The sequence below is a fragment of the Nelumbo nucifera genome, chromosome 3 (assembly GCF_055504915.1).
Source record: "Nelumbo nucifera cultivar China Antique chromosome 3, China Antique-T2T, whole genome shotgun sequence".
Lineage (NCBI taxonomy): Eukaryota > Viridiplantae > Streptophyta > Magnoliopsida > Proteales > Nelumbonaceae > Nelumbo > Nelumbo nucifera.
Window position 1 is genome coordinate 84,250,273 of NC_142651.1, and position 52,142 is coordinate 84,302,414.

The following is a 52,142-nucleotide window of genomic DNA, read 5'->3' on the forward strand; positions in this document are numbered from 1 at the left end:
AACATTTTGATTTTTAATTCCTGAAGTTTCGAACCAGTTTCTTTTGTTCTCCTATCTGGCCGATCTAATTATCTTTGCTTATCGGGTGCTTTGATTAAGAGCTCTGTTGTTCCCCAACCAAAATGTCTGAACACAATTTCAAATAAATGTGCATGTGCACAGAACACATTGATTGACCCTCTTTCCAAGCTACCAATAAATGAGCACGTGCACAGAACTAAGGTTCAAAGTATCTATAAGTATCGGCCCGTATCGTGCCTATGGCTTTCAGAGGGTAGCCGGGTCTTAAACCAATCTCTCTGAACCGATTTTAAAAAAAATAAGTAAAACCTAAAAAAAAAGTATTGTTACAGGCCGATATGCCAATATGTATCGGCCTGTGTCAATACTTTGAACCTTGCACAGAACACAAAATGCATGTTTATAAAGAGACAGTATAGTGTGGATTTTGCCTTCAATATTTTTAATTAACTTGTGGTTTATGGTTGGATTGATTGACCTTCATTGCGGCAAATTTTTTACAATGTTTGAACCTAAACCCTTTTTTAAAATACCATTGAGTTAGCCAACAATAAAGGCTTGTTTTGTAATGTGAATGAAAAATTAGTGGGTCCCTATGGATGAAACCAATTCATATCACACCATTGTCCATAGTTGTTTTGAATTGTGGGCAAAATTATGTAGACATAAACTGTTTACACCCACATGGGTGGTGTGAACCAGTTTTTACCACACCTATTGATTTTATGCATCTCATGTATAGTTTGTGAGATAATCTATACAGCTGGTCATGAATGAAAATTTCTTATATTTTAGCCTAAAATAATTTGGAATAATAATACAATGGCAAGCATACCTTTCAAATCCGATGTCAACTGCCCAAACTAGTATCGAATGTTGTTAGACTAGTGACAAATGGTGGAGGTTGGAACAAAAGTTGAAGAGAAAAAAAAACCTTTGTATGAGAAATGGTGGAGACAAGAGTATAGGAGGAAAGAAACAACGAAGAGAAAGAAATAGTATCTGTAATAGTAGATCCCACTGGCGAGTGAGTGGTGAGACTAAGCGGTGACAGAGATAGCCAAACCAGAAGAGAAGAAAAAGAATAGAAGTGGTAATAGTAGGGTTTCAACAGTCAAGTTTAGTGTATAAGTACACATGTCTAAACCATTTTCGTTCAAATCCATGATATATAACTAGTGATGAGATTTTCATGTGGAAATGATTCTTGTCCATGATATTTTGTAGATGAGGACTGTCCACAGTAACTAAATGCTCCCAAAACTCGTGGATGGGATTGAGACGGTCCTGTCCATGAGATAGACACAAAAAATGAACATTGCCTAAATGACCTTATTAATTAAATCACTAACCTATTTGGTAAGGTTGATGGACCATTGACTCGGGTAAGGCATTTTTTCGTTCTTTTTTTTTTGTATTTTTAACCATTTCCATCATTAATAACAATAATCCTCCTTTTTCACACATTTTTGTTTAATATGACAAATATATAAAATTAAAGACATGTTTAATTTTTAATAACTTTTATGAAATGAAATTTTTTTATCTTTTGCTTTCATTATTTAATTTATGACATTACAAGCTGACTTATTTGATTAGGAGGGAATGTCGTTTCAATAAATTCTTAGAACATTGGCTTGCTATCAATGTTCTCTACCTCATGACCAAATTGACCAGTTAAATTGGTCACTTGTTCATCAGGATTCTAGTACCACTTACCAACAAACTAGTTGTCCACAAAAAAAAAAAAAAGACTTTTTTGGCTTAGCCATTATTGCCTAATTTTTGTATTTCATTTCTATCATTGATAAAATAATTCTTATTTATCAAATTTATTTTGAATATGACAAATATATGATATTAGAAATGTGTCTAACTTTTTCTACAAAATTTTTATATTTTTATAACTTTTTATATATTTCTATCTACTTTTTAAACTTTTATTATTTAATTATGACATCATTGCTTAACCCATTTGACCTAGATAGTTGAACCACCAACTCACCATCTATATGAAAAACCCATTTTGCTTTTGGGCCAATTTTAAAATTTACATTCCATTTCCGTTATCAATATGATGATTGCATAATAGCAAAGATCCATCCAAATGCTTTCTATAACTTTTTTGTATCTATTTTTTATATTTTTCTTATTTAATTATATGCCATCATATTTGCCTTCTGGTTCGACCTCGGTTGAATCTCACATTTCTCCGATTCTATGCCCAATCCAGTTTTCTGAACATTGCACAAGACTTACAAAATTTATCACCAATGGACTTATATATGTCTATCATGCCTCATCTCACCACACCTCTCCAAGGAGCTTTCATGGTTGGGAGAAATATTCTTGATATATAGGAGTCGTGGCTACAGAGATTACTCACGGACTCTATGAGGAAAAAGAAGGGACGAACTAATAACTTTATATTTGTATTGCTTTCTTTTTTGCTACATCATTTATATTTGTATTGCTTGCTCACACATGTTCTTGATCATCAATGGTATTCCTGGCTCACCAATAAAATACTTAAAAAATAACTTTTCATTTGCATTTCTTTTACATTAAGTGTACAAGAATGAAAAGGAAAAAAAGAAAAATACAAATGAGAAATTATAAAACAATTCATTTCTCTCTTTTCTTTTTGATACAAAGAAGATTTCCTTCTCACTCATTTCCTCGCAAAAAGTTGTAGTCGATCAGATGAAGTTCTGATTGTAGACAGCCTTAATCCTTTGTTTGTTTTTTTTTTTTTTTTTTTTTTGCATACAAAAAGGGAACCATAGTCAATCAAATTGAATATTTGATTGCAGACAGTTTTCACCCATCTATTCTTTATTTTCATTTTAAGGGAACGATAATCAACCCTTGAGAATTAGACTGTATATGATTTAATCCCTAATTTTGTCTTGAAAGAAATACAATATGGGCACACGGGTCAAATAAGTAGTTAAAGTCAAAACTTATGAAAGTTCTATCATTAGAAAAGAGTTGAGCCAAAATTGGAAGAGTCCTGATATGATCAGGACTCTTGCAATATCTTTCGTTAGACAAAATATGATATAATCTAACTATTTGATTGATTTGATGAGAATTTATAATTAGTTATCTTGTTAAATTGAGATGTCCTAGTGCAATTAAGACTCTCGATTTCATTACGCTTATGTTATTAATTGTATGATTTGATTTGAGTATTGAGGGTTAATCACAAATTTTCATAGTTGGAAGAGTCCGTAGGCCTCATTGATTTTATCAAATTACCTCTGATTCTCCCTTAAATCTTGATCCTAAGTCGTTTTGACCAAAATGATTATTTTGTAGGCTCATAAAATGAGAGTCTTGATTTAAGTAGGACTTGTGGAGGAATCCTAGATTGAGTAGGATTTTTTTGGAAATAATCTTGTAATTAATTTTTTTTTTTTTTTTTGCTTGGGACAAAAGAATCCTAATCTGAATAGGATTCTTACACCAGAAACCTAAAGTTACAAAGACCCAACTACGTCTCTGATCTAGGTCATTTTTTTGGTATAACATCCAAAAACGGATGTGATTAATTTACTCCCCTTTTAGCTTTTTTTTTTTTACTTTTTTATTTGATGAATAATTTTAATTAAACATCAAGTGATTAGACCATTAATCCTCCACCTATATAGGAAAGCAATTTCGTTTTTGGATTTCATTTATATAATTAATAAAAATAATTCTTGTTTGTCACTGTGTAATATGGTTAACAAAATAATATTAGGCATGCGCCCAATCTTTTTTACATTTTTCTTTGTTTATTAAAATTTTTATATTTTATCTCAAAATTTTATTATTTAATTTTTTGACATCATGAGTTTGATCATTTGACCAAAATGATTGAATTATTTACCTACCACCTCAACGAAAAAGGAAAGCAATTTCACTTTTTGGTTAGTTTTAAAAATGGGTTTGACTATGACATTGGAAAGACATGATACCAAGAAAATTGACATTCAATCAATTGGTATCATAAAAGACGTGACTAACTAGGTGGTGTTCATCGCCATTTACAGGATGCTTTGATTGGTCAAAGCTTTTCTGGTACCATGTCTTTTTGGTATCATAGATTTTCCCTTTAAAAACATAGGCTTTTATACCATAAAAATGACTGTATGGATTTAATTAGTGAAATTTAGTAATGACAAACAAAAATACTTTAAATATGAAACTTGATGAAAGGGAATAGAATGAACTGAAAGATAGTATTCAAATTGTGATACTAGTTTGGTTCGGTTACATAGTATTTTGGCAACTGAACTAAACATCTCGGATTGGTTACTATGCCAACCGAAGCCAACCGAAAAGTAGCAAAGTCAATGCGTATCATATTGTATCTTTGACTACACAATATGGAAACAGTAGGATTTCTGAATTTTTTCCATTGTACCATCTCATATCAATAGGGTACCAAGGTGTATCGGTAGTGTATCGAGGTGTATCAATGGCATATCGATCAATACACTACGAATTTGTAATAGGCAAAAATTAAAAAAAAAGAGCATTCTTTACTTGCAAATGACTCTAAAAGTGTTATATTTACAAAAAAAAAAGAAACAAGTGTGAATCATCAAGGTTTTTGAACATTATTCAAGATTTAAAAAAATATTGAAAAAATAGGTAAATGTTTTTAGTGTTTCTCATAATATATTATGATTTTTTTTCTTTTTTGTTTAAATGTTTGATAATGTTTAAATCTATGTTGATCTACATTTCTTGTATTAAAAATGATTGCTTTTTTTATTGTTATAAGTAGATCTATGGAATTTTTATCATATCCAAAGAGCAATTGAAATTTATTCTTCAAAATTTAATTTTTATAATTTTTGAAATTAGGTAATAAATATTAATTATTTATATTTTCTTGTAATTATCTCATAAAGAATAAGAATGTTGTAGATCTATAGACGATCTGTCATATCTATAGAGAAATTGGAATTTCTTTTTCAATAATTATTTTTCTTATTTTAAAAATAAATAATAATTAATTATATTTTTTGTGATCTGACCATAGGGATTAAATATGCTACAGATATATGTATGATCTATCATATTCATATAGTAATTGAAATTTCTTCTTCAATACATACATACATACATACATACATACATACATACATACATACATACATACATACATACATACATACATACATACATACATACATACATACATACATACATACATACATACATACATACATACATACATACATACATACATACATACATACATACATACATACATACATACATACACATATATATATATATATATTATGTTTTGTATCACATAGGTTATTAGTAGCACCATCATTTATGAAGGTATGTTCTATACTTCAATTACTTGATATATTTTTTAATTGTGAATATGTAATGCTAGATATTTAATCATCCTTACATCATTCATCATTTTAGTATTACTAGTAGAATGGCCTGGGCGATGCATGGGGTATTTGAACCAATGGTTGATTAATCACAATAAGCATTGGGGTCCTGATTCAACCCCCCAACACCTCAATGTATCATGTTGGTAAGGAGGTTGAGTGGACTTCCAGTCAGGAGGTCTCTGATTGGTTCGTTTGAAGAATTGTTATTGTCTAGTTGATTGTCATCTGGCAAACTCAGGTTAATATCTATACTTGCAACTTAAGAGTTTGTACAGTGTAGACTATTCCTAATAAACAATTGAACCATTGTTAGTAACCGTGCAAAGTACAATAATAAGCAAATGCATATGTGAACAATTCAGATATTTGATAGGTTGAAGGATTGCATCGGGCAGAGATCAGTATGTGGGTATATTTTCTAGTTTTCTTAGCAAAAACCTATACAAGGAAGATTGGGGCTGAAAATAAAGTGTAAAATTTTCTTAAGCAATCACTTTGTGCTAAAATGAAAGAGAAGTACTAATAAAGTTCCTACTAGGAATTGACAGTTAATTGGACCTAACATTAAGTAGTTTCAGATGGGTTTGGTATATCTAGTTAGCTTCATTTACAAACAACCTAAGATATCAACTACAAGTTTGAAAATGATGATGTAATCATAATGAGATATAAATGAAGGTGCAAATATTTTAGACAATATGAATTCATACTGCACAAATTTCAAAAAAAAATCAAATCTTGCTGCAATAGATACAAGAAATAATGGAATATAGTAGGAAATTTATGGGAAGATACAAATAGGGGTGGCAATGAGCAGAGCTTTTCACGAGCTGCTCTCAGTACGTGAAAAGCTGGGCTCAACTCGGTTTCTACCGAGCTCGAGCCCAATTCAGTGGCTCGATTATTAAACGAGCCAAGCTCAAGCATACTAGAGCTCGACTCGTATATATATATATATATATATATATATATATAATATAATAAAAATATTATAATTATTATATATTATAGTTCTTAATTTTTTAAATATAAAATAAAAAAATTATATATAATTTTTATTTTTATAAAATATAAAATGAGCCGAGCTGAGCCGAGTTCGAGCTCAAGGTTTTGGCTCGAACCGAGCTCAAGCTCGAGCTCAAGGTTTTGGCTCAAACCGAGCTCAAGCTCGAGCTCGAACCTTGTAAAATAGTCTCAAGCCGAGCTCGAGCCTAGTACTATTCGGATTGGCTCGGCTCTAATCCACCCCTAGATACAAATGAATAGTGGATTCCTTGGGGAGTGTAAATTAAGAAAGTTTGTAACCAAAATACAAAGGCAGCATTGATGTATCATATAAACAAATAAAACAATGTTTTTAGGAATTATTTTAATAAAAATCAGATATATGCTAAATAGGATAAAATATACCTGGCTTTCTACTTGAAATCACTAATATGAAAGTCTACTTGTTCCATACTTTTATCTAGTTGTATCAGGATTTCTTTGAATTGAAAATAGAACTAGGGCAAGAAATGTTTCAGACTATTTGGAATTTGCAAAAAAAAAAGAAAAAAAAAACTATGAACTCCTACAAGGAATTGATAGGTAATTGAACCTAACATTAAGTAGTTTTAGATGGGTTTGGGTTCTAATTAGTTTCATTAATTAACAATTAAAAAATATTCAGAGAGAAAAGTTGTACTAGAATTGACATAATCAACACTTCAGAGAGGTGAATCTTACTTGGATGCATTGGAATTGTATATTAGGGGTGACAGTGGGACAAAAACACATTTGTTATTTGGCCCCACTCTCATTTCCACTTTGCAGGGGCAATGTCAGAATTGTATATTAGGGTGTTCGGCCATTGTACTTGCCCCACTTTGATAGACTGCGTATGACCTTATGGTAGTTAAATATTGGGAAAATGAAAAATATAGAGGGTAAAAAGGGAAAGTAAAATCAGGTTTTTTAATGCAACAATTGTTTCCATCCTCATTTTTATAAATGACAGACATGTGTTGAATTATCAAGTATTGGTATTTTGTAGTTATAACCTGATAGTGTGTGATCTGAAAGCTCCTAACTGGAGGGCAGTTTGAACGTTGGTCTGCTTTGTTGACCGATCGAACTGCAAGAAAGGGATACTTAGAGGACCCAGGGTGGCTTACCCGACGTGGGTGCTCCGATGCTTAAGTTAGTATTATGTAGTGCGAACTGAAAGTTTGTAGAGTAGAAAGCTAGTGAGCAAATAATCGCGTGTACCTTATGTTGTTGAGGTAGATGCCTTTATATAGGCAGGTTGCCGTGGGTCTCATGAAACGCTTCTGAGATCTTCGGCCTGCACTGTTAGGAATCCATTCCACACCAGGAGGACTTCATGGTAGCCGATAAGGCTCATCGTGTCCGTCCGATCCAAGCGGGATGAGGATAAGACCTACAGACGTGCGGTATGATCCCAAAGAGCTCAGAGACAGCTGGATTGCTTCTAGAAGTCTATTACGTGTCATTTCGGCACGTCGAGCCATCACAAGCCACTCGGACCTCGGTTTAGGCCGAGGTGCCGAAGGTACCCAAGGTGACCTGACCTGCTGAGGTGGCAGGAAGTGCCTTATCAATGTCCAGTCAACAGGTCGCGTCCACATGTTTGCTCATTCGTAGGTCGGGCCAAATCACCCCTCATCATAACCCTTCTAGACAATGTCTATATGTTCTTGTATATTGATTATGATATGGTTCTTTATGAAACCCACTAGAATGTGTTGATCTAATGTATGCATACCTCATTGAGGCCTTACATTGAGTGTTATTAATATATTTTTATGACTTAGGAGTATCAATAGTGTTTTCATGAGTATCTTGATTTTTCTCCAACATGCATGTGTATCCAAGGTGTATTTCAAATACATCTCTTAAAAGCAATTTCCAATACAATTTTTGTTTTCGATACTTTAAACTTTGGAAAAAACCAGCCTATAATAATATCTATCGGATACTTTGAACTTTGGAAAAAACCAGCCTATAATAATATCTATCGGATGTTTGGTTTGGTTGGTTTAAACTGAACCGAGATCTCTCCCTGCTTAGATTGATTTTATTGGATTTATTTTTGTAACTTTGCAGTCTTCTTGTAGCTTGTAGCTAGGGGCTCGTGTGAAATGACCTGGAAAATTTAAAAGAAAGAAGTTCTATCCAAGTGTTTCAAATGCTTGGGGATTTCAAAATCAAATCAATATTTTTATTAATTATTCTTTATTGATCATACGGTTTTATAACAATTGTTTTGAAAAATAAAACACGTTTATTTGATCATTTGAATATTTTGTTCAAATATCAGAATATAAAGTAATGAAAAAACTGGTAAATAATTAATTAATGGATAGGGTTAATGTGCATTTTCTTAGGAATAATAGCTATGCCTATTGCCTAGGGGTGGGAACTAGGATTTCAGACCTACTTGCAGCCATTCATTAACTATTTCGGGGTGGGTTTATTTTACTCGGTTTACAAATTCATAAATGAAAACCCAAACTGAGCAGTTGCTTTATACATATTTTTAAACCGAGACTAAAAAAAAAAATTGGATTGAATTGAATCAGGTTGGTCGGTTTGGTCGATTTGACCCATCTCATGAACTGCCCTATTAGATCTGCCTAATAGGGCAACCTACCAGTATGTCTCAAAAGGGAAACAAAGCATACACTTGTGACACCACAGTTTGACAAAGACTATCACAATGGAGGTGTTAGCGCTTCTCGATTCTCTAATATCTCTCACAGATGTCATCGTAATCGTAAATCATCACAAGAATGAATATCATCGACATCCTTTGTCACTGTTGCCGTTGAGAACCGGAGAAGACGGGTTAATAGGGGTGAAAGAAGACGTTATAGACAGAAGCATAGAGAGTAGAGACCAAGGAAAAAATTTTCATGCAGCAATACAATATTGTTCTTCACCAGAAACGGGAAGACTTTGGCTTCTCGGAAGAAAAACAACCTTGGCTGTTTTTGGGGATTCCTACAACGACACATCATCATGAGTGTGGATGAAAAAATATTTGCAATCAATGTTCTAGTCAAAAAGACGAAGAATGACCTGAGGCCTCGTTTTGCACATTTTTTCGTTTAGGCTGTCGGTTTTTTAAAAGTCTGGCAGCCCACATTGTCTTTTTCCATTTGATTGGAAAAATATCTAACTGCCAAAAGATGTTTGCGTCGAAAAAACACACAAAACCCATTTTGGACGATTTTTAGAAAGCTCCAAATAAAACTTTACGGTTTTTTTCAACTCATCTTCATACAGAAAGACACACTTCAACCAAACGGTCTTCAGACTGTCAAGATTTTAATGCAAAAATTCACTGAAGATCTTTCAAAAGACTTACCAAATGACCCCTTAGTCAAGAAGCTGGAAAACAGCCACTGGCGCCTTATGACGATATTAGTCAAAATGATACAAGAAGAATTAATCAAATTAGTCTAGCAAAAGAAGAAAAGAATCACCACCCTGTATTAAATATACTTGATCATTTTAGCCAGTAGTTTGTTAATACATGATTAATTTATATTACCAAAAATTATATTTGACATAAGCTGATACTAGGGAACAAATCCAGGTCAAGCACCTCGTAAGATAAACCAAGCCTAACAAATAAACAGGATAAACCACAGATCTCGTTTCACCAAAAAGGTCGAGGAAAGCAGCTTTAGGTGCATTATTTCCCCTCTTCCAATCTATTCTGGCCATGTTAGGTAAATTCCATGAAAGAGCTGTAGTAGTGTGACTCATAGATTGCACCTTGAACATACTCCAAATGCAATAGGCCATCCTCTCTGCAATTGCCTGTCTGAACATGCTGAATCTTACATAACCCAAGTGCTCCAGTTGTCATGTAAACCTCAGTGTAATTTGTGGTCAGTAGCAATGATTCAATCACTTCTTCAAAGGCTGCTCATATCAACACTTCGTAGTTAAGAGACTGGATTTTGAGAATGTTCTGATTATAAATGAGGCAACATCGAGTCACCAACAGGGTACAGCACATTTTTTGTTTCAATTATATTAGATCTGGTTAAATTTTGGTTCACAGTAGGTATTACTTCCATTAACTGGAGGGGTGCAGTGCACCACATTTAGAAATGATAAATTCCAGAATCGAGAGTGCCTGAACATGAGCGGAATCCCACTTCTAAATGATGACTTCTACACCTCCTTGATAAGCCAATATGCATTGGAATGGATCTCTAAAGATTTCTAAAATGTCAGATCTGTGTCAACTTGAAGATGTGTTGATACATGCAGGAAACAAGGTTGGGCACATTCGCATGGACTTTTTTTTGAAGGCAAGAGAAAGAAAAAAAAAAAGAATGGACTTCTTTTGGGTTTTTAATAAATTGTGCATGATGTAGCCCAAGAATGCTGCTTGGTCACTTAGGCAACCACACACACACACTTGTCTGTGTGCAATAGTATCACTTAGGTGACCCTGACTTCAATAACAACTCCAACAAAAGAGAGCACAGTTTACTCTTTAAGTTTAATTAAGGAATTCCTTTCCCAACTTTACCAAGTGAGGATTCAAACTGGTTGTTAATGGTGGGGATAAGGTTTTGGAGAGGAATGGACACCCATATAAATGGCCAAATGTTGGACCCTTATCAGTAGTCACACATGCGATTAGTTGTGAAATTAGATAGTTGATTCGCTGAGTAAATATCAGGACAGAGTTGACATGCATGTCCCTGCCCACCAAAGACCTACAGAAAGAAGAAGAAAAGATACATGGGTCATGTGCAAGGTGGGTGTGGACAATACAAAATGCTGTCACATCTTAAGACACTGGATGAAACACCACATATTGACCGGCCAAACCAAACAAATTGTTAAAAGAAACACATTTTTCTGGTTTGTTCAGAGTGGAAAAAAAGGCAAGGTACTGGATATTTAAGATAATAGTGAAACTGAGTTTCAGGGCAACAGCTTGATGTAATATCAAAATATCAGGCTGGAAAGCATGAGAAAAGTATAATGGAGCCAAGACATGCAAAAAGTGCCACAGATTAGAACCATAACTAGTCCACCCCTCCAAATACCCCAGATTGCTGGGACCAGTATTGAGTGACAAACTTTGTTTTGATGGAACTGTATTTTATGCAAAGAGCTAGTCTAGACCTATTAATCGGATATGGATAGTCCATGAAGATGTAAGCATGACACATGAACAGGAATAAACAAGAACCAAATCTTCTCTTTGCAAATTTAGCTATGATGCTATTTTATAATAATAGTTTTCATCTAGAGGAACATACCTTCTCAATACCAATACTGCGAAGCTGACTCAGGACCTCAGTGAAGTCAGCAGGTGGTGGACAAGAGAACTGCATGTTCTCCCCTGTATGCGGATGCTTAAACCTACATAATGCAGGGAAACATCATCAGGTTGATTATCTTTAAAATACTATTGGATCTGGAGTTAAATAAAACCCAAGTAAATATACTTTTCTTACCCAAGAGTGAATGCATGGAGGCAAGGCCTCTGTAATTTTGAAACCAATTGTGAAAGGTCACCATGGAAGCTAGAATGACTCCTAGTTCGCAGCAGTGATAGGGCCATGTTTCTGGTTCCTCCATACACTTCATCCCCTAACAGAGGAATTCCCAGGTATTTTGCATGTGCACGAATCTACTTCAGCATAGCAATTCAAGCAGAGTTAATATATATATATATATATATATTTAATGGAGGCATTTTCAATTTTTCTTTTCATTTATGCTTTTATTTTTTATAACAATGTATAATTGCATATTATGTTAATGTATCAATATGCTTCTTTTATGAAGGGAAAATTAGATATCTATCTAGTAGAGAGTTTCTAACTGCAGCATATGGGGTTGAGAAGGCTAAAGAGTTGGGTATTAATAGACGGATCATCGAGGGAGACTCAAAAACTGTGATAAAATGGTTGCAGAAAGAGGAAGGGATGACATGGCAGTTGAAGAATGATTTCCGAAGTTTTAAATGGATGTCAAGGAACATGGCAATCCAGGTGGGATGGGTTAGGAGATCTGCCAAAAGTTTGGCAAATAGTTTAGCAAAGCAAAGGGTTCAAAGATCACATGTTTTGGGCACATTTGTAATTCTGTCCCGGGTCAGCTTACTAAAGCTGATTTCCTTCACAACTTCTTGTAGTATCCTAAAGTTTTCTAATTAATGAAATCTTTTCAAAATTATTGATAAAAAAGGAACATTAGACAACATTTTCTTGTTTGCAAAAAATCCGTTCTGGTGAGTTTTATGCTTCTAACAATCATTTATTTTGGTTAGGGAATGTGAAAATTGCCAGGATTGGTTCCTCTTTTTTGGGCTCAAAATCATTTTGAGAAGTCATTCTGTAGAGGAAAAAAACTTAGCTTCACAAAAATGAACCTTTGGTTCAAAAGCTGTCCATGAAATAATGATCCTATGGAGCAAAATTTTAATCAAATACAGCTTTTTTGTCTAAAAGGGAGAAAAATTATATGCACAAGTATAACAGAAAGGGTCAGAGGGCCATCATTCATGAATCAATAAGAACCCTCTCAGATGAGAGACAGTTTTTACCCAGGTATTGGGCAAAAGGACAAGGTGTAGTATGACTGCTAACAGTTCGTTGATTACGCTGATTAATCCGGTCTGCTGTCAGTAAGAACCACTTCATGTGAGAGGCTCCTTATTAAATTAAAATGCTCTCTTTTTGACAATAACTCAGAATAGATTATTAATAGCAGACCATTATGATCAAAACCAATGGCATAGATTTTGGCTTGAAGATCCTTCAAGCAGAACCATCAAAGGGTAGGTCTCAACCTCCATGTACTGAAAATGGAGTACTCATAGTAGCATGATGTTAGGCACCAACCTGCAACCTTTTGGATTCAATTTAAATGCAATAACTCAGTACTTTAACATTATAATGTACACAAAATAGGCAGGTTGTACCTATAAGACAACTACCAAGTACCAAAGCCAAGAAAGAATACAACCATATCATTTCAAACACTAGGAACATGTCAGGATGCACTTTTTCTGCTTCCCTGGGTCTACCATAGGCAATTAAGTGTCAAACAAAAGACATGCCCTCTGCATATTCTCAAGATGCACCAAAAACTGGTGCAAATGTGAAGAATGGAAAAAGAAGTCCAGTTCTTGATGGCTTCATGTAACTACAAATTGAGGGAATCTTGTTCAGGGTCAGACCCCCAAGATCCAGAAATAAAATATTACTTAGAAGGAAGAGAAAGGTCCATTTTACCATCTTTTATGTCCATTAACAGAGTATTATCCTGTTTCTTTTCCCTAACACCCTACCAAGTTGTTAAGGGTCCGCGAATAGGATCTCATCACGGGTCGGTCCACGGGGAAAACCTCCTGTTTTCCCTTGTTCCTCCCTTTTCTTGAAGAACCTATCTTGCCGCCCTAAAGGTGATTTGTTCAAGAGATCGCCAACTCTCCTTCGCTCTCTTTCTTGACTGAAATTTTCGATGATCTTATTCCATATTCTCAGCTCCTTAAATAGGAGATACAAGAGATAAGAGTCCTCCTTGTAGGAAGACTCCTTGCTAATCTATACCACTTACAGATAAGATAGATAAGACTCCCTACTTAAGATAGATGAGACTCCCTAAGATAGATCAGACTTCCTACTAATCCTTGCTGAAAACAGATAAGACAAGATGAACTGAAAACAGATAAGATAAGATAGACTGTAACTACCTAGAATCCGATGAGAACACCAAATCACTGCTGCTGCCAGCGACGATATTTCTTCCCAATAAACGCGTCCATATCATTACTCCCCTCCTGGACTAAGAGCTTGTCCTCAAGCTCAAAACCCGGATACGTGTCTTGGAACTCAGTCAAGGGGAGCCAGGTGGCCTCGGCTGATGGCAAGCCGTCCCATTCCACCAAGACTTCGAGAGCACCTCGATTGATTCTGGAGCGAACAAGGGCCCGAGGTTGGGGGATGAGTTTGCCGTCTTTCAAGGGTGGTAAGGAGGGAACTCAGTCAGGAGGAATACCCGTAAACGGCTTGAGCAAGGAGATGTGGAAAACATCATGGATTCTATTGTGCTCTGGCAGTTCCAGCTGATATGCAACCGTACCGATCCGCCTCAAAACCTTGAAGGGTCCATAAAATTTAGGAGCTAATTTAGGAGCAGCCCTGTGTCGCAAGGAGCGTTGCCGATAGGGCTGAAGCTTCAACCACACAAACTATCCTGGGTCAAATGACAATTACTGATGATGTTGGTCATAGGCATGCTTCATGCGTAGTTGTGCCTATTGCAAGCGAAGAGAAACTTCAGCTAGAAGGGCATCGCGCTCTTGCAGGGAACGATCAATCTCCTCCAAACGGGTAGAACCGGGCTCATAGGATAACAAACGAGGAGGGTCACAGACATAGACGACCCGAAAAGGTGTCATTCCGAGGGAAGAATGATAGGTAGTGTTATAACAATACTCGGCCCAAAGAAGCCAATCAACCCACCGTCGTGGTTGATCTCCAACAAAACAATAGAGATACATTTCGATCGTATGGTTCATCACCTCCGTTTGGCCATCTGTTTGAGGATGATACGCGGAGGAAAAAGCTAAGGCGGTACCATGTAACCGAAACAATTCCTTCCAGAAGGCACTAGTAAAAACTGGATCCCTGTCGCTAACAATAGATTCCGGCAACCCATGTAAACGAAAAACATGCATAAAGAAAACATGGGCGACTGATGTAGCACTATACGGATGTGACAGAGGGATGAAATGGGCGTACTTAGAGAAGCGATCCACAACCACGTAAAGAACTGATTTCCCGCCAACCTTGGGTAGGCCCTCAATGAAATCCATGGAGATATCAGCCCAGATTTGTGCTGGAATCGAGAGGGGCTGAAGAAGGCCAGCCGGGTGTAGATTCTCCCATTTGTGTTGTTGACACGTGGAGCAATTACGAATAAAGTCCCGAATAGAAGTTTTCATACCTTGCCAATGGAAATCAGCTTGGACGCGATGCAGTGTTTTCTGAATGCCTTCATGGGTGGAGTTATGAATATTGGAGATGATGGAAGGAATTAAAGAGAAATCTGCTGGAAGATGTACCCAACCTTTGTACAACACCAGCCCGTCATGAAGGGACCAAGTGGAGTCGGCAGCTCCGGACTGAATTTTCTAAAAAGGGCCGTCCACTCCGATGATTGTGGCAGCGCCTTCTTGATGTCGTCTAACAAGGTGATTCGGGGATGGGAAATCCCACAAAGGAGCATAGTGTCTTCGTCACGCCTAGACAAAGCATCCGCTGCGCGATTTAAGGATCCCGCCTTGTAGTCTACCCGAAAGTCAAAACCAAGCAGCTCGCTAACCCAATGTTGTTGAGGAGAAGTGGTGAGTCGCTGCTCCAACAAGTACTTGAGGCTATAGTGATCAGTTTTGACGACGAATGACCTTCCCCACAAGTACGGTCTCCAGTGTTGGACTGCTATAGCTAACCCAATCAGTTCGTGTTCGTAGGCGGGTAATTTTAAATGTCGGTCAGCAAGTTTGCGGCTAAAGAAGGCAATCGGGTGCCTTTGTTGCTGTAATACGGCTCCAATACCTATTCCGGAAGCATCGCACTCGACTGTAAACTCGAGGTCAAAATTTGGCAATTGCAGAACTGGGGTGGAGAAGAGGGCATCCCTTAAATTTGCAAAAGCTGCATCGTCCCAAGTTGGTTAATGGGGCAGCCAATAGGCCATAATTTTGTACAAATTTGCGGTAGTATCCTGTCAGACCCAGGAACCTGCAAAGGGCCTTGGCGGATTGGGGTTTGGGCCATTCCTTGATTGCTTGGATTTTGGAACTGTCCACCGTGACACCTTGCCCATTGATGACATGGCCTAAGTATAGAACCTGGCGCTCTCCGAAAGAACACTTGGACCGTTTAAGGAAGAGCTTGTGTTGGCGCAGGAGCTCAAAAACAGTCCGTAGATGATGCATGTCTTCTATCCAAGATTTACTGTAAACCAAAATGTCATCAAAGAACACAAACAAATCTGCGAAGGTGGGACTGAAATACCTTGTTCATTAGAGACTGAAATGTGGATGGGGAGTTGGTGAGACCAAACAGCATAACTAAAAACTCAAAGTGGCCATGATGAGTTCTGAAGGCAGTTTTCTCTATGTCCTCGGAAGCCATTTGGACCTGAAAGTACCCCGACCTGAGGTCTAATTTTGAGAAGTACTGGGCACCATGAAGTTCATCCAACAGCTCGTCCACAATGGGAATAGGGAATTTATCCTTGACAGTTCGGTTATTGAGCTCCCTGTAGTCCACACAAAACCTCCAAGTACCATCCCGCTTTGCTACCAACAGAACCGGCGAGGAGAAGGGAGAACGGATAAGGCGGATGATCCCCTGTTTCATCATTTCAGCACACTGCTTCTCTATCTCGTCTTTCTGCAGATGTGGGTAGCGATAAGGCCGAACAACGACTGGTTCTAAACCCGTCACCAAAGGTATCCGATGATCGCACGCTCGGGAAGGAGGAAGTCCCTTGGGTCCTTGGAACACATGTAAAAAATGGGTAAGGAGCCTTTCCATATTCGTTTTATGCGTCGTTTCCCCCTGAAGCGTATGAACTTGTGGTTTTTTTGCTTCTACCCTGGTTCCCTACCGAGTAACTTGTTTCCCATTCAAGCGGAATGTCATCGTTAGGGCGCTGAAATCCCATAGGATTGGGCCTAGGGTGATGAACCATTTTACTCCAAGAACTATATCAAATTCATCCAAGGATATCACAAATAAATCAGCAGAGAAGGATTCAAATTCGACCTGTATTTGGGTGTCTTTACAGATTCTGGGACTGTGAACCCTTTCACCGTTTGCTATGGCTACTTGCAGTCTTGGTCTGATTTCCATAGGTAATTTCAACTGAAGGGCAGCTTGCTCACTTACAAAATTGTGTGCTTCCTGAATCCATGAGGATCCGTACTGGTTTCCCTGCCACCCGTGTCCGTAACTGCATAGTCTGAGAGGTCTTTATTCTGGTGATTGCGTGGAGGGAGATCTCAGGTTCGAACGATGCGGGTTCATCCTCGTCTTCCTCTTGTTCGTCCACCAGGAGGCAGGAAAGTCTCTTGCACCTGTGTCCCGCCGAATAAAGATCGTCGCAGTTGAAACACTGCCCCCTTGCCCGGCGATCTACCATCTCGGCTCTAGACAAGCGTTTAATGGGGGGTGCCACCATGCTGCTTCCCATACTGGATGCCGACCTGGGGACGTTGCTCATTTGAGGCTTCTGTTCTCGGCTAGTTGCAGAAGAAGGGGCCAGTTCACCTAACAGGTTGCTCGTCAATGGGGGCCCAAACCTGAGGAGGTAGTAGGATTTGAATTGGGTCCAACTGAGCCCGGGTTCCTCCTGTTTCAATCGATAGAACCAGAGTTGTGCCTCTTCCGTCAAGTGGAATGCAGCTAGGCTTACCTTGTCTCTATCCTTCATCCGCTGGTTGCGAAAGAACTGCTCACATCGGTATAGCCACCCCAAAGGGACTCCGGTGCCATTGTAAGAAGGGAACTCTAGTCTGCTGTACTTGGGAACGACCGCGGCTACTGAGGCGCCAACCTGTTGTTCGCCGGACAACTCCGTTAAGTCTGGTCGGCGGCTGTTTGTGGTTGCAACCCCTTCTGGATTTCTTTCCTTGTTAGAGAAATACAACTCCATCAAGCGTTGTAACTCTCGGCCATCGTCCTTGATTTCGCATACCTGTGTGTTGTTCTCCACGAGTCTGTGTTCCAGTTCGTGGACCCTGGACGTCAACTGCTCCAGATCGCCCATGACGTTTGGCTCTGATACCAAATTGTTAAGGGCCTGCGAATAGGATCTCGTCACGGGTCGGTCCACGGGGAAAACCTCTTGTTTTCCCTTGTTCCTCCCTTTTCTTGAAGAACCTATTTTGCCGCCCTAAAGGTGATTTGCTCAAGAGATCACCAACTCTCCTTTGCTCTCTTTCTTGACTGAAATTTTCGATGATCTTATTCCATATTCTCAGCTCCTTAAATAGGAGATTACAAGAGATAAGAGTCCTCCTTGTAGGAAGACTCCTTGCTAATCTATACCACTTACAGATAAGATAGATAAGACTCCCTACTTAAGATAGATCAGACTTCCTACTAATCCTTACTGAAAACAAATAAGATAAGATGAACTGAAAATAGATAAGATGGACTGTAACTAGCTAGAATCCGATGAAAACACCAAATCACTGCTGCTGCCGGCGGCGATATTTCTTCCCAATAAATGCGTCCATATCACAAGTGTAATGAAGCACAATGAAAAATAAATTAAACGAAAACTCTTCAGACTATATGGAGATAAGGTTTGGATGATGATGATGATGATGATATATGGAGATACAAAGTTTAAGAAAATAAGATCCCTACAGCGGCAGATGAGGGTAATATAATTCAATTTACTTGATGGTGTTATCTATCCTATTAAAATTCTGAATTAAAATATACAGCATTTGACTTTGACCACTTACAGTACCTGATGCGTACGCCCAGTTTCTAGCCTCCACTCAACTAGTGCAGAACCACCACCAGCAAGAACTTCAACTACCCTATACCTGACAAAATTTTTGGTTTCATGTTAGCACAGGAAGATACCTTTCTAAATCCTGAAGGAAAAGAAACCTTCATGGGAGAGGAAGGTAAAAATGTGGCCTACATTAGCAATTCATCCATAAGACTTCCTTAAAAAATAAGAAAAAGAGATCATGCCAAGGAAGCATACAAAAGGAATAGAAAGACTGATCAGGTGATAAGTAATGTTATGAGGGTACCATGACTTAGGTGCTAGGTCTGGCCTAGTGTATTTGGAACAAAGGTTGGAGGAACTCTCCTCCCAATTCTTCTATTCCCACTCTGCTTCCTTCTTAACTCCTATGGCCAGTGAGTCTCATAGCAAACCTGTTGTTCATCTAGCTTGGGCTGGTGTCTAAGAAGCCTTTTGGATTTGGGTTGTGACCTGTACAGCCTTACTCACGCAGTTGCTGACCTTTTACTAAAATAGCTTTCCCAAGAGCTAACATAACTATTTGATTTTATGGTACTTCCAAGCATGGTTTAAAATGTCCATCTATTTCCTACTATTTCCACGACATATTTCCATTTGAATGGGTACCAACATGAAATATTACTAGAATCAACATATCCCCCAACAAAATCTACTGGTACTAAGTCAAGTACAAGAGATAGTACCATAAGTTGGTGACAATATTTTAGTGACAGTGTTATTGCCCACCTAATGGACATGATTACCACTTTGAGCCAGCTCAAAATGCTTTCAAACATGTAGCTTGTTGTAAGGCTTGAGTGTTCCTTGTAATTGATGTTAGTGGGACAGTTTCAGTTACTAGTCCTTTCTTTCTTTCTTTTCTTATTGTAGGATATGCCGCCAGGAGCATACTTGTAATTTTGCCTTTTTTATAAAGATTAATATAAATAGAAAACTAGCAGCTAGACCTGTTCATGGGCCGGGTGGCCCGAGGGGCCGGCCCGGCCCGGCCTGACCCCCAGACGGGCTTGAACAGGCTTTTTGGCCCGCGGACTTAACCTCAGGCCAAAAAGCCCGGCCCGCATAAAATTCGAGTCGGGCTCGGGCTTTGCCAAAATAGCCCGGCCCGAGCCCGGCCCAGCCCGACCTATAGTTAAACCTAAGTAAACCCGGCCCGACCTATAGTTAAACCTAAGTAAAAACCCTACGTGATGTCCATTTCAATAAATTTTTTGATTTGAGAATGTTGTTGATTCACTTGTAGGCCCATTGTTCATTTAAATAGGGAAAAAAAACATCTAAATTAAAATAGAAAATGTCCATTTGAATAGGGAAAAATTCGAATTTCTTTTATTAGGTTGTGCTTCAGGCTCGGGCTCGGGCCCAAGTTGTAGGCCCGTTGGTCGGGCCGGGCTCGGGCCCAAGTTGTAGGCCCGTTGGTCGGGCCGGGCTCGGGCTCAGGCCTAACATTTTTCTGTTAATAAAGAGTCAAAGTCAGGCCCGGCCCGGCCCATGAACAGGTCTACTGGCAGCTGCCAATACTGAGTTTTTGCCTTTCCTTTCTATCATTTGTACCTCTCTCTCTCTCTCTCAATCATCACAAGAAACTACATGGTATCAGAGCGGAATTTCTGGGCTGGAGAAGACCTACGATCCTAGCATCAGTCTTTCCGAAGGGGATTGGACGTGACTACTTTTGTTTCAGAAGGAAAAGGAGAAAAAAACCTAGCGGCGGCTTGTGTTTTTTAATTCTCTCTGGTGACTGTGCTTGTAGAAACCCTAGTAAGTCCTGCGGTTGTACTTCTGCTGAAACCCTAGTGGCTCCATGCGATAGTTACTGAAAACCCTAGCTGTGTCTGGCCGTGGGATGGTGCTGGTCTGCTGAAACCCTAATCGAAGGAGGGTGTTGATGGTGCAATGAAACCCTAGCAGGTTCTGATCTAGTGTTGAACAGGTGTGGTTTTGTTTCAGTTTCTCTCAGTATCCTTTATCCAATGGTACGTAGGGCTTAGGCCTTGATTATATGATTACTAGTTTGAATAATTGGATGGTTAGAGTGGGGGAACCACATTCGGATTGACAGTAATGTCTGTATTGGTGGTGCTGAACCGATGATTGGACTCTTTATTGTTCTGTTTGGACGTTGTAGTGACTGATCTCTCATTCTCAGCAGTAGTTCTTGTGCTCTCAGCAATATTGAATAGCTTGTTGCTCACGTCCTAGGAGTAAACCCTGAGTTGCCACAATCCAGTTGTGGCGGCTGTGCTGTTAGGTGGCATTTGGACTGGTTGGTTGTAATTTTCAATGGCAAGTCAGGAACTGACCTCACTGGGAAACACCTCAACCCGCAACACAGCAAGTATGGGAGGTGAAACCATGGTCTTTCTCGTGCCAATCACCCCCTTGAATGGTCTGAACTACCTGGAGTGGGCTAAGAGTGTAAAACTCTATGTAACAGCAAGGGGTAAGGCCGGTTACATCAATGGAAGTGTGAAAGAACCTAAGGGTGATACAGCTGAACATGATAGGTGGGACCAAGAAAACAGTATGGTGATGTCTTGGCTCCTTGCAGCTATGGAACCTGATGTGAAGAAGAATTTTATGTGGGTAGACACCGCCAGTGAGATCTGGGAACAGGCCAGAAGTACCTACTCAGAGCAAAGGCATTATGCCAAGATTTACCAACTACAAACTGAGTCTTCTACCTGTAAACAGGGAAACCGTACCTTGTCCTCATATTATTCGGCTCTTACCTCCATATGGAAAGAGTTGGACCATTATCAGGCCATAGAGTGGAAGCACGATGATGATGCTAAGGCCTACAGGAAGCTGATCTCTCAGCAACGAGTGTTTGCTTTCTTGTTAGGGCTGAACCCTGTATATGAACCATTAAGGGTGCAGATTCTAGGAAGCAAAGAATTGCCTACAGTACATGAAGTATACTCCCTTGTCCAATCTGAAGAAAGCAGGCGGAGTGTGATGGTTACAGCCGAGGGGGAGCAACAAATTGCCTTGGCTGCGGTGAATAACAGTCCAACAGAGAAGAAAGGTGATCCTAAGAAGGCAGATGATAAAGATAAACTCTTTTGTACCCAATGTAGAAGGTCACGACATACACGTGACACCTGTTGGGACATCCACGGGAAACCCAAGTGGGCAGCAAAGAATTAAGAACAGGGTAAAGGTCACGTGAAAAGAACGAGTGCAGCACATGTGGCAACCCAAGACACTCAGGTTGCCGGTAGTACCCGGGACTGTCCTAATAAACCTGACCCCAAGGAGGATATAATGATTTCATTCAGGGAGCATCTAGAATCTTATGGTAGGGCATTGCGGCAAGTGGATAGCTCAGTCACTAGTACTCCCTCTACCTCCTTTGCATCCACTTCAGGTAATGTGGCTTCTGCATTCCATGTCACTCCCACAGATTCCCCTTGGATTATTGATTCAAGGGCCTCAAATCACATGACCGGTAAGCCTAACCTATTCCATTCTTATAGCCTTTTGTCAGGAAAGGATAGAGTGAGACTTGCAAATGGTTCCTTCTCTTCCATTGCAGGTCAAGGATCGATATCCCTTCCCCATGGCCTTAACCTGAATTGTGTTTTGCATGTCCCTCAACTTCCCATAAATTTGCTTTCAATTAGTAGCATTACAAGTTCTTTAAACTGTAGTGTAACCTTTTTTGCTGATTCATGTGTTTTTCAGGACCTAACTTCTAGGAGGACGATTGGTAGAGGAAGCCTGGTGGACGGTCTCTACATTCTCGACAACAAAGCTGGTCTTTCTGTGTCATCCTCAGAGTCACATAGTCAGTCAAATAAGAGTCAACTTTTGTTGTGGCACAGTCGTTTAGGTCATGTTTCTTTTGAAGTAATAAAATGTTTGTTTCCACTTTTATTTAAGTCGTGTTCAGTGTCAGAGTTCATGTGTCAAACGTGTCAGTTGAGTAAACAATGTAGACCAACCTTTCATTCCAACAATAAAAGATCAAATGTTCCTTTTCATATTGTGTATTCTAATGTATGGGGGCCTACAAATGTAACCTCTGAGGGTGGATATCAATATTTTATTACACTGATTGATGATTACTCTCGCTATACATGGGTAATCCCTATGCATAGCAGAGACGAGGTTCCAAAGATTGTGCAAGACTTCCAGAGGATGGTGTTTACACAGTTCCATGTTGAAATACAGATCTTCCAATCCAATAATGCGAAGGAATACTTCCATGGGGAGCTAAATGAGTTCTTCGCCTCCCATGGGTCTATTCATAGAAGCTCATCCAGAACACCACAACAAAATGGGGTTGCAGAAAGAAAAAACAGACACCTCCTTGAGATAGCCCGCGTGATGATGTTCCACATGAGAGTCTTACAACTGTGTATGTCATCAACCGCATGCCCTCTAGAGTATTAAATTACATGGCCCCTAATCAGTTACTGTACCATCAATCACCTTTATTTTCCATCCCCATGAGAGTCTTTGGTTGTCGGGCCTTTGTCCACGATTTGTCTCCATCCAGAGGTAAGTTAGACCCTCGGTCCATTCCTTGTGTCTTCCTAGGGTACCCATCCTCTCAAAAGGGGTATCGGTGTTTTGATCCAGTCAGTCGTAAATATTTTGTGTCTATGGATGTGTCCTTTGAGTCTAAGCTAGTTTATGCACTCTCTTAAGAAGCCACACATGGAGGCAGCAAAGAGAGTCCTTAGATACCTGAAGAAACATCCAGGAACAGGGTTACTACTTAGTAAACACAATCACCTGAAGGTGGAAGTCTTTACAGATGCTGATTGGGCAGGAGCAGTGGATGATAGAAAGTCCACTAGTGGGTATTGCACATTTGTGGGAGGAAATCTGGTGACCTAGAAGAGCAAGAAGCAAAGTGTGGTAGCAAGATCAAGTGCAGAAGCTGAGTAGAGCTATGGCACATGGGGTGGCTGAAGTCCTTTGGCTAAAGAACCTCCTAGGTGAGCTTGGAGTTGTTGTTCATAATCCTATGTCTCTTTATTCTGACAACAAGGCTGCAATAAACATCGCCAGCAACCCGGTACTACATGAGAGGACTAAGCATATTGAGGTGAATAAGCACTTCATAAGAGAAAAACTGGAAAAAAGGGAAATTTGTATCCCTTATGTCAACACCAAGGAACAACTTGCTGATGTCCTCACAAAAGGACTTCCGTGTTTGAGGCACAATGAGCTATGTGACAAGCTGGGCATGATAGACATTTCAGCCCAACTTGAGGGGGAGTGTTGTAAGGCTTGAGTGTTCCTTGTAATTGATGTTAGTGGAACAGTTTCAGTTACTAGTCCTTTCTTTCTTTCTTTTCTTATTGTTCTTATTCTAGGATATGCCACCAGGGGCATACTTGTAATTTTGCCTTTTTTATAAAGATTAATATAAATAGAAAACTGGCAGTTGCCAATACTGAGTTTTTGCCTTTCCTTTCTATCATTCGTACCTCTCTCGCTCTCTCTCTCAATCATCACAAGAAACTACATAGCTAAATTTTAGTTTTTATTGTTAAATTAGTCGGTAAATCTATTAGAACCATTGCACTTTCTATGAATTCAAATTTTGCTTGAACTCACTATATCATGTAGTTTTGACTCAAAGTTTTACAGAACAACATCATAGCTTATTATTTCACCTTTTAACTTAGTTTCTTAGCTTTGTTTGATTGTTTGGAACAAGATAACAATTTAAAAGGGTCTACCTGTGCATCTTTTATCATTGCATAAAATAGCATTCTATATTTTTGCATATTCAACAATGTTTCCACCATGTCTATATTTTTTACAATATTTCCATATGACATTTTCAACATATACTTCATATATTTGGATGTTCAATATCTACGCCAACACTAACATTTTAAACCTGGTTCTGCACTGAGGTCACCTTAGGTTATCTCTTTTCCACAAGAAATGATCTTATCTGAACCCAAAGGGTGACCACATTTCAAGCCAATTCTCTATACCGAAAAGTGAAGCTTGGAAAATGAAGCAATCCCTTTGGTGAATCCCCTTTATGGGGGTGGTGGGTTGGGAAGGGCAAGCAAGGAAGCAATAGCCCAATTCACGTAAAGGAACGTGAAAGCTACTGTCCTAACTAAACCCTATGTTTTTTTGCTCCTTTTGCTGATTCTTTAAGACAATGAAGGAGGGTTTTTTTTCTCTAGACATGAGAGCCTAGATCAGTTACAAAGCAAGTACGCCTAGCTCTGTTTAAGTTGTGTGCTTCAGAGACAAAGACAAAATTTAACATAACATTAAGGGTGTACAGTGGTTCTTTTGTCTTTCAAACATGTTATCAAGGAGCATGCATTCCATTTATCAGAGCAGCATAGTTCAATCATTAGTGTCAATAAAATATTATAGATGGCCATGTAATATCACATTAAAGACTTTTCAAAATAATACAATGTTATGCAATCCAATGCCTCTCATATCAGTTTGACAAATATGATATTCTGCAATTATCCCTTGGTTATAAGATGTATTGGCTTTAAAATTCTAAGCTAAATTGCATATGACAGAATCCAGGAGTTCACCATTCAGATGGTAACAAAGCCAAGTTATTGTATCAGATAAAATTTTAAGTTTGCAAATTATCAAAAATAGGGATTATTTGCAATGTGGCAACAGAACTAATAAATAATTGGCCATGCACTTTCAAGGTGGTGACTAGCTGGAGAAACTACTTGCATAATCAATAGTAAATAAATCCTGGATTTCCAATTAGCAGAATAGCACCTGATCCGGTTGGAAATATGACCTCTACTTCTTAGCACATTTATAATAAGAAAAAATACCTCAACTGCAAGGTATGCATACTTCTAAAATCATGTTTAGAACATCCGACAAACAAACTAGGTGCATCAATAAATACTGGTTTTTCTTTATTGCTAATATGATACCAAAGAAAAGAACAAAGAAGCATGAATCACCTACTAGCAGCATGACGGGCCTGTCTAGAGCTATTAGGGCTAGGCACAGCAGCCATCCGAATCCGGTTACTTAAATCACGACCTATTGGGACCTCGATACGCCCAGAATTTAAGGATGGAACACCACAAGTGAGACTTAAGTATATCCTATTAATGGTATGTAGTTTGAATTGTTCAGACAAATGAGCATGAGAATGCTCATCCTGCCATAACGATGAAAACAATGTTTTAGATGACAGAGAAATTTGGTGAGCAGATTGCAAATCTAGAAGCAGAACCTGAAATTAGATAAGATTTTACTACCATATGCTGGAAGTCACCTTTGCAACAACAAGCAATCCACTAGTTCCTTTGTCCAGTCTGTGCACTATGCCAGGACGAACAGAAACTTCACATATGTTGGAAGTTACCTCTTCCATGGAACCTTGTGTGGAAGAAAAGATATCTGACTCATCATCAGAAATATCATCTGTCTCAGAAAGAACCTTGCTATTTGTCAATGCAACCATGGGAAGACTGCAGTGATGAAGAATGCCATTTACAAGAGTACCATTAGCATTGCCTGGTGCTGGATGAACAACCTACATCATGTAATGGAATGGTGAAAAGAAATCAGGGAAAACACTAGATTGAGAAATCATTTTCTATTGGTTAAGGCTGCATCTGGATCATCATGAAAATTGAGGGTTAAAAGAGTGGAGAATTCCATTCCTGATCAATTTTGGGGGGATTTAAATGATGCCCCATGCCTCCCACAACCACCATCAAGAAACAGGAAAAAAGGACAACTTCAAATCACTCAAATTTGTGGAACTGGATTTCTGGATCCACTTATTAAATGTTGGAATTAAACTGTGTCCTGAAACTTGCTTTTTTGGACATGATGATAAAACTTACATATTATTATTATTTCTTTTCTGGGGGTACATTTTCGTAAGTATCCAAACATGGTATGAAGTTGGGATAATTTCTCAATTAAATCAAGCTTCCGATCAGTAAGTTGGTCAAATAATGTCAAACAGAAAGAAACAAAAGCTCAAATCCGAAATGTAAATGGATCAGATCAGATAAGTTGAGTAAAAGTATCACCATATGTGCAGGTTTGTTTACAACAAGAACGCTCTCATCTTCATAAACTATATCCAGAGGAATATCTTCTGGTTCAGCCCTCAATGGCTGCAACTCTTTAATCGTGCAATTAACTTTATCCCCCGCTCTGATAACATGTGAAACCTGCTCAAATATATAGAATTACCCAATATGGTACAATTCAGAAATCCAGATGCAAAACCCAACAGAAGAAAACAGATTTATTTACATAAAACCGAGCATTTGAACTCAGAAGATCGCTTCCTTACATAAGCCACCGTAGGTGTTTAAAACGTTCATAAAATCGAAACTTTCACATTAATGTATGTCTTATTCCTCGTCGTGTCTACGCAAAATAAATATTATTACTAAACTTTCACGAGTCTGTCGGAACAGACAGGTCTCCGGTCTCCACTACTAGAAATGCAGCTCCGTCAGGTAGAAGTAAAGCAGGAGGTTCAAATAACCCAAAACAAAATATAAATCCTCCAACAGAGAGTACAAGACGGGTCTACATTGGTTACCTTATCGATTATCCGGCCATTAACGCTAACGAGCCCCGATTTTATACTGGATTGAACGCGAGCTCTACTGATACCAGGGATGCGAGAGGAAATCCAGGAATCGATCCTCGACTTTACTGAACTAATCTCGACAGTGTCTTCTAAACATACGCCGGCGAAATTGCCCCTCCGGTTTTGAGGTTCCGAAGACTGATAATCAGAAGCCGACTCTCCGGTTGAAGAAAAGGAACAATTGAGGACTCTAAAGAATCTAGAAGTGGAAGCTCTAGGGCTCCGATGCAAGAGGTAGAAAGAGGATGAATTGTACAGAGAGTTCGCTGAAGGAACGGAAGAGTAGGAGGGTGGGAGCATCTTCTTCGCTTCGTGTGCTCAGTTGTAAAACCCGTGCTGCTCGTTTCAAGCTTGGGATCGACAAGGTAATTTCGTAATATTGGAGATTTTAAATGGTATTTATGTTGGTCAATTGGCATTGGGGTGGCAATTTATCGGGCCGGGCCTAAGCTTAACTCAGGACATAAACCATACCCGGCCCATCTTATCCCATCCTAACCTGGTAGGGCCGTAAACGGTATCCATTTGACCCACGACCCACTGACCAGGTCGCTGGATCACTAACTAAAATCACAAATTTGTGCAGGCAAATGGTTCAATAGTGAAATAGACCTAAAATTCTGGTTGGGTGAGAGATCAAACTGATCCAACTATCGGTTCGACCGTGGGTTGAAAATTCTGGCAGACTAGTTTAAACCATTTTGTCTTTCCGGCATCATAGATTTTTCCTTTTATTTTTGGGGTTTTTATTGTTTAGTTCACCTCAGAAATTTGAAATTACAGCCCCCTTCCTAGTTTACTAGTAGCCCCCCACCTATAAATTGCATCATGCCCATGGATTTGGCATCGATCCATGGTTAGGATTCATCCCACCTATACGATGGGGCTCAGATTTCTGCTGTGGACTGAACAATAAAAACCCCAAAAATTTTTAGCCCGTTAAGCCAACGCGTGAACAGATCTAAGACTGTGTTTGATTTAAAAGAAAAGCCAAGGGAAGGAAGGAAAAGGTAAAAAACCTATACAAGCCAAGTTTGGATTTCGCCCTTACAAAACTGTCCTCACAGCCTTTAGCCTTTGGCAGCCGTGCATTAGAAACATCTTCATACTTCTATGTTTTTATTTGCAGGGAGATATTCCCAATGCATCAACCACCAATAAGACCATAGAACAGAAACTTCCAGCCCCTTTAAAGCCAAAATAAAATTAAGAGAGTCAGAATATATGCATACCACAGTACCATCAACTTTCGGATTTACTCCTTAGGCTGAGTGTAAATACAAATTTATAGAGTGCAAAACAAAAATATCTAATTCATATGAGTGCAAAGTGGTTCAAGATTTACACACCTACTTTGCACTCAGCTCATTTGTTTTCAAAGATGCAAATAAGAATACAATTTTTGTGGATGTTTGGCATTTTCATCAATACAAATAGTGTTCCAACTACTCCTGCCATTAAACAAATATAAAAAATAACAGATTAATTAATAATTATAAAAAATAAAAGCCAGGCAGAGCTGAACTGGCTAAACTAAACGACTTATTGAAGTATGAGACAAACTCCCTGGCCCTGTTGCAAATGGGGATTGATGTGAACAGCAGAGTGCAAACATCAGACAACAGTAGAGTGCAAACATAAGACAGATCAATGGATTCAATGGATTGCAATGGTTTGGGTTGGATTCAAAATTATGAAGTTAGACTAGCCACACAGCTATATCAATATACAGATATAGCATTAGCTTAGGAAACCATCCAAACTAAGATAGATCGAGCTGTGTGGCTAACTGCATGCATTCAACGTTAAGCAGGGCCCCAATTTAGGGGCTGATGTCTAGTAGACAGATAAATGAACAGTATTTAATAAAATTTTACCTCCAATCGCCATAACCTCTGTGCAAGGATCTCCTTAAATTTGATCGAATCTTCTTTCTTCTTCCTTGAATCGAACCCCGTCAGTCTTTGATTCCTTGCTTCGGATTGATACAGTCAAGCTCACCAATTATAGTTGGTGATTCACGAAAACTGTAATATCCCCTTAGAACTCTATTCGATCTCTCTTGTGTGTTAACTCTTTAGTTCAATGCTGATAGGGAGCACTCTTTTTCTCTTTCATGGGAGAGTTGAATGAGAGTGGAGCTTGAAAGAGAAAAGCCAAGAGGGATCACACGCCTAGGGGAGATGGGTCCTATCTCTAGTCATTCTCTTAGGCAATCTTCCTATTAAAGATCTTTCCTAATTAGAGGGAATTCAATTCCCATAATTTCTGTCAATCAATCAGTCCCATGTTTTCCAAAATTGTAAATGGGACATTTAAAATTTAAATTTGAATCTCATAAATCCCTTAATTTTTGGAGCTGTTTTATTAGGAAATTGTTTAAATCCAATACCCTCATAAATGAGCTTTAATTAGGGTGATTGGATTTGGAGCAATTCAATCTGGATTGTGGCCACCATGATGGGTCACAATCTAGGTCCTACCCAATGGGTAATTTTTCTAACAATCTCCCACTTGGCTCGAAAGGTGGCCATAGAGAAAGTTACATGTATATATATACTAACAATTGGCTTGATCAAGGCCAATGAATGTGTAAGTATACACTTTGAACCAAACCACTTAGGTAATTGCTAGCATAATGTAAATCATGGCGGTACCCTTGGATCATCCAAGTTTCTTTCCATGTATTATACAATTATGCATCACAACTCTCAGTGTATGGACTTTGTTGTATTTCCTATTTATAGCATGTCATCTCATATATGTGCACAATACGACAGTTCACGAGACATCTGCAAATATAGGAGGCACCAACATGTGTCATGGAATTAAACTGCATTCATCCAACGAACTGATAATACCCATGTTTTGCACATGGTTTTGATAAATCACTGGGGGCAACCCCTTAGTCATGGGGTCTGCTAACATTTTGTCAATTTTGGTATATTGGATGTCTATCTTGCCTTCTTGTATTCTGTCCCTTACTACGAAGTACTTCAAATCTATGTACTTGCTTTGGTTACTGCTCTTGTTATTTCTAGAGAAAAACACAACTGTTACATTATCGTAGTAAAGTTGTATTGGTTTATCTACATAGTCCAATACAAGGGCACCCAGGCCGATAATAAAGTTTTTCAGCCACATTGCATGTGATGTAGCATCATGGCACCCAATGAATTTTGCTTCCATCGTGGAGGACGCTCTCAACTTTTGCTTGCTGCTCCTCCAAGAAATCTCTCCTCCAGCAAGTAGAAATATATACCCTGATGTGGGCTTTCTGGTGTCTGGGCAACCACCATAATCTGAATCAGTGTATCCACATAGATTCAATTTGTCCCCTTTCTTGTATGTGAGAACATACTATTTGGTTCCTTGCAGATACCTGAGCACTTTTTTAACATATTTCCAATGTTCCCTACTTGGGTTGCTTTGAAAGCTACCCAGTACTCCCACTACAAACACAATGTCAGGTCTTGTGCAAACCTGTGCATACATAAGGTTGCCAACGGTTGGTGCATAAGGAACTTTATCCATGTCCTCCTTTTCATATTCAGTTTTAGGACAACTTTCACTACTAAGCTTATATCCTTTGTGAATGGGAACTACACTTGATGTACAGTTTTCCATCCCAAAGCGTTCTAAGACCCTTTGAATGTAGGCCTTTTGGGATAACCCCAAAATTTTACAGGCTCTATCTCTTAGGATCTCAATTCCTAGGACATAAGAAGCTTCTCCCATGTCCTTCATGTTAAATTTTTGTTTCAGAAATTCTTTTGTCTGGTGCAACAAGCTTATGTCCCTACTGGCTAACAAGATGTCATCAACATATAACACCAGTAGGACGAAACTACTTCCACTGACCTTGTGGTATATATATTGATCCATTGCATTTTCTTTGTATCTGAAGGATGTAATTACATTGTAGAACTTGTAGTACCATTGGCGGGAGGCCTTTTTCAATCCATAGATTGCCTTCTTTAATCTACAAACCATATGTTCCCTACCCTCGGCTTTAAATCCTTCGGGTTGTTCCATGTACATTTCTTCTTCTAGCTCACCATTCAGAAAGGTTGTTTTCACATCCATTTGATGTAGCTCCATGTCATATTGAGCTACTAATGTCATGATTATTTTGAATGAATCTTTTTTAGAGATTGGAGAAAAAGTCTCATTGTAGTCAACTCCTTTTTCAGTATTGTACCCTTTGGCCACTAGTCTTGCTTTGTACCTCTCAATTTCACCATTAGGTGCCCTTTTAGTCTTAAATATCCACTTGCATGGAATTGTTTTGGCACCTATCAGTAGTGGTACTACATCCTATACAACATTAGTGACCATGGAGTCAATTTCACTTTTCATGGCTTTAAGCCAAAGTGCGGAGTTACAACTTTCCATGGCTTCTCTGACTGTGACCAGGTCTATAAAAGGACCCAAATTAAACTCAGTTTCTTGAAGGTATGCATAATCGGAGGATGCATGCGGTGCTTTTTCTAATTCGAGTTGATCTCCTAAGAAGCATCAACGCCTCTGTGCTCACTACAACTGATGGTATTTCCTCCGTAAGTTCTTCTTGATGAGCAACTATTGCCTCCACTTCAGTAGTTTGTTCTATTGACGGTTGTTCTTCTTGTACTACAACAGAGTTTATAGGCTGAACAATGTTGAGAGGCCTATAAGTGTTTTGAACTTCTCTAATATCAATGCTTTGGAGATTCTCCCTTTTCTCCAAGAGGTCCTTTAAAAACTTTGCATTTCTTGCTTCTACAATTCTTGGGGAATTATTTGGACAATAGAACCTGAGCCCTTTGGATCTTTCAACGTACCCTACAAAATGTACGCTAATGGTTGTAGGGTATAATTTCCCTAACTATGGGTTGTATACCCTTAGTTCATCTTTGCAACCCCAAATGTGTACGTGATTTAAACTAGGTTTCTTTCCAACCCATAACTTAAATGGAGTTTTTGGTACCAATTTAGTTGGTACTCTATTTAATACGTATACCGTGGTTTTCAGAGCTTCTCCCCACAAGCTTATGGGCAAGATGGAGTCACTCATCCTGCTCCTCACCATGTCCATAAGGGTTATGTTTCTTCTCTCAGTTACACCATTTTGATCTAGTGATCCGGGCATGGTGTATTGTACGACTATTTCATGTTCTCTTTAGAACAACACAAAGGGTCCCGGACTTTGTCCCAAGTCCGTATGCCTCCCATAATACTCTCCTTCTCTATAAAACCGGACCAATTTTATTATGTCTCCGATCTGCTTTTCTACTTCTACCTTGAAAATCTTAAACGCCTGCAAGGCTTCAGACTTTTCATGAAGTAGGTATATGTACATATACCTTGAGTAGTCATCAATAAATGTTACAAAATATCTTTGACCACTCAAGCAGGGAATAGGGAGTAGTCCACATATGTCTGTGTGAATCAAAGCTAGTCTCGCTTCACTTTTCGTGGCTTTCTTTCCTTTCTTGTTGATTTACTTTCCTTTAATGCAATTAACACAGGTAGGAAAGTTCTCAAGGCTCATGTTATCGAGAATTTCATCTTTCATGAGTCTTTTAAGGCAGCCAACTGAAATGTGACCCAATCTTCTATGCCACAAGAATAAGGAGTTTTCTATTGTTGAATTCCTTTTCGTTCTAACAGTATAGGACATATATTTGTCCAAATCTGATGAATAGTTCAATTTGTACAAATTATCAATCAAATCACCAAAACCAATGAATCTGGATGAATAAAATATCTCTAACTTTGAATCAAAGAAATTAAGTCTATATCCATCAAGTACTAGTTTAGAAATGGAAATCAAGTTCCTGGAGAATCCAGGCACACATACCACATTGTTTAAAATCAATTTATAACTGGTACTTAAAATTATTTCAAAAACTCCTATGGCTTCTACTGCCACTTTATTTCCATCTCCTAGAAAAATGAATTGTTCATTCATTCGGCTTTGATTTCCTCGTCCTTCGCAGTCCCTGCATGGTGTTAACAATATGGGTTGTTGCACCTGAATCAATCCACCATGAATTATAGCAGGATTTAACAAAATTAGATTCACATACTAAGGAAGGATTAGTACCCGAGTCTTTCCCTTTCAGACCTTTCTTCTTTTCCGGCCAACTCTTAAACCTTGTGCAGTCACTTCAAAAATGGCCCTTCTTCTTACAAAAGAAACAAGTGGGCTCGCTCTTCGGTTTACCTCTAGCATTTTTATGCCCCTTGTTCTTCTGTGCAGGACCTTTCTTTTTCTTGTCACCTTTTATAACAAGATTGGCAGTTTCCAACCTTTATTGTTTGAGTCTTTCTTCCTCCTATACACACATGGTTAGGAGTCTATTGAAGTTCCAGGGTTCCTTCTGAGTATTGTATGATACCTTAAATGGTTCATACTCAGAAGGCAAGGAGGTAAGTATGAAGGTGACTAAAAAGGGATCTGTGACAGTCACACCTAGGCTATTGAGCTTGTTGCTTATGTCCTTCATTTCCAGAATATGGTCTCTCACAGATTTAGAATTAGGTAATCTCATGTTAGCTAGCTTATTTAGCAAGGTCTGTGAGACCACCTTTTCTGATGAAACAAAGTGTTCTTCGATGGGTGCGAGATGCTCAGCCACAGTGTCCTTTTTAGGGATCACACCCCTTATCCTCTTGTTTATACGGGCTTTGACAACAGATTTGCAGATTCGATTCGGTTGGATTTTTCCCATGCATCTAAGTGCTCTATCTCTTTCTGAGACACACTTTCAACAAGTAAGGGTTTTACCTTGTCCCGTATGGCTAGATCCCGGAATTATATGAAGCATTTCGCTCCATTCCGTGTAATTATCCTCATCCAACACAGGGATTATAGTAATGTCAAACGAATCGAGATTTGTTGCAATTTGAATTAAACAGGATTAGGAATTTTCCATAAAAGCAATTGAGTTTTACCTTTGGGCATTCAACCCAACAGCCGTATCAACTAAGTATGCATCATCAAAGGATGCTATCTCATACCTTTGGGCATTAGGGAATCTTTTGACGGTACACACTCAATTCATTAAATCTCAGTTGCTCACCTTTGGGTTCAAGCAGTTAAGATTTAACGCCGGCATCCTTGACACACCAATGGGTTGCTTTGGCTAGGCCCATTTAGAGAGAGAGAAACTCCTATAGAGTGATACTATCAATAACCAATTTGTCGACGTGGTCAAAAAATTGATTATAAGGATCCCAAACAAATTATTTAACTAACTCACTCGGTTCATTTAAGAACCGGACCATCATCCGATTTGTGCTGATATTGGTTCAGTTGGACCCAAATCGGCTTAGGTCTCTTGACCCCGTCAACAAATTGGTATTTTACAAATCAATTAACGACGACAAGCCATAAAAAATAATAACGGGCTTAAGGCCCACTACACAAAGTAGAAATTGGCGCAATTGTACAATTACATGACTGCCATTTTGATGACATGGCAATCTTAAAAATAATAACGGGCTTAAGGCCTATCAGTCTTTTATTCCGTGCTTTGGATTGATACAGTGAAGCTACTCAGGAGCTACACACCGATTACAGTGGGTGACTCACGAGAATTGTAATATCCCCTTAGAACTCTATTCGATCTCTCTTGTGTGTTAATATCCCCTTAGTTCAGTGCTGATAGGGAGTACTCTTTTTCTCTTTCATGGGAGAGCTGAATGAGAAAAGCCAAGAGGAATCACACGCATAGGGGAGATGGGTCCTCTCTCTAGTCATTCTCTTAGGCAAGATGTTGCCTAATTAGAGGGAATTCAATTCCCATAATTTTTGTCAATCAATCAATCAGCCCCATGGTTTCCAAAATTATAAATGGGACATTTAAAATTCAAATTTGAATCTCATAAATCCCTTAATTTATGGAGCTGTTTTATTAGGAAATTGTTTAAGTCTAATACCCTCATAAATGAACTCTAATTAGGGTGATTGGATTTGGACGAATTCAATCTGGATCGTGGTCACCCACAATCGGGGTCCTACCCATCGGGTAATTTTTCTAACAAGAGAAACTAAACTTTCACATTAAGAAATTAATAACTCCATGACCCAAATCAGTAGCTGATATCTTAACCAACAGCAGCAGATTTAACTAAATTTTTAATTGGCCTGGTGGATATTTCTTTAATATGGATGTTAGGTTGCTTGATTTGGTCAGCTATTGGAGACCAAATATTCCAGATTTTCTAGTTACCTATAAATTGCATCTAATTCTGGGTCCCCACTTAAACTGAGACCAAATTTTTAATTGGCCTATTCCCTCTTTCCCCCCCCCCCCCCCCCCCCCATTCCTTCCCTCTACAACAATCTCTAAGTTTAATTGACTAGAGTTCAGTTTTGTTATTTGCAATATGAATAAATCAGAAATTGAATGAATTAATTTTTGGATTACTATTCATGCTACAGAAATCTTCCTTACTAGAGTCAAGTAATCCTAGACTCTTTATCTTCTTCCCTCTTCTATTGAATATAAGAGAGGATCCCTACCGTTTCTAATTTGTACCAATATTATGGGATTCTTTAAACAAATTGGGAACATCTCCCCATGAATTTGTACCTTGGGACTAGTAAAATAACAGCTTGAGGATGCCATATAATCAATTTTCACTTTCATCCTAGAGTTACAGATCCAGTCCTAGGCCTCATATCGGTGGAGATAGATCCCATGATTCTTTCTGTGAGAAGGATTCCTTTTTGGGTCTGCCCCTAGCCCTTCTAACCTCTTACAACTTACAATAGAGCACTTCTTAATAACGATCAAGCTAGCCAACAGTGGCAGTAAGACCATCAAGTACAGAATCCACATTAGAAGATAGCAGAATCACAATAGAGCAATGGAAGCTTTTTTTTTTGATAAATCAAACCATGCAAAATATGAGGCAGCTATAATGAGAGATTTGAAATGAAGAGGAAATTAATTTCAATTTTTGTTAGAAAAGTCTAATCATAGCCTCAGCCTCATAGGAAAAGAAGCACAAGGAGAAGAATACCATCATAATCCAATTTTCCATCCTCATGACACTCACATGACCATAAATTGATCACTAAAAAAACCATAGTAGTAGGTGCCCATCTATAACAAAATGAGAAATGCTTCAATATAATAAAGAAAAACAAAATAAAGCATAAGTTGCTTGTCTTTGCACAAATTCTGTCTTCAAATCTCTTCCTTGGATGCCAAATGTATTATATGCCTTGGCCCATCACCTACATGATAAAATATATAATGAGAGAAATATAGACACAAATTGAATAAATTTATAAATATACTCACCATTTTCTAATCTTTTCTTGACCACTTGACTTTGCCCTCTTGCTACCAGGATGACCTTTTGTCTTAACTATGATAGGATTACAAATAAGTTGTTCCCTGGATTGAGAAGGTTCAATGATTGTGTTACTTGTTCCAGCATTTAAACTTGAACCACTTTGTGTATTTTCTAAGCTCTCCAATAAAGTTATATAACACCCTAAACTTGATGGAATCCTTCTAATGACTTTTGGGATTGAACATGTTTGTATGCTCAGCATGACTAATCGTACATGCAACTTCGAGGTGTATTTTCATGATGGAATTAAGGTTTTTTGACTCAACACTAGATTTAACATGTTTGGTTCACCTTTTCTTAAAAACAGAAATCATATGCCCACATGGAAATCTTGTTCCTTCAAAGAGCATACAAGAACATTTTGCCTTTTTCTCGATGCCATCATAACCGTCCATGCACATTCTGGTTATAAAAATTCAGAAATAGTGTAGGTGTTTTGTTGTTCACCATCCAAATGGATTCATCAACCTCTATGCGAAATTGATTATGTGACTGCTTTGAATTTTAATTTTTATATTTAATAGAAAAAAATATGGGTCCATTTGGTTCATGATCGGAATTGGAATTGGATTCCCATTGATGTTGTTTGGTTCATGAAGAGGTTGCAATTGGAATCAACTATGATTTCTAATTTTGCTCCTAATAAAAATAAAAAAGCAGAAAATGCATAAAAATACCAAAAAATACAGAAATTGTAAAAATTTTGTAGGAAAATGTAGAAATTACAATAATTTTGTAGAAAATTAAAAAAAAATGCATGAAAATACTCAAAATTTATAAAAATTGCAAAAAAATATAGAAATTTTGCAGGAAAAATGTAGAAATTACAACAATTTCTATTATCTTTGTTTTTTCTGATCTTTTAAAAGTGCGGGAAATGAGTAGACAGAGGCCCACTTTATGAGGAAGCTCGGGGTGCGTGTATAAGACCAGACATTGGGATTTGGGTGGGGCAATCTCACTAAAAAAGAAGAAAGGGGGAGTGCAGGTGGATACTGAAGTAATGAAGAGAGAGATGTTATCACGTATGAACGAAAAACCCAGAAGAATCAGAGGGATTTAGAGAGAGTGAGAGAGAGCATAGAGTACCGTATGTATTGTATGTGTACGTAGTAGACAACGACTAGAGAGAAGAGCCAAAATGACAAGAATAGCCTTCTTAGAAGAGCGAGCTTTTCTTCGTACACACATCGGACACATAAAGCATGTTCATTGTACACAGCTTTGCTCTCTCTCTCTCTTTCGCTCTCGTATACGTTTCTTCTAATACCTGTGCTGCATTGCATCTGTTTGGAATGGGAAGGGAGATGACGCAAACAATAAGAAAAGCTCGAGCAGATGAGTTGCAGTTGCAGAGGGAGCAGAAGCAACGACATAAATCAATGTCGTTAATTCATTTATTGGCAGGGAGAGTGGGTTCAGATTCTATCAGGCCAAGAAGGCCAGATGAGGAGGAGCAAGAAGAATGGTAGCTGATTTGGAGGAAGAAAAAGAAGAAGGGGGAGGAGGAGGAGGAGGTGAAAGATGGTTGGCAGTGGTCTTACCTCACCGGAGATGGGGTTGATGGCGGCAACGACAACGAATAGTATGGAGGTTGGAGGGATTCTTCCTTTTTCACAACAATTCAATCATAGGTTGGATTGGAGGGGTTTTTTGTCCAAAAAGAAAAAAAGGAAACTAAATAGCGGAATGGGAATCGCATTCCGGAAGAAGGGGTCAGGAATGGTCGTTCCCCCATATAGGGGAATGGATGGGGGAACGACCATTCCGCCTACTCATTCCCATTCCAATCGACCAAACATCCAGAAATGGAATGATCCATTTCGATTCCGATTCCAGGGTCCTATTCCGTTGAACCAAAAACACCCTAAAGTAAATAACACAACATGTCACTTATGATAATAAGGTTAACAAACAAAGGTTGGTATGATTAGTATAGAATACATTTTCTCTTACCACACAGCCTGTTCTATGTTTCTTGGTTTCCTCCAATTCAACATATGCAAATCAGAGAGAGAGAGAGAGAGAGAGGGAGGGAGGGAGGGAGGGGGGGAGAGGGAGTGAGTTAGTTTGGGAAGGGTTCAGTTAGATGAGCAAAAGGTGGAAATTCAAAACTTTTGGAGACAAAGAGAGGGTTAGACTTTGACTCTTTTTGTCAACGTATCAAACGCAAAAATACCTCAACACCCAAATACAAACACCAAAACCAGTTTACTATATCTGAGGTAGACAAATTCGGTGGATGATTTAAATGTTAGACAGTTTTGTATGCCCTTAGCTTCAATCAGAATGATGTACTTTATGAGTTTATTGTAAATGAATAAAGATACATATTTGATTCATATTCCCTTGGTATGTTTCTGTGTAATACCCTTAAACTGGACACTTAATGAGACTCGTGTTAGTTTAGAATGTTCACAGCCAGTGGGTCGGTCTAGGGAGACCTATCCTGACAAGGCTGACACTGTGGTGCCACCAAGTCGGTTGGGGTGGCCAGTCTCAGCTGCCAGGGTGAGACCCTAGGCACATACAGTGTAGGATTAATTGAATCTTTGAACTGGACCAGATTTTCAGTATTGCCCTGGACCTTGGAGATTGATGGGAAAAACTGGAAAGTTACACCCGACCCATACACTCGACTATGATACTGCACTAGGTGTCGGATTGGGCTATTTTTGATGTACCAATCAGTGAGATCCTTAGCGGGGGTCAAAACCTGGGTATGTTGGGACAGTTCGAGAATTCATCTGAGTGGGTGATCATAGTGACAGGATCAGCCCCTTTTTCGGACAAAGATAATGATCAGGGATGCACTCTCACTGATGGAAACCAAGACTGCCGACAGCCGATTTCAACCGTTGAGATTTGTTTTGCAAAATATATTTTATATAAGATATAAAAGTATATATATATATATATATATATATATATATATATATATATATATATATGGTTTCTGAAAGGTTTGCAAAAGGTTTTAATTCCCGGGATCCATATAAGTGGAGAGTGCAACACTGTTCCTTGCAGCCGAGGGATAGGTCCTCTCTTGTCGGGCAGTGTATGATCATTATGGGCTGAGAGGTTAAGTGTAAGACCATTGAGGATAACACCTGATGGCTAATCTTGCATCTGCCCACAGTCCCTGGGTGTTACAAGGTGGCTTGGCCCAGGGACCACTTAGTGTAAGTGTTGGGCCCATAGAGCCCATTTGATGGGTTTCAGGGGGTACACTGTCTTCAGTAGTGCATTCGGCCAGGCCTTGTAACAAAGGCTGGGCTGAACCCATGTGGCTGATGTGTAGATCAATGCTTGGGTCCCACGCCATACAAGGAAGCCCAACTGGGCAGCAATTTGGAAGGTTTTTTGAGTACATAACCTTAAATGGGCCTTAAGCCCATTTCGAACTAGGCTGATTTGATCAGTCATTTAAAGGGGGCGAATTCTGAAGTGGGTCAGCTAAAAGGATTGGGCTTAGACCCTATCCACTCAGAGAGTCCAAGATCTAAATGAGATTTAGATCTAGAAACCTCCCAATTAGATTAGGAGATAGCTGATCTGATCTGCAGATAAGATAAGGATTATCCCTTATCACTAAGGGACTTCTAACCCAAATATGATTTGGATTAGCAACTCCTAATCTGATTAGGAGCTGATCCCTTTGAGATTATAAAAGGGGAAGGGGGCGGCAGCCTTTTACATGATCAACAGCATTCTTCTCTTTGAAGAAAGAGAGATTGAGAGATTTCCTGCATACTGCGAATTCTATCCTGCCGCCACCTTCCTGCCATTGCCATTCCTTCAGTTCGATCTCCAGTTCTTGGGAGCAATCAAGATTTGATCTTGATCTCAATCTTTTGGGAAAAGATTGGTTGGAGCTGTACTCACAAGCCGTCCAGTTGATTCTTGCGAAGGGTCAAGTTCTTTTGAAGAACATTGTTGATTCTGCTCCATCCTTCACTGCGCCATCTTCAGTGGGAGCAAATTTTGGATCCTTCCTTGGGCGTGAACACCTCCATTGGGAGATAGTATTTCTCCGTATCAGGTATAATCCTCTCCCACTCCTTTTGGTTCAGATCTGGTTCAGTTTATGGTTCAAAATAGGGAATACGATTCTCAGCTAAAGGGAGAGATAAATTTTTGAAATTCGCCCCTTATTCCACAATCTTTGGGCGTCCATAGGATGGATCTCTCATCCCTTCAGTGGTATCAGAGCCATGGTTCAAATCTTGAACCATCTTGTTTCAGATCTGAACCTGCACAAATGGGCAGAAGGTGTTCTACCCGATTTGCGCAGATATGGGTTTTGGGAAATTTTGTTCCCAAAATTAATGGGCGAATAATCTGAAATTAATTTTATATAAATCTGATTATTATTTAGAATTGTTCTTTATGATTTTCTTGATTTATGGGCTGTTCGTACAAGAGGAGATCGAAATCTTGGTTTGCGCAGGGAACTTGCAAGATTTGTAGTTTCTTGATTTATTTATTACATTTGGTCTGTAAATAATTTTTTTTTATTTTCTAGACTCAATGTATAGGTATTCGATCTGATGTACTTATTAATAGAAATAGGACTTCTATTTATTTTAATTTTGGATCGAAGATGGCGGCGCAGAAAGGGAGATTTCGCAGATGGAAGAATCGCTATCTGCGATTTGCAGTTTGTGAAACTGCATTCTGTAATCTAACCTCTGTTTTGCAGGATGGATTGTGCGAATAGCCCTGTTTGACTGATTCTTGATTTTCTTTTATCAGCAATTAATTTCAGATTATTTTCTTGAATTAAATATTTAATTAAAGATCAAACCCTAGACCCATTCGAACCAAGATTGGTTCAAACTGTTTGGACCGAATCTAGGGTTTAATCAAGGCTGAAAGTCAGCCCTAATTTTCCCACTAATGGGCCTAAGGATTGATATTTAATTAAATGGTTAATTCGGCCCAACCTGTAAAGGCCCAGTTTTAAACAATTAAAACTGCTAAAAGCCCACTTATCACATAAAGCTATATGGGTTGAACCGTTCGACCCACATACCTGAATAATATTAATGGTTAATATTATGGATTTAAATTGGGCTTCAAATGGGCGTTACAGATAATTAATTGATTGGATCAATTTATCCCTGCATGTGATGTATGGATGTGTGATGTGCTACATACATGGGCCATAAGTACTTGGCCCATGCTCAATCGACAGTGGCTCTTTCACACACCATGGCTGAATGCACATCATTGCCATGGTGTCCCTTTTGGTCATTGGATGACCTCCCTCAGTGGTGGGCCCCACACCTCATCATGAGGTCTCGTGCGGAACCCTAGCCGATTTAAGCCCACCAAAATCTGGCTTTATGAAAGTCAGTGGGAGCCACTTTGGTTTGACCTAAAGATAGAACTAGGGCGTAATTATCTGTTCCCTCCAGATAATATGAGTGCATGTGATAGGGAGATTCATATGATGAACTCTCTAAAGGCCTTTCATCATTAGCACGAGGATGGGTCCTTCAGTAATGAGGAAACGCACTAGAAAATGGGCTATCCATTTGCTGTTGGGCTTGTCTAAGTGTTTCATAAGATGATAGGGGCGTCATAGACCGATGTGGGAGGGGCTTCACCAGAAAATGGGAACTCTCTCACGGTACCTTGGCGTTCACGAATATGATGGGTAAGCACTCACTAGACAGGAAGGTTTACCTGAAAACGGCTCTGAACCTTATTTGACAGAGGCCAAAGGGAAAACTCATATGATGAGTGGATATGATCATTCACAGAAAGGTGATGGGGTTATGCAGCTGAAACAGTTGGCTTCATGCACCCTATGTGATTTCCCACATTTCCAGAGACAACTCGTAGTCTCCGTCACTGAGAAAGGAGGGAAATCTCAGAGACGAATAAATGGAAATGGATCGTAGATTAAAATCCATATCTATGAAATGAACATGAATCAAATTAGGTCGTGGACTGATGTTTGCTCTTTTATCAGAAAATGGCAAACGGATCATTTGCTGAAGGGCCCAAACTATGTTGACTGGTATAGGAACCTTATGCTGGTCTTTGCTTCTGAAAAACTTGACAAAGTGGCAAAGAATCCTGCCCCAGAACGTCTGGGAGATAGGACTTCTGAGGCCCAAAGGAGAGACTATCAAGAATGGGAGGAGAAAAACTCCCTTGCCCGGTGTTACATCATTGCCTCCTTGGACAATCCGATACAGAGGCAGTTCGATCAGATCGAACTTGCCAAAGACATATTGGACAGTCTCAGGACAATGTATGAAGAGCAGAATCGTTCTACTCGACAAAAGGTCTTGAAACAGTTCATGACCACACAAATGTCCAAGGGTCAACAAGTTCACGACCATTGTCTTCGGATGATGGGCTACATCAACGAACTGGAGGCTCTTGGATCCGGGCTAGACCTTGCAACCTAGATAGATGCTATCCTTAACTCTTTGCCTCCTTCCTTTAATCCGTTCATCATGAACTATAACATGAACAAGCTGAATGTCAGCTTACAAGCTCAACAATATGTTGCAAAGAGCTGAAGAACTGATTAAAAAGGATGAGCCTGTAGCCATGCTTGTTGAAGCTGGCAAGACAGGCAAGAGAAAGAGGAAGGCAAAGAAGCCTCAGAAAAAAGCCACTAAAAGCAAGAAGTAGAAGAAAGATAAAGCATCGGATGCCTATCACTTTTGCAAAAAGACCGGCCACTGGAAAAGGAATTGTCCTGCCTACTTGGAATCCAAGAAAGGTAACTTCGAAACTTGTGTTATAAAACCAATTTGTTGGTAGCTTTTGCGTCCTGGTGTATTGACTCCAGGGCTTCAACTCATGCGTGTAACTCACTGCAGGGGTTCAAGGTAAGCAGAAGGCTGAGTGAAGGAGAAGTCACACTCTACTTGGGGACTACTGCAACTGTTGCAGCCGCGACCATAGGAACCGTGGAATTATATTTTAGAGAAGGAATAATTGTACTGAAAGATTGTCTTTATGTACAAAATTTAAGAAGAAATTTGATTTCTGTCTCAAAACTATGTGCAGATGGTTATTCTGTCTTCTTTAGTAATATGATTACTATTAAAAGAAACAACAGATTCATCGCATACGGGGAACTGGAGAACGGTCTCTATGTTCTACATCCTTCTCTAGAAACTAACATAACCGAAACTACGTCGGCTGAAATCCCCAAGAAGAGAGCCCGTGATACAGTTAATCCCACGTGTCTGTGGCATTACTGACTTGGCCACATCGGTGTTGATCGAATCACAAGGTTGGTAAAGGATGGTCCTTTGGATTTTCTACCTGTAGAAGATCTTCCCACCTGTGAGCCTTGCCTACAAGATAAGATGACGAAACGGCCATTTAACGGTAAGCCTGAAAGATGTACGGGCACACTTGACCTAATACATATTGATGTATGTGGTCCCCTGAGTGTTAGGACACGAAATCAACACGTGTATTTCATCACATTCACAGATGATTTTTCACGATATAGTTACGTGTACCTAATGAGACACAAGTTTGAATCCTTTGAAAAGTTCAAAGAGTTTAGACAAGAGGTCGAGAAACAGTTAGGGAGAGAAATTAAAGCCCTTCGATCAGATCGAGGTGGCGAATATCTCTCTGACGAATTCAGGGACTACTTAAAGGACAATGGGATAATATCACAATTAGCTCCTCCTGCTACACCACAACTTAACGGTGTTTCAGAGAGGAGGAATAGGACCTTATTAGATATGGTCCGGTCGCTTCTCATACACTCAGAGTTACCCACATCCTTTTGGGGTTACGCATTAGAGACTGCGATTTACGTGTTGAATCGGGTTCCAACCAAATCGGTTCCGAATACTCCATATGAACTTTGGACCGGAAAGAAACCAAGTGTCAGACACTTGAAGATTTGGAGTTGTCCAACACACGTTAAAAGAACGAGTGCAAACAAGTTGGAATCTAAGACCAGCCGTTGCCTATTTGTAGGCTACCCAAAAGGCTCTGTAGGTTACCTTTTCTATGACCCAAGTGAGCAGAAAGTGTTCTGCGGTCGAAATGCGCAATTCTTGGAAATCGACTATATCCTGGACACCCATCGTCAGGAAGTTGTTCTTGATGAGGAGAGCTCAGGAGCAGTGGGAGATGTCCCGCAAGTTCCAGGTAGTGACCAACTTAGAAGATCCACTCAGGCATCCAGGCCGCCAGTTCATTATGGTTATGATCAGGATAGTTACCTGGTGGAAACCATGACTAGTGAGGAGGATCCCATGACTTACGCGGAAGCTATGTTGGACATAGATTCCCAGAAGTGGGTGGAGGCCATGAGAGCAGAGATGGACTCAATGGAGGCCAATGGAGTCTGGACTCTAGTAGATCCACCCTCCGGGGTAAAAGCAATCGGTTGCAAATGGATTTACAAGAGGAAGAAGGGCCCTGATGGCAGGATTGAGACCTTCAAGGCTTGTCTAGTGGCGAAAGGGTACACTCAGAAAGAAGGCATCGATTATGAGGAAACCTTTTCGCCTGTGGCCATGCTTAAATCCATTAGGATCCTGCTAGCTGTAGCAGCATACCATGATTATGAGATTTGGCAGATGGATGTCAAAACTGCATTTCTGAATGGAGATCTTACTGAAGATATCTATATGCAGCAGCCACAAGGCTTCATTGCTGTAGGTTAGGAAAACATGGTATGTAAACTTAATAGATCCATTTATGGACTTAAGCAAGCTTCTAGAAGTTGGAACATCCGTTTTGACTCTGCTGTCAAATCGTTTGACTTCGAGCAGAATCCGAAAGAACCCTGTGTCTACAGGAAGTTCAGTGGAGATAAGGTTACCTTCTTGGCTCTATATGTAGATGACATTCTACTCATTGGGAATGATGTAGGAATGTTAACTACGGTGAAAGTATGGCTTTCACAGCAATTCTCCATGAAAGATCTTGGAGAAGCCTCCTATATACTAGGTCTTCGATTCTACAGAGATAGATCGAAGCGGATAATAGGATTATCCCAATCTGCTTACATTGATAAAATAGTCAAGAGATACAGCATGGAAAACTCAAAGAAAGGAAATGTTCATTTCAAGCACGGAGTCACTCTCTCCAAGAAGATGTCTCCCAAGACTTCTGAGGAGATTGATGGCATGAAAGACGTTCCCTATGCCTCTGCCGTAGGGAGCATCATGTATGCCATACTGTGCACTCGTCCTGACATTGCTCAGGTAGTGAGTGTAGTAAGCAGATTTCAGGCCAACCCAGGGCAGGAGCATTGGACTGCTGTGAAAAACATACTTAAGTACGTTCGAAGGACAAAAGAGTTTTGTCTGATGTTCGACGGTAGCTCACTATAGATCCAAGGGTTTACAGATGCCGATTTCCAATCAGACCCAGATGATAGAAAGTCTACATCTGGATATGTTTTCACGATAGGATCGTGTGCTGTTTGCTGGAAAAGCAGCAAACAGGGGTCCACTACAGACTCCACGACCGAGGCCGAATAAATTGCCGCAAGTGAGGCTGCCAAAGAAGCTGTGTGGATGAAGAAGTTCGTTCACGAGTTGGGAGTTGTTCCGTCCAGCACATCACCCATCCCATTGTTGTGTGACAACAATGGAGCCATTGCTCAGGCTAAGGAGCCACGAGCCCACTCGAAGTCGAAGCACATCGAGAGGAAGTACCACGTACTGCGGGAGATTGTTGGTAGAGGGGACGTCCTGATTCAGAAGGTAGCGTCAGCGAAAAATGTAGCAGACCCATTGACAAAGCCACTATCACAGAAAGTGTTTGAGAAACACGTGGAAAGCATGGGACTCCGGCTAGTACCTGATTGGACCTAAGTGCAAGTGGGAGCTGTTAGACAGTTTTGTTTGCCCTTAGCTTCAATCAGAATGATGTACTTTATGAGTTTATTGTAAATGAATAAAGATACATATTTGATTCATGTTCCCTTGGTATGTTTCTGTGTAATACCCTTAAACTGGACACTTAATGAGACTCGTGTTAGTTTAGAATGTTCATAGCCTGTGGGTCGGTCTAGGGAGACCTATCCTGACAAAGCTAACACTGTGGTACCACCAAGTCGGTTGGGGTGGCCTGTCTCAGCTGCCAGAGCTGCCAGGGTGAGACCCTAGGCACATACAGTGTAGGATTAATTGAATCTTTGAACTGGACCAGATTTTCAGTATTGCCCTGGACCTTGGAGATTGATGGGCAAAACTGGAAAGTTACACCCGACCCATACACTCGACTATGATACTGCACTAGGTGTCGGATTGGGCTATTTTTGATGTACCAATCAGTGAGATCCTTAGCGGGGGTCAAAACCTGGGTATGTTGGGACAGTTCGAGAATTCATCTGAGTGGGTGATCATAGTGACAGGATCAGCCCCTTTGTCGGACAAAGATAATGATTAGGGATGCACTCTCACTGATGGAAACCAAGACTGCCGACAGCCGATTTCAACCGTTGAGATTTGTTTTGCAAAATATATTTTATATAAGATATAAAAGTATATATATATATATGTGGTTTCTGAAAGGTTTGCAAAAGGTTTTAATTCCCGGGATCCATATAAGTGGAGAGTGCAACACTGTTCCTTGCAGCCGAGGGATAGGTCCTCTCTTGTGGGGCAGTGTATGATCATTATGGGCTGAGAGGTTAAGTGTAAGACCATTGAGGATAACACCTGATAGGCTAATCTTGCATCTGCCCACAGTCCCTGGGTGTTACAAGGTGGCTTGGTCCAGGGACCACTTAGTGTAAGTGTTGGGCCCATAGAGCCCATTTGATGGGTTTCAGGGGGTACACTGTCTTCAGTAGTGCATTCGGCCAGGCCTTGTAACAAAGGCTGGGCTGAACCCATGTGGCTGATGTGTAGATCAATGCTTGGGTCCCACGCCATACAAGGAAGCCCAACTGGGCAGCAATTTGGAAGGTTTTTTGAGTACATAACCTTAAATGAGCCTTAAGCCCATTTCGAACTAGGCTGATTTGATCAGTCATTTAAAGGGGGCGAATTCTGAAGTGGGTCAGCTAAAAGGATTGGGTTAGACCCTATCCACTCAGAGAGTCCAAGATCTAAATGAGATTTAGATCTGGAAACCTCCCAATTAGATTAGGAGATAGCTGATCTGATATGCAGATAAGATAAGGATTATCCCTTATCACTAAGGGACTTCTAACCCAAATATGATTTGGATTAGCAACTCCTAATCTGATTAGGAGCTGATCCCTTTGAGATTATAAAAGGGGAAGGGGGCGGCAGCCTTTTACATGATCAACAACATTCTTCTCTTTGAAGAAAGAGAGATTGAGAGATTTCCTGCATACTGCGAATTCTCTCCTGCCGCCACCTTCCTGCCATTGCCATTCCTTCAGTTCGATCTCCAGTTCTTAGGAGCAATCAAGATTTGATCTTGATCTCAATCTTTTGGGAAAAGATTGGTTGGAGCTGTACTCACAAGCCGTCCATTTGATTCTTGTGAAGGGTCAAGTTCTTTTGAAGAACATTGTTGATTCTGCTCCATCCTTCATTGCGCCATTTTCAGTGGGAGCAGATTTTGGATCATTCCTTGGGCGTGAATACCTCCATTGGGAGATAGTATTTCTCCGTATCAGGTATAATCCTCTCCCACTCCTTTTGGTTATGATCTGATTCAGTTTATGATTGAAGATTGATCCTAGAAAATATGATTTTCTAAATAGGGAATACAATTCTCAGCTAAAGGGAGAGATAAATTTTTGAAATTCGCCCCTTATTCCACAATCTTTGGGCATCCATAGGATGGATCTCTCATCCCTTCATTAAATCCCATTGAAAGCCTCCTCCAACCAATCTAGATCTCCACTTAAATCCTTCTCGAATTAATCTCAGCATGAAGCAATCCGTTCTCCCACAGTGCAGTAGCACTTTCTGATGATATCATGAAATGACGTCCTTGCTCATCAAGCTTCGACTGCAATCCTTTAGGCGTTCACATGGTGCTGGTTTATACGTATAACAGAATACATATACACAGGAGAGAGGATGGGTGGAAAACATGGAGAGAGCAAACTAATTGCCCTCTCAAGTTGTCAAGCACCTACGAGTAGGGGTGTCAATTAGACTAGATTTGGTCCAATCCAATCCAGTCCAATGTGAGTCCATTATAAATGGACCAGGTCCAATTCAATCCAATGAATGCTTTATACTGGTCCAATTCAATGTCTGGATTGTCCAATTTGTTCAAATTCATTTTATTTTAGATCAAGGTTCAAAGTATCGATACTGGTTGATACGACGATAAGGCATATCGACCCTTTATTTTTAACTTTCACTTTTTTTTTCAATTTTGGTTCAGAGGGGCTGGTTTAAGTCCTGGCTACCCTCTGAACCAGGCCCTGACCCGATACAACCCTTGTAAGGGCGTATTGGGAAGGGCTCAATATGATACGTATCAACTGATACGTAACGATCAAATCACTTGAAACACCCGGTCAGCATACATTCTGGTTTTTTTTTTGTGTTTTTTCAAAAAAAAAAGGTAAAATGAAACACGTGTGTACAGGGGCCCACTTGTGAAACACTTTGGTGCCAAACACCATTCAAATGTAGATGGATTTTATCAAACCTATAAAAACAACCTAAAAGGCAAAAATGAGTAGCCAATTTGAATCAAGTCATTCACATGAGGTGAGAATTGAATTTTGAGAACCACATTAAACCAAAAAAAAAAAAAACCCTATTATCAAATGTTGGTACAGAAATTTGCTATTCAATGAAGCATTTGGAATACAAGAAAAATATGCAGAGATATAGTGACACTGCTTCATCGTTACTATTTCCTTGAATGATGTTATCCATCCGCAAATTGGTATAAAAAATAGCATTTCCTTTCTAAAAAAAATATGCATTTGTTTTAAATAGAAGAAACTTGCAACTTATCAATTTACTCACAAATTTCTATTAAAAATATAATTTACATTCCAAGAGTATGATAAGGCCTATCTCCATCCAAAACAAAAGCCAACTATGCATTGAAAACCTATGAAGGAACAAAGGACTGTTTTAAGGCTTTGTCCATGCAGTTCTTTTCATGTTCAATCATCTCATATTTTTTTCATTGACAAGCGATGCTCACAAATTTGACACACTTAACAGCTAGAACAAAAATGCTTAACAACCTTAAACTTCTCTTTAATGACTCGACAAAATTGCAAATAGAATGGACCAACGCAATTGTTCCTAATGAACCTTTCAAATAGGCATTGGGAAAAGAGATGCCAGAGAAGTAGTAGAAGTTGATTCCTTATGCAGACTATGGTTTTGGGGTTCTGAGTTCTGAATTCTTATCAAATATATGCTCCAATTCAACTTAAGGCCTCTTGACCACCAACATTTGATTCATTTTGTGTTGCAAAATTTTCAAGTTATAATTCATAGTTGTAAATCTAGAATTTAACTGAGGCAAGTTGGTTCAATTGAGTTTCCAATACAGTAGTCTAATCAACTTTGTAACTTCACAGGTTTCCCCCAATTGAATCCATCCAACCACCCCTGAAACTGTGAAATTCAATCCAAATTGTAGTTCAAACTTTTTTATCTATTGATTTGCTACACATGCTGCTGCATGATAAAGATGTTGAATATCCTTTGTGCCAAGTTCAAAAATGACTTGCAACTATTCTTTGTGATAATGGCTAATGCACTTTTTTTTTTCCTAGAGAGGCTAGTAGATTTGACTAGCTAGCTTTTGAGTAGCTTTGATCAAAATAGTATCACACTTGCAAAGGTGATGGTTTGAGTAGATTTCACTCAGCTTTTTTATCATTCTTGTTGAATAAATTGCAGACTTAACAATTAAGCAAGTTGAAAGAAGTTTAAAATAATTTAGTATCAGACCTACAATGGTGTCATAGAGATTAAAGCTTCAATGCTGAGGCTGGCTCTATTTAGTTTGAGAAGAAGAAAGAGGCCTGTAAATGGGAGTCAATGGAAACACTTAGGCCTAGTGCGAGATGAAAACACGGTATTGGCACCTAGTAACATATGCAATGTAGATTGCAAACAACCATCTCTAGGCCTAGTGTTTACATTGCACTGTTGGGTTGCTCCATTGCAACCTGGGTGACCAGGGTTTCTTGGAAAAGCCTTTCTATATGTGCAGAGGTAAGGCTATGCACATTTGTTTCTCCCTAGACCCCACATTGGCCGGAGTCCTGTGCATTGGGTTGCCCTTTTCAATGTCATTAGAAATAATCCATTTGACTGGAACCTGTCATTATCTGTGCGAGGCGTCGGCTTCAACTGGTGGTCGTCGTGCAAGATACGGGTGGCGAATAGATCTGCCATGGCCATGCATGAGAAGGGTGCTGTTGTTGATAGGCTGAGGGCCGTACAAGGGATGGGTCTCAGTGTTGAGTGTTGAGTGTAGACTGTGTGTGGTACGGGTCCCTGTGTTAACCGGTCAGGACCATGCTTGAGACGGGCTCCCGGTCATATCCGTACGTGGGATGGATTGTTGCACCATTTCCATATGCGGGACGAGCGCCAGGTTGGTCGGGTTATGCTATTTCCGGTTCAGGATCGCTGGGTGAACCACTTGACTTAGTGAGTGGACCGATCGACTTGCTCGGCGTCGTTTCGTCTTCTCGAGACGGGCAACACATGTCGGTTGTTGGATTGAACTGTAGAGGAGGTCGCTCCGTGGCCGCTGGATTGGAGGCGATCTGGGCCGTCCATTTTCCTTTAACTAGAGGACTTAGTCGGGACTGCCTTCACCATTTGCTTCCAAGACTTAGCTTCTCAGACTTCCTTAGGTAAAAAAACTTCAACCTATGGTGTTGTCTTACTCAGACTCCAACTCTGAGTGCTATGACCTCCCTGACCCCTCGGCAGCGAGCTCCTTCCACACCCTGATGTCGGAAAGAAGTAGCGAAGGCCATTCTGGTGAGCCCGAGGTCCCTACTTTGAGTCCCGAGGTTTAACTGCTGAGGGAGAGGACTGCTTCTGTAGGCGCCAAGTGCAGCCAAAGGGGCGATGATTCTTCCTGTGAGAGCACTGGGTCCATGGGGCCAAGAGAAGTCGAGGGGTCCTTGGGGTCCCCCTAAGTGGTCAAGGGTGAGGAAGTTCCTGAGCCCAGTCTGAAGATGGTGGCTGAGTACGCGACCCAAGGGGTGACAGTGGGGTGTCTTCCTTGCTCTGAGCTGGATTAGCATCCTCGGCCTT

The 52,142-nt window shown here is 39.6% G+C and overlaps 1 protein-coding gene and 1 long non-coding RNA gene across 3 annotated transcripts; both read right to left on the bottom strand.

Moving 5' to 3' along the window:
• Window positions 1-9,890: 9,890 nt before the first annotated feature.
• LOC104585965 (Pseudouridine synthase family protein) lies at window positions 9,891-27,956 on the bottom strand. Of its 2 annotated transcripts, none has more exons than XM_010243028.3 (8): window positions 27,544-27,956; window positions 27,020-27,163; window positions 26,251-26,511; window positions 25,931-26,133; window positions 18,969-19,047; window positions 11,924-12,099; window positions 11,726-11,828; window positions 9,891-10,364 (listed from the first exon to the last, which is right to left on the bottom strand). In XM_010243028.3, exons 1-8 carry the CDS (start codon window positions 27,892-27,894, stop codon window positions 10,350-10,352), a joined length of 1,332 nt encoding a protein of 443 aa, XP_010241330.1. In that variant the 5' UTR covers window positions 27,895-27,956; the 3' UTR covers window positions 9,891-10,349. The 2 variants fall into 2 exon arrangements, with proteins under 2 accessions (XP_010241330.1, XP_010241328.1); XM_010243026.3 differs by lacking the exon at window positions 9,891-10,364 and adding an exon at window positions 10,371-11,173 and having other exon boundaries at window positions 27,544-27,945.
• Window positions 27,957-36,474: 8,518 nt separating this feature from the next.
• LOC148801554 (uncharacterized) lies at window positions 36,475-38,591 on the bottom strand. Its single transcript, XR_016084576.1, has 3 exons — window positions 38,038-38,591; window positions 36,894-36,989; window positions 36,475-36,826 (listed from the first exon to the last, which is right to left on the bottom strand). It is a non-coding gene; the product is annotated as an uncharacterized LOC148801554 (long non-coding RNA).
• Between the last annotated feature and the right edge of the window lie 13,551 nt (window positions 38,592-52,142).

What these genes read in the sequence shown, in the direction of transcription:
- LOC104585965 (XM_010243026.3), bottom strand. Translation starts at nt 27,894, where the DNA reads ATGCTCCCACCCTCCTACTCTTCCGTTCCTTCAGCGAACTCTCTGTAC. An exon ending in ATGGCCGGATAATCGATAAG is followed by an intron (nt 27,164 to 27,543) that starts GTAACCAATGTA and finishes ATATTTGAGCAG; the next exon opens with GTTTCACATGTTATCAGAGC. An exon ending in TAAACAAACCTGCACATATG is followed by an intron (nt 26,512 to 27,019) that starts GTGATACTTTTA and finishes TACATGATGTAG; the next exon opens with GTTGTTCATCCAGCACCAGG.